The sequence below is a fragment of the Clupea harengus genome, chromosome 15, assembly GCF_900700415.2.
Source record: "Clupea harengus chromosome 15, Ch_v2.0.2, whole genome shotgun sequence".
Taxonomy (NCBI): domain Eukaryota; kingdom Metazoa; phylum Chordata; class Actinopteri; order Clupeiformes; family Clupeidae; genus Clupea; species Clupea harengus.
In genome coordinates, this window is record NC_045166.1 from 1,318,111 (window position 1) to 1,383,110 (window position 65,000).

General features: G+C 44.4%; 5 protein-coding genes across 5 annotated transcripts; 2 read left to right on the forward strand and 3 right to left on the reverse strand.

Moving 5' to 3' along the window:
• Positions 1-1,306: 1,306 nt before the first annotated feature.
• insm1a (insulinoma-associated 1a) lies at positions 1,307-3,675 on the reverse strand. Its single transcript, XM_012823888.3, has one exon. The coding sequence runs from the start codon at positions 3,663-3,665 to the stop codon at positions 2,253-2,255; it is 1,413 nt and encodes a 470-aa protein (XP_012679342.1). The 5' UTR covers positions 3,666-3,675; the 3' UTR covers positions 1,307-2,252.
• Positions 3,647-31,420, reverse strand: cfap61 (cilia and flagella associated protein 61). Its single transcript, XM_031581482.2, has 25 exons — positions 31,239-31,420; positions 30,912-31,060; positions 30,582-30,732; positions 30,194-30,270; positions 29,763-29,830; positions 29,323-29,452; positions 28,880-29,012; positions 27,612-27,815; positions 27,143-27,222; positions 26,460-26,499; positions 26,097-26,236; positions 25,731-25,857; positions 25,025-25,102; positions 24,634-24,840; positions 22,435-22,563; positions 19,196-19,323; positions 14,135-14,227; positions 13,660-13,828; positions 13,329-13,548; positions 10,969-11,276; positions 10,214-10,541; positions 8,075-8,154; positions 7,569-7,774; positions 6,471-6,567; positions 3,647-6,233 (listed from the first exon to the last, which is right to left on the reverse strand). Exons 2-25 carry the CDS (start codon positions 31,052-31,054, stop codon positions 6,030-6,032), a joined length of 3,540 nt encoding a protein of 1,179 aa, XP_031437342.1. The 5' UTR covers positions 31,055-31,060; positions 31,239-31,420; the 3' UTR covers positions 3,647-6,029.
• Positions 31,421-31,444: 24 nt separating this feature from the next.
• Positions 31,445-36,504, forward strand: crnkl1 (crooked neck pre-mRNA splicing factor 1). The gene is made up of 14 exons (XM_012823936.3): positions 31,445-31,635; positions 32,097-32,249; positions 32,347-32,438; positions 32,521-32,679; positions 32,787-32,953; positions 33,188-33,366; positions 33,457-33,627; positions 33,823-34,014; positions 34,320-34,379; positions 34,478-34,558; positions 34,641-34,880; positions 35,017-35,118; positions 35,347-35,595; positions 35,842-36,504. Exons 1-14 carry the CDS (start codon positions 31,588-31,590, stop codon positions 36,385-36,387), a joined length of 2,439 nt encoding a protein of 812 aa, XP_012679390.2. The 5' UTR covers positions 31,445-31,587; the 3' UTR covers positions 36,388-36,504.
• Positions 36,502-38,450, reverse strand: naa20 (N-alpha-acetyltransferase 20, NatB catalytic subunit). Its single transcript, XM_012823935.3, has 6 exons — positions 38,315-38,450; positions 37,949-37,973; positions 37,709-37,799; positions 37,261-37,396; positions 37,024-37,169; positions 36,502-36,866 (listed from the first exon to the last, which is right to left on the reverse strand). The coding sequence occupies exons 1-6, from the start codon at positions 38,434-38,436 to the stop codon at positions 36,781-36,783; spliced, it is 606 nt and encodes a 201-aa protein (XP_012679389.2). The 5' UTR covers positions 38,437-38,450; the 3' UTR covers positions 36,502-36,780.
• A 1,912-nt stretch (positions 38,451-40,362) lies between these two features.
• cd109 (CD109 molecule) lies at positions 40,363-56,700 on the forward strand. The gene is made up of 24 exons (XM_042709968.1): positions 40,363-40,597; positions 40,991-41,116; positions 42,855-43,127; positions 43,363-43,461; positions 43,919-44,095; positions 44,458-44,610; positions 45,336-45,419; positions 45,554-45,620; positions 45,772-45,880; positions 46,526-46,643; positions 47,210-47,323; positions 47,584-47,802; positions 48,360-48,501; positions 49,505-49,681; positions 50,408-50,489; positions 50,616-50,844; positions 51,154-51,325; positions 51,722-51,915; positions 54,170-54,334; positions 54,450-54,515; positions 55,297-55,433; positions 55,627-55,783; positions 55,935-56,037; positions 56,266-56,700. The coding sequence occupies exons 1-24, from the start codon at positions 40,376-40,378 to the stop codon at positions 56,460-56,462; spliced, it is 3,582 nt and encodes a 1,193-aa protein (XP_042565902.1). The 5' UTR covers positions 40,363-40,375; the 3' UTR covers positions 56,463-56,700.
• The last annotated feature ends 8,300 nt before the right edge of the window (positions 56,701-65,000 follow it).

Here is a 65,000-nt window from a genome sequence, read left to right on the forward strand (position 1 = left end):
AGCAGGTACTGGGGAACTACCTTGGTAAACCACCGGTAAAAAAAACCAAACAGAGAATGCTGCCCACACCCACTCCTTTTGAAGGTTTTCTTTCTCCTTTGTCCCGCCTACACTAAACTGTACGGTGGTATGTTTTCTTTATTTTCTTTCACACCACAACCAAATGTTACAGAGGGTGACCACACACACACAAAAAAAATGTAAGGGCCACCGATCCAACCAATTGACGCCATCTCCAGTCACCATCTGCTATTTACTTCATGCGTGTTTCGATAATAAGGCTTTCTGTAGTTGGAAAATGACAGTTGGCTTAGTCAGTGCGCGTCCATGCTACCCAGTGCTGAATCCCAGAGGACGCTCTCACAGCTAACATAGCAGTACTTTACTGACGGCAGACCCTTGGGTTTTTCCATTTGGGATTTGGTTGCCATGGCAAGGGGCAGGTGTAACCCAGGTGTGTAGAGTTCCCTGAGCAGCCCCTATCCACTTAGTGCTTCTGAGGGTTACAGATGACAGCTTTGGCCACAGTCAAGATAGGCCACAACAGCCCCAGCCTATGTTATTTGCCCCCCAGTATGTCATGTCTATTTGTCTCTTATTGGTGCCACAGTGATAGTGCTCCGTTCATCATAAGATGAACATATAATATGCCCTAGGCATTTCTCAATGAATACGGAAGATTCCATAACTTTCCTACAGTGATGTTAACTTAATGTAGATCCATCTAACCACACACACACACACATTCACACATGCTCCCACACACACGCACATGCACAGACACACACACCTGTTGTGTTTCTGGTCTGTAACATGCTAGGAGGTGCATTGTGATGATTTGATTTAATGTGTGACTAAGACTGAACAGGTTTTCTGCCTGTGTTCGTCCCTTGAGACTTGGGTCAGTAAGTTAATAACACCAGAGGATCTTACAGTGTAATACACTACCACTTCACTCAGGGAATTTATTAAGGCACTTTGGCATGCAAATTCCATGATGTTCCCATGTCTTCACAGAAATGTTGCCTCTCAGCAGTTGTGGCAGACAAAAGTATGATATCAAGTCTTTCATGACTTTTTTAACTGTAATTTGTAATTGTTAGTTGTAAGGGACTTATTTTAGGTCACTTTTGATCTGTCTGAAAATGTCAGCCATTCATTTGGAGATTATTAACCATCCATCTGACACTTATATGCCAGACAGTGAGCTATTATCATAAACACAGTTATTCGTTAATGCTAGTGCTAGAATTTTCTGTCTAGATGAGAGGCAAAAATTTGCTCCACAAAATACAATACAACTCAATTCACCAATAAGTTCAACTCTATTTATTAAACCACAGTGTTTTTGTTTATTTTTTATTATTTGGACACATAGCAAATACTGCAGAAACATAGAAGCATGTTAAGAGCTAATGATTACAAAATAAGCTGCTGGTAAACAATGATTGTACCTAAAGGCAATGGGTTTTACAAAGTCATGGTCTTGGATTGCAAGCTAGTACGCTTCAACTTAATCGAAAGCATCTAGGCAAACTTAGACGGCAAGTCTGACAGAGACAACATTTGGCTATGTCAATGAAAACAAAGTCAACACGACTCACAAATTACTCCCACGAAACAATAAATATTTTCAATAAATAAATACATAAATAAATTAAATAAATGTGAAGGTCAATTTATTGCAATTATATAAAAATAATAAGTGTAGGCTACGATTTGTTGCCAAACGCATTGATGATAAATAAGACGTCCAAACAAACAATCACTTGATAGGATACATGATTAAGGCAATTGTACAGCAGAAGATAGTGTAGAGAACTCTATTTCAAGGCATTTGTGGCTACGCTAAAAGGGAATATTTCCGGGATGTAAAATGTTTTTCTTTTTTTTTTGTCGGGGAAAGCTAAATTCCAATGTCCACAGATTCACAAGCTATATCAAAGCTAGTAAAGTGATAAGTACATTTACGGCCTGTGAATTAAAAAGGCATTTTCTCACATCACAGCTAGGATATCACTCTCTTAGGTCTAGAAGCTAATGCGTTATAGCACATGTGCAGAGATCCTAGAAAAATAATTTAACAGTCTAGTTTTACTCTCCAGATAAACTAAGTTACGTCAGAAAATATAGCATTCAAGTTCGTTGGAGGAGTTTAACATCCTGTTTCTTTTTTAAGAGTCACCTCGCGTTGTGAAACTCCCTGGTTCTCTACATCGGTTCCATGAGAAGGCACTGTTTTGAGTTGTGATTTAGCAGGCTGGACGCACAGGCATTTGTAACAGGATGACTTGGCGGTTTTCCGACGGGTGACATTTGTTGATGTGTCGCGTAAGTCCCGGGGAGCTGTAGAACATCGCAGGGCAGTATTTGCAGGGGTACACCTGTGAGGAGTGCTGAAGGCGAACGTGCCTCTCTTGGCTGACTCTGTTGGGAAAGTTCTCACCACAAACCGGGCATAAGTGACACTCGGTAGAGCTGAGATTCAGCGGCGTTTGATTTTGAGACTGATCTGACGAGAGCGGTGTCTTCGGTTTGCCTTCGCTTTGGGCAGCTAGGCCGGCATCTTGGGTTTGGGAGGCGTGATGAGATACAATGTGCTTCCTCAAATAAGCTTGACGTTTAAACTTTTTGCTGCAGTGGTGACAATCGTAAAGCCCATCTTCAGATCCCGACTCTGACACACCCGGGCTGGGTGTGTCCCTGTCGCTTGCGAGCTCAGTGCGCGCGGTATCCTTAGCAATCTCTGTTGACGCACCCTTATCCCCGGCGGGCATTTTAGTGATCTCAGATTTGGTGTTCTGGTTTCCAGATATCATCATTGCGTTTTGAGGTTTCGGCTTATGCCAGCGTCTGTGGGACGCTAGGTTAGCGGGACAGCTGAAGACCTTGTCACACTCAGGACACCTGTACTCGACTCTGACGATGCGCGAGCACTTGTGCTGGGCGAGAGCGAACGGGTCGACATATGCCTCTCTGCATAACTGACAGACAAACTCACCGAGGGGCTTGTCGCCCCCGGAAGCTTTGGATAAGGGTTTTTGGTCGATCGGTGCCTCCTTTATTTTCAGTCCAAGCACTGGCGAAGTTGTGACCTCATCCTCGAATTGCAGTTTCCTGATTGCTTTGGGTTTTTTAGGCGCTGGCCTGCTCTTGCGCTCGGTCGTGTCGGATGAAGGTCTTTTGGTTGCATTGGTTGTAGCAGTTGTTGGGACACTGCTAGTGGTGCCGCTCCGATTGCTGTTGCTGGTTCCAATTTTTAGGTCCACCGGTGCAAACAGGAGGTGATCTAAACTATTGAGCGCCGCAGGTGTCGGGAATGACTCCGCGGAGACCGGTGAACCGAGATTGAAGCGTCTTTCAAAATATGCCCGCTCATGCTCCTTGCTGACGGGCCGGGTGGGGCTGTATAACGCCTGGTACATCGCCTCCGGATTTCCAAACTGAACCGGTTTAGCATCCTGCCTGGATGTTTCCGGGCCTGGCTCACTATTTGGTGATGATGTTGCAGCACGAGCAGGGCTGGATACGAACGCGCCTGCTGTCAGAGCATCCGCCTGAGTCTGCAGGACCGGGAACTGTCCCTGTTCCTCCTCATCGGAGCGAACTCTGTAGGAAACAGGTGTCGCTTTCTTGTTCCTTTTCACTAAAAATCCTCTGGGCATCTTGGTGGTTAAACAGAAGGCACTTTAGAAAAAAGGGGATGCGAGAGACGAATGGTGTCACAGAAAAAAAAATCCCGAGTCTGGAGGATTGCGGACACCGATGATATTTCGGTTTTCTGTGGTGTCTCCGCGTCTCGACGTTCTTTTCATGAAATGCTTTTCATCAGTAAGGCATAGCAGCACTCTTTTTAAGGAGAAATGATGACATTGTTCTCGCCCCTTGTTGCCACATCCTCAGCCAATCAGATGGAACTAAGATCCCTATGGATTTGTGAGTGGGAGGGTATGAAGGCTTGGTGTCGGGTGAAAATGTAGGAGGATTTGCAGATTGCTAAGCAGATGTACCTGAGGTTTATTATATTACAATGCGGCCCGCGCCCCTTCCTTCCCGACAAGGGCACACGCCGGGACCCACCTCTTTTTACGGTCTGATGGGTTTCTATACAAATGCACACGTGCCTCGGCTTTGTGTGGCTCCTTTGGGGGGCTCTGATCTGGCCGTCACTACCAGACCATCAGAATCCCAAATTAAAAAGGGGAGGGGTTGCCCATCAACGGAAAATGACAACAAAGCAGCGCATCGTGTGGACAACAACGTCCAAGAGTGCTTCAGATTCTGTCTTATTTCCTTAAAGTAAAGAATATAGATTGAGCACATGAAACAAAAATAACATATTCACCCATTGTACGAACACTGATAAAATGTATAATTTATTGTGCAATGTCTTGCGTTTGAACAAAGCGCCAATGGCGACATGTGTTTGATACGACAGTTGAATTCCGGACATATGAATCAGTCATCTTACGCATACATAATTAATAAAAGAGGGGGTCCCCTGCTTTGCATCACAAAAGCCACGCTTGTGCAGTCTGCACCCCGTATGCGGGTGAAAAGGAAATTGCACGGTAAAATAGGGCTCACAAGCAATCTGGTCGAGAGAGAGAGAGGGAGAAGCGTGAGGCGTAATCAGTTGGACAAAGATCTTCAAATGGGGCAAAGAACGATTACCGCGGGGTTATAAATGCACTGTCTCTCGGCCAAATCACTCTTCTCCTACCTAAAATCCACGTCTAAGAAGTGATTATGATTGTTTTAATGCCTCAGTGATTGTGGTTTGACTGGACCCTGTCATGTGGATCATTAATTCGGTTGTAAACAGAACATGTCCAAACAGGGTTTCAAATGTTGTACAATATATGATATAGGCTAGTATCTGGTAATCAGACCCCGTGGGTAGTTTGTAAATTAGATAACATCAAATTAATTTCACGGCTTAATCGTTTTAAGAAGATATATGTCACTAAATTAATTCCTAGCGAATTCTACAAAAGGTAAAAGTATTACAAACAATTCCAACATTTGGAAATGATTCAAACTCTAATCATTCCATGTTGTCTTTCTATACTAAGTGCCCCAAGCTCATTTTGACACATCCACTTGTCTGTAGGAATGATTATTTTCCAGGCACGCGAAAGCCCCGCATCAAGCTGCGGGGCCCACTGTTCTGCTCATTAGCATAAAGCTGCTGCGGGGCGAAGTTAAATTAGCACACTGTCAAAGAATTAAGACTGTCCTCCAGGAATTTTTGTTTTGTACTATCATCGAACCGTATTTGCTTGGCAAGCATACTCAACAAACAATGGAATACTGGACTAACTATGGAGTTCAAAATTCATTGGTTTTAATGAATACGCAAGAAAACCCGTAAAATGTCTTTAGTAAAATGTTAAAGCAAGTAGTAAAAATGTATTATTTCTAAGGTGTATGGCAGCTCATTATTCCACTCACACAAATCGCTTTTTGTAAAACTAAATTAGACAGAAGGCTGATCCCCAATTTAATATCATTGAACCATGTCAATTGACGTGTTAGAATACCCATACCGCGCGATAATAGATAAAAGTTAATGGGCAAAATAGATGCCTGACCGAGCTCATGCGTCAGGGCGCGCGTGTGCGGGTGTTTGTTCAGCGGCGTGTGCTGTTGCGCGAGAGGAGCGGTGAAGATTTGTTCTCAATTAACATACAGCTGCCAGAACTCCTAAAGGGCAGCAAGTGCACCTCCCTCGGCAGCAGAATGACTTTCTATAGTATGTCTGTAATGATGTCAGATTCTTCCAATCCACACTTTACATCCAGACAGCATGTGGACGAATTTTGTGAGGAGCCAGCACAAGTATTTTTTTTATTTATGTGTGTTTTGTTCAACAACAACAACAACAAAAAAAACATATTAGAACATGAAACTAAATGAGAATCAGAAATGAAACCATGACAATGCCTCTGTGAAACCACAACAAAAAGGAGTTTTGCATTTAGAATAGTGCAGAGACACACGGCAGGAAACTGTGAAATGTGGTGCACTCAGGGTAATCCTGCCTGTGCATACATGGTCAGATGGTATCTGTTGTACTTAAGGTAATTGAGGGCGCTCTTCTTCAAGGAGGTTAATCCCTCGCTGTTTTGAAAACTCTTCCCGAGGAACAGCTCTGGGTCCTCTGTGACTTCCACTTTACCCTCCACCAGTCTCTGAATGAGTTCAGGCATAGACACGGCGTTGCCCTGGAACTGGAGACAAAACAGAATTCAGACACTACTACTGGCATTCTCCCCTCCTGTAGGATTAGAGTGAATTCACCTTTCATTTAAGGGCCATACAAAGTAGAGTAGCAGGACGTATATATACTACATACACGTGGAGAACTACACCCTGGTGCACACACAAATGCACATGGTGAAAAAACAAAACTACATCACACAAAATCCGACACAAGGTTGAAAGAGTCTAAAGGAAGATACAGCAACCTGTATGTTAGTGGATTCCATGATCTGGTGCATATCCTCCTCGAAATCAGGGAAGCGGTCGTGATAAATTGCCGGGCACCATCTCTCCCGGAAGTAGCTAATAATGATCAAAACAAAAGGTGTCCATGTTGTTTTGGAACAGCGCACACACACACAAACAAAAACACACACACACACACAAACACCATTCCGCCTCCACACAAACACACACACACACATACACACACACACACACACACACAACCACATTTAGCATCCTCATTTAATAGCCCGAGTACAACAGCATGGTCAATCAATTATTTTAACGGTTCTTGATGTTCAGCCAGCTCTAATAATGACATTGAGAGGGGCCTCATTCAGGCCTTGTGACAACAGCCAGTGAGGAATCCACATTTAATAAGTGTTAGAGAGCCTCATGACCACCACTGGGGGGCCTGAGCCATTGTCAGGCCACAGAGGAGCTGAGCAGATTGGACACCTGCACACACAGATTAGACCCAGGGACAATGGGCCCCCGATACGCAGGGGTCGCCTGAGTGAAAATATTAGAAAAGAGGTCATCCATCTCCAGACATGGATCTCAACAGACAAACAGTTGGAGCAGGAGCACAGACAGGAAATCTGTGTGCAGCGAGGCAGCTAACAGGGGGGATGTAATATCATGAGGGCTTTTCTGTGGATTGCTTATTCACATGATGCAGATGACCTGCCTACATTACCAGAGTCTTGTGATGTTAATGACATGGTTGCCTAATATGTGCTACACACTGCTATTCTAATCCAGATTAAAGGGGTCTATCAATGTAAAGAATTTACCTTTTCAGATGTCTAATATGTCTGAAAAAGGAGGCAAGCCATTGGCTGTCTTTTCTAAACCATTGCGCAAGTTCAAAGCAAATGGTTCAGGCTCACTGAGTTCACTAATCTAAACATGTCCAAGGAACCATCCTAAGGCACCATTTGCAATCTTTTAGTAAGAAGCAGTGCCGATGTGGACGAGCCACTGGAATTGTATTCAATGCTCCATTCCCCATGTTTGAAACAATATGGCCCTGTCGTGTAAAAAAAAAAAATCCTTTTGTTGACTGGGGGTATTACCTGTAGAGGTCATGAACCAGGCCTTCATCGTAGCGCGAGCACAGGTGGTTGAGCAGCTGCTCATGTTTGCCGTACAGACACAGGTAGTTGGACAGCGGCAGCGGCTTGATGGACAGACAGGTGATGGTGTCCACCATGCCGTGCTGGTTAAGGTGCAGCCGGAAGTAGTCGCCCGTCTCTGTACTCCCAGTGATGATGTCCTTACCCTGAGGAACAGACAGCAAGATTGCCTAACAATCAATGGGCAGAGATGGTACTAGTTCATTATTGGCTTTTCTGTGGGACAAGCCATCAATTAAACCAACCCAGTGAATTGATTTATAGCTCTAAGATGTTTTAGCCATTTAATCCACGTATTCTGAGTCAAGCATCACTATGGGTTAGCATTGCAGTATAATCCATTCACAGAGACTACAAGTAAACAAGGACATAACCAAAAGCATTTCTTCTCAAACGTATTGTTTTTAGACACACTGAAGCATTTCGCTAGTCAAAATAAGACTTACATCTGAATCCCTAGGGGGCTTCAACCAAACAGCTGGTCTTGTGGCATGCAGGTAGCTGAACCCTCCAGGCAGTCTGGCACCTGTGCACACAGCACAACACACAACACACATGTAATCCATCTCTGCTTGATTGGAAAACAATGGAGGGGGAAAGGTATTTCCAGCTGTGATAAGACCTGTTGAGTGTGTAACATGCCCCTTGCCCTGGGCCAATCTAACCCAATCCCCCAGAGGAACCGTTGTGATTCGAGCAGGTGTGTCTCCTTGTAAATGGAATAGAAGGAAACATCCAACATGGCTGAAACATTGGCATTGATTATATTGACATTTTGGAATAGCATGAGAAGCGTAGTTTATTGATCGGACCTTTTTAGAGAGTTGGAATCTTCAAAGGAGAACGTGCCGTGGCAGATGGATTGACAGTAGCACAAGAAAGAAAGAGAGGTGAAGAGGTGGAGATAATCTTTCAAAATTAAGAAATTCATTGGCTGTGTGAGTGCACTATCTTTCATTATATTCTCGGTGATGCGGGGAGTTTTACAAGGGTGTCTGGGCATCTGACTTGCAAATTTGAGCCATGGAAAATCCCATTAGCTTCTCTTCACTCTCTCTGGTGCCCTTGCTGTTATCTGTGGACACTTGACATTTTTCTGTGCTGAGGAGGAATCAAGTATGAGACATTTTCCAAAATAACAACTCGTATTCGACTCAGTGTGTTATACCCAGCATTTGCTTACTACCCTACGCACTGCAGCCTGCTCAAGGCTTCTTTTTGTCCATGACACGTGATGGACCAGAGCCACTCCTGTTCAAATCCTTGAAGCCATAAATAATTCCCATTTTTTAAGGTAAAAAGAAAGTAATGTCCTTTTCAGGTGTCTTATCAGCTCCCCAGGCCTTCCCTGAGGTGATGCCAAAATGTTCCTATGGTTCTCAGACGGTGAGATAGCCATAAACAACCCACACTGTCTGTCCTGTGCCCTGGACTAGAGTTCCCTGCGTCACCAATGGACCTTCTGTGGTGCAGACATTATTCATCTCTGTCCTGTACCTTATAACTGCCTGATTTATGCTGAGTAGTTGAATCATGCCGACTAAATATGCTGATATTACTACCTGCCTGGTATAAATGTTATGCTAAATGCTCCCTGCATTTGAAATAAACGTCAAAATCCTTCACCTCGTCTCTCTGGTCCTTCTCAAGTGTTGGCGTTTTACTCAGAATCCATCACATGCAACTGAAAGAATGAAGCAGAACTGCCACGAAGCATCTCCCAATATCAGTGGCCTGTTTTTGGGATGATATCAGTGAGGAAGATGATGGAAGATGAAGATGATACACAAGAGCAGCATGCAGCCGTTTCCAGAGAGCGAGACCAACAGGTGCAAGGATGGCACACTGACTACAATGCGGACAAACAGAAGTGGTTGTATTGTTAATGCCTTATGCAGAGCGACCTTGTTTAGCCTTTGTGCAAACCACACACAACACAGAGGAGCCATATTCCTATGACTCATCTCTCTCCAATAAGAGATGATGAATGAGAATGTCTAGGATTCCATCACCACGGGCGGAGTGTGCTAAGGGCAGCGGAGTGGAGAGCAGTGGTGCCCGCTGTTTGCAAGCGGCCTGAAGGACAATGCCGCTGTGCTGTAAAAGCATGCTTTTACATTGCATTACAAAAGACCTCCCCTCTCTGTAGCAGATCAAGGGATCTGCTGCCACGCACCGAGACCAGAGCATTTACAATAATAACAGCGCTCAGGCAGACTGAATAGCTTAAGACTATGAGTTGGATTCAATCTGGGAAAAGAACACATGAAAACCCATGTGATTTTATTGATGCTAGTGAAAAGTGCTCCCTAAGTTTGATGAGAGTAAACCGTGTGTTTTTAAATTAGATCACTTTATGTATTAATGTTGAAAACAATGAGAAGAGTATGTATTTTTGTTGTTCCTAAATTGAGATGTTTTTGTTGAAGCAACGATCCAAAGCCCGCTTAACAGTGGACAGGGTAAGGAGGTTCCTTTAAGTTAGTTTCACTAACAGTTTTAGGTCAGTCTTTGTCATGTTCCCCATCTTTCCCAAGCCACCGATCAACCCTGTCTATGTATGTACACTGCCTGTGTGTGCAGACCTTGGATCTTGGCCTGGCTGTAGAGGGGTATGAGGCGGTCCACGTCAGTGGGGGGTTCGCTGATGAACTCCAGCGTCGGGTCGAAGAAGGGCAGGAGCACGGTGGCCAGCTCCTGGCCCACTTCCTTCGAGTTGAAGTGCCCGTGGGACCACTGGTCTGCGTGGTAGCGGCGGGCGAACTTGGTCATGGGGCCGGCGGCTCTGATGGTGGAGTCGTTGGTGTGGAAGGTGGTGTCAATGACCAGCCGCCCGTCGTACACCAGGCAGGCATCGTTGATGGTTTTGAAGGCGTCGTAGTCGACGCCTTTGGTGGAAAGGTTCAGAAAAACCTGCAAGGGATACAATTTTTCTCTTAAAAATGTTCTCCATCCAAAAGAGGGTAGCAGACACATGTTATTAGGACACTTCTAATGGCAAATGTGAATAAAAGCTCTGAAAGCTGAAAGCCAGTAACATAAAAGGTTTGAACACCTAACAAGCAGGAGTACTGAATAGCACTGAAAAACACTTACTTGTCACTTTTGATACAATTATAGTATCTGCTCAAGCAACACTGACACATTGAACAGATAAAATGCAACTTTGGTTTACTAAATCACAGCGTATTCAGTGAATCCTTGATATGCATTTCATTTCATATGAAACCATAACAAGGAAATGGGTTGATCTAAAATTCCATGAAATAAACTGTTGGCTTTACAGTCAACAACTCAACAACTGATTCAATCAAGCTTCCTGTACGAATAAAAAACGTACCGCACACTTCAGTCGGAGGGGAGGTCCATCAGTAGTGAAGGATACTGACGTGATAGGGTCAGGGTGTTGTCCATCATTCCACTGAGCCAATAAGCAGTTGTGGTGAATGTGGATGCCACTCTTGCCCAAGGCCCTCATCACGGCTTCTGCCACTGTAGGGTCATCGAAGCAGGAGCCCGGACTGTCAGTGGGTGGGTGGACCAGGTGGATCCTGGAGCCACATACCCCCATGCCCATCAGGGCTTCCACACAGCTGTACACATCAATGCTGTTGCCATACACCACAGTGTCCCCTAGAGGATAGGAGGCTGAACAAAACACAAATCCCCTGAAGTCAAGGCATCCAACCCTACTGCTGTAGTTCTATAAAACATGTTTTATTTTCAGGTCTAATATAAACCTGGATCTAAATCTGGAGCTAATGATTTTAAGGGGGTTGATTAAAACGCCTGTCATGAAAGAACTATATCTTAACTGGACAGAAGTCCAGTAGGTCTACAGGAATATCGGGCTCCATAGCTTTAAGCAAAATCAAAACCAATGGACATCTATTATGGCAAAATAAAATGTAACCAAAGAAAACACCACAACAACAACAACAACCAGAAGACTAACAAGCAAGAATGAGCAACATGGGTCATGCAATTCACCGTGTGTGGAGCAGGAATTGCAGGTGATTCAGCAGGGCCTTTTGACAAATATCTCTGATGCTATGAGACCAAGGGAGGTCACTTAGCAACAGGCAACCACTCAGTAAAGAGTCTGCTGGGCCTCATCTCCTCTAATCACACACGAGTGTGTGTGTGTGAGAGTGAGTGTGTGTGTGTGTGTGTGTGTGTGTGTGTGTGTGTGAGAGAGAGTGTGTGTGTTTGTGTGTGTGAGAGAGAGTGTCTGTGTTTGTGTGAGAGTGAGTGTTTGTGTGTGTGTGTTTGTGTGAGAGAGTGTGTGTGTGTGTGTGTGTGAGTGTTTGTGTGTTTGTTTGTGTGTGTGTGTGTGTGTGTGTGTGTGTGTGTGTGAGAGAGAGAGTGTGTGTGTTTGTTTGAGAGTGAGTGTTTGTGTGTGTGTGTGTGTGTGTGTGTGTGTGGGGGGGGGGGGGGGGGGGGGGGGGGGCTCTGCAATAAAACTGCCTCGACAAATAGACACTCTTATGTTACCAGGTGTCCAAATGTGAATGTAACTATCTTTAGTAACAGGAACAACTCTTGACAATAACACTAATGAAAAAGGGCTGAATAAAAGTAATTTTTGTTTTCTGTGAATTATTATTTAATTTGATTTGGGAGTTGTTACTGTCTTCTCTAGTTGACGATTTAAAACTATCTTTTTCTCTCCCTGTGAGCTCCTAATCATATACTCCAGTGGGCTCTGTCCATGGTGCTGAAGTACAACCGCTGTCCTGACACACAGGAGCCCTCAATATACCTTTTCCAGGCAGTTTCAAGGCTCCACTTAAATGCCCACCTCTCGGACATTCCCTCAGGGATAATCTCTTTTTTATTAAAGCTTTCTGCAGATGTAACCCCACAAGAGATGCCCTGATTTCACATGAAAAAAGAATGTCTGTATTCAGAAGACACACAACATATTGCAAGGGGGAAAAAAACATACAAGAGCTGACAAAGACTTGCTAATGTGAAAGCTGAACAAATCATTCCATCTAGTCTCATGCACAAACACAAACAGGGCCTCTATTCTGGGAAATTGACTAATCTTGCAAATTGATATCCTCTGCATGCGCCTGCATAATTTGCATTTTCTCATAATTGCTGGACATCCCTGATTGTTAGCGAAGGCTGTAATTAGCTAATATAATAGGCTTAATCAGGCACGGATCACTGGATCTCTCCTCTGCCTTCAGCCCACAGATTAATCCCTGGCTCTCTGTAAATGGATGGCGGAGTCAGACTTATGGGCCTGTCCGTCTGAGAGTGGAGAGAGATTTGACTCGGCCTAATTAGGCTCTAATGAGTCTGTGGCAGTTGGGTGCACACTGGGTGTAATGAGCGTGCACAGGAAGCAGCAGTGGAAGGGTGTGTTTGTGGTTTGTCTTGGTGTGTGTTTTTGTGTGTGTGTGTGTGTGTGTGTGATATTACTAATTCTGCTCTTCAAACCCTTGTGGTCTATGAGACTGTTGTTTGTGTTGGTGTGTGACAGTCTGTATGAGTTTCTTCGTGTGCCTGTTTTTGTATTTCTATGACTTGTTCCGTAGCCTCTGGTCAAAACCAGTACGGTGTATATATGTATTTGTGTTCTTGCTTTCCATGTGCGTGTCTGTGTGTGTGTGTTTTTGTGTGTGTGTGTGTGTACGTGGTGTGAGCGTAGCCATGTATTATGAGGTATTGTGTATGCACTGTACATACTATTGGAGGTGGACATGCTTTGCTGCTCTGTGAAGTTGACATGACGTTGCTCTATGAAGTTGTTGACCAGCCAGCTGTAGGCAGCCTGGCAGTCGAGCTCATCGTTGAGGGTGAAGAGGTTGGAGGGCACGGCCCCTGTGTAGGTCTGCCTTGGCTGGAGAGGGATGATGCCAGCACTGGAGGCCAGCCTACTGATGTCCACTCCAGTTGGACAGGGGACCTACAGGTAAGAGTCAATCACTCCCATCGGAGCTCAGAATTTATTACATTTATTAGAATGTCATTCCATTACACTTTTGCATTTGTGTTAATAGCTGATAATGTCAGTAACCTGGTACTGTTCTCCAGTGCAGAGGATGAGATGGTCGTAAGGCACTCTCCTGCCGCCTGTCACCAGTACGTGTTTGGACGCCCGGTCGATGCCGATCATCTTACCCGTCACAACGTTTATCCAGGAGCGCAAAGATAGCTGGGCATGGGCCCTGGCCGTGTAGCCATGGCTACAAGTAAGCAGAATGACAAAGGTCAGTCTCTGTCTCTCTGTCAACACATACACATATTGCTTGTTAGCATAAAGCACTGACAACCATATACAAACAGGAAGACACCTGTAGACAGTGATGAGTATGGAAGCATACAGCATGTATTTCTATAGGCATATCCACACACACACATGCAGGCACAGACATACACATATACTGTACATGACCTTGCTTCAGTCTGTCTGAGACTCCTGTCTGAGACCACATGTAATTGGGCAGCGAGACTTCGCCGGGGAGAGGAGTCCTAAAGAGGCTAGTTCGTACCTTGTACCCAGGAACCTGGTGGCCTCATTGCTGTGACTGGCTGGGCTGCCGTGAGTGGAGATCAAAGTGATGTTGTTGAACCTGAGATGAGGGCTGGAGAGGACCAAGACAGGAAACAAAAGAGGGGGGAAAAGGACGAGTAAGGATGAGAGGCCATTAAGAGGCCTTGTGAATTAGACTGAGTGCTGCTCTCTCTGCAGACATTCCTGGTATTCTTCCTGCTCTGCTCTGCTCTGCCTCTCCCTCTCTCATGAGATGCTTTCGCTACAGGCAGGGAGGCACTGGGAGTAAACAGAAGCAGTCATGGCTATTTCGTTGGGAAATTTTAGTTTATGCCAATTACGCTCCAAAAACATTTTAACCCTTTACATTCGCTTGGTCTTCTGCAGACTGTGTTCCTGCACCCGCTGCTTAAAACGTGGGGTCCTACTTGTGCTTGGATGAGTGAGCGTGTTTGCACATGCCTATGTGAGTGTGTGTAAGTATGTGTGTGTGTGTGTGTGTGGGTGTGTAAGTGTGTGTGTGTGTGTAAGTATGTGTCTGTGTGTGTGTGTGCGCGTCTATGTGTTTTTTCGCCGTCTACTTATTTTCTGAAGTAGGGAGGAGAGTGCTGAGATGAGAAGGATCACAAAACGAAGCAGCTCACAGCGCTGTGGTGTACCATTACTGGGAGGAACAAAAGCTGGAGAGTAGCTAAGTGTATGTTCTGAGAGTGTGTGTGTGTGTGTGTGTGTGTGTGTGAGTGTGTGTGTTTGTTTGTGTTCAAAAGTTATTGTGTGTGATTTGTCTGTGCATGAATGTGTGTGTGTGAGATTATTCTCCTTGAAGTGGAAGAAGCAGATGAGGGGAGGGGGGTGGTGGTATGCCGACATCTCTCCATCCATTCCTCTCTGACGCAGGCACACTGCAAGCATCATTGTAAAGAGCCCCCCTCCCCACCCTCCCTTTGTTTTGTCATCTTTTTATCCCCCCATCTCTTTCTCTCTTTCTCTTTTTTGTCTCCTGTGTGTAGTGTTACCCTTCTGGGTTTACCCTCGGGAGTGTAAAAGGTCTCTTGTCATGTAAATTACTTCTTTTGTGCGCGCCAGAGAAAGACATTATCTCCGTCCGTGCTGGGCCGGAAAACAAAAAAAACGTGAATGCATGTGGAAAAGAAGGGAGAGTGCGCCCGGACCAGCTTGTCCATGGTCTGGCTTTGTCTCGCCGACCTCCTGCAGATCTGCCTGCGTTCTGCACAACGGAGATTGATCCTTGGCGCTGGCTGCCAACAACTCCACAAGAAGGGTGGGATAGGAAGCTACGTCTTCATTCGGAGGTTTCAGCCACAAGCGGGAGCAGAGGCTAGCTAACGAGTAAAGAAGAAGTGATGAAGTCTAAAGGCTGCCATGACAGGTGTGATGGTGCACACGGTGGTTCGTCTCAATCTCAACCATGTTGATGATGGTCACAGGCCACTGTCTGCACATAACTCACACACACACTCCTGCATCATTTCACTATATTTGTCTACAGGGAAGAACTGAAGATGGGATTGATGATCTTGGATTCCTGTTTGATATCTCCAAGGATGTCCTGTGCACAGTTATGTCTGACTTCTGAGTCCAATCTCCGCACACCCTTCTCTCTTATCTCCATCCAGAGGAAGGTCTCTTCCGTCCCGCTGACCCCAGTGTGCCGAGTTAATCACTGCCTGCCCGTCACAGGGGTTACAGCGGCTCGTGGACCGCCCCCCCCCCCCCTTCCTGCTAGTGGGTGGACTTGACCAAATTACCCGCCGTGCGTCCCCTCGCCGTTGCTCCTTTCTGTCCCTTATCAGCGGCTGACAGACGGCCATTGTGGCCCGGGTCCCTGACCACCAAAGCGACTCATGCATCTTATCTGTCTGCGCCCGTTTCCCTGCCGTGACCCCGCGTCCCACTGGGTGATGGAGTGGAGGGGGTGGGCAGAGGTTGAGGGGTGGAGGGCGTGGGGGCTGGAGAGAGAGATGGGCGGGGGTTTGGGGAGTGGCGAGTGGGGGTAGGCGGTAAGGGGTGGGTGGGGGGTGAACTTTAGTCCCTCTGAGCCCAGGGAAAGCTGAGGGAAGGCCGTTTGGACTTGGCTGATAAGGGTGCTCAGTGGGACGTGTGGGGGGGGGGGGGGGGGGGGGGGGGGGGGGAGAGAGAGAGAGAGAGAGTGTGTGTGTGTAAAAGACAGACACAACCCCCTACTCTAAATCATCCATCACTGTTCCTGGGCAGGGCCGTCCCCAGCTTTAGTGGCTTTAGTGGACACTAACTGCCTCATTAGTCACATCATTAGTGACAGCACGCACAGATTGGTGCAGCGCTGAGCTGACAGGAGAACAGTGGCGCCCAATGCTAATTAAAGGAACAGCAGCGCTGCCCGCTCCCTGCACCACACCTCAGGTCAGTGGCAGCTGCGTGCCTGCTGCCACCACGCTCTCTCTCTCTCTCGCTCTCTCTCTGATGTGAACTTCACTATCTGAACTTCCTCTAATTTTGTCCCTGAAAAAAAACAACTATCCACTTTATCACATGGACAAAATAAATGAATAGTGGCAGCTGATTGCTGTTAATAATATGATCACGTGGAGTTCATTTTGAGGATCTGTCATAAACTATTCCTCCTGGCTTGGTGGGCTGGGCTGGGCCCTACCACGGGTGGCAGTGCGTCTCTACATCTGGATCTCAGCAGGCGTAAGGCTAAGGGACCGACTCCTAGCCCCGTCTGTGGGGTAGAATACACCCTGCCAGTGGTGGTCCAGCAGGCCCTTTTCTGAACGACCCCGCTGGGATTTGCTGTGTCAGATTTCCAAGCCAAGCTGGGCAGGCACCCTCCACAGAGCTCTACACCTCTCTCTCTCTCACCCCACCTCACTCACGCTTTCAAAAGGTTGTCTCTTTTCGCATTCCACACTCAACCGTCTTTTTTTCCCCCTGGTCGTCATTCTCTGTCCGACCCTCCCTCTCTCCTCTCCCTCATTGCCATCTTGATTACTCCCCTCGTCTCCTTTCTCTTTTTTTTATTGCTCCATCTCTCTCTCCCTTTCTCTCTCTCTCTCATGCCCAGACTGACAAAAAATGACCCAGGTTGCCAGGCAGTTATCAGCTTTCAGGCAAGCGAGCGAGCGAGCGGAGGTGTGGGGGTATTGTTTGCTGGAACAGTTAATCTCTAAAAGGACAGCGCAACACAAACAGAGAGCTCTGCCATTTTGGGCCTGAATGATCCGTGGCAATTTCCAAAAATATGGGGTTCCTTCTAAAGTACAGAAAGAAAGTAGAACCGGATAAAAGCAGGACTATTTTAAATGTACGAAATAATGCAATCAGTTTGACTTTTGGGGACTATTAGAACCAAATAGAGTCCAACATACAAGCATTAAAGTTGAAGCATTAAAACGTCCAGTTTTTCCCTTTCCTTTAGTGTATTATATACATAGCTTTGCATGTAAATGGTCTGCATAATAATTACAAAAGCCCAAAAGCCCAAAGTCCACGCCAGAGGGAGTAAATCTCTTTCACAGAAAGCACTTTTCTCAGCTGCTGAAACATTTTGTCTGAACCACTCTGTTACATGATGACGCAGTCTCGTAACACAATCCTTATTGCCAAATGAGGATGCTATTTCCCCAAAAATGTACTTATAGGGATTGGTACAACTGACACATTTCAATATCGCAAAAACCGCTTCGACCAAAATTTTGAAATGTTGTATACTCATACTTGAAATACTCACATCTCCTAAAGTTTAATTTGGCTCGCTCCAAAAAATAGCCACCAACGGCCGTCGGCCAATCAAAATTCAGCCGCCAACACATGCCTGAGTGAATGTCCAATCTTAATAAAATGTTGTAAGCTCATTGATAATAGCATATAGAAGCTATATACCCAATTTCAAACAAATCAGCCATAACATGTCACTACAACAAGCTACAACATGTTTACCCCGGTTCCTCTGGCATGGTTTGGCCTGTCTAAAAAAATATTTTTGTCTGTAAATCCGTATGTAACAATTCCAAAATTCAAATGGTCCTCTTTCACCCATTGAAGTGATTCAACCATTCCCTACTTGGGGCAGTTCACACATTCTGCGTGGACCCCGATGATTGCTGCTTGCAGCTTTTTTTTAACTTCTTATTATGATAGTGTATATCCCTGTCCTGTTATAAATGTAGATCCTCTACATTTAGTATTAATTTCCAAACATATTCTTGCCTTTAACTAATAATCCTACATGTTATATATATATAAATTTAGCACAAGAATATGTCTGTTTTAAAGTCCCACTCATCCTCATATTCACTAGACAGGTCGCAGGACCATAGAACGCAACTCACCGGTACTGTTTCACACCCTATTACAGTACGGCCACCACATTCACAAACTATTGTTCCCTTCAATTTTCACTCAGAATAAGATATACAACAAACTTTTCAGACAATCGTTACCAGAAACATCATCATTCAAGACAACACACTTTTTTTTGGAACGAAAAGAGAAGAATATCTCCTTATTTCACTTCTTGCTTATTCTCTCCCTTGGTGATATTACGGCGGCGGTGATATTACGCTGTAAGTTTAGTACTTAGTGACTAATTCACATGATTAGTTCGAGTTCTTCTTCAATAATATATTCCAAAATAAATAACCACGGTGCCTTTACTGTTTGATTAAGGACATTGCAAATACCTACCTCGGAACAGCAATCAGAGTCAGAAAAGGGCAAAGTAAGACATCGTTATCTTTGGACACAAAGACACACTAATTGCCTCTGTGCAACATGCATGTTGAAGTGAGTGGCAGATTGTAACATGAGGCTTTAAGGTCATATTCCAGGCAATCACAGCCCCTCCAACAAATCCCAAAGATCCATCCCCCTCATTAAAATCATCTCTCGAATGATGCTTTTTTTTTCTAATCCACTTGTGTAACAATGGCATTGTGATTTGCCAGAAGAATTGCATTAGTGCCAGTACATTTAGCAGCCTGCAAATTCATCACTTCTCAAACTTTGATTGAAGGGGTTGTGTTGTGATGTCACACAGGGCCAAATATTTACTCACCAAAAGATGAACACCTCCAGGAAGGACAGGCCTGTGTCCGACGCTCCCACAACCACTATCCTGGCATTGATGGTGACTTTTGGCTCCATGGTCAGCTTCCGATTGAAATGGTTGAGTGCATACGGTTGCTGATTTAGATGACAGAGATAGATAAATAAATAGATAGAGACCGAGAGAGAGAGAGAGAGAGTAAAAAAGAGAGAGAAAGTGAGAGAGAGAAGGAGAGATGGCAAGAAGGTTCAAAGAAACGAGTTTATCAAAAGGCATTTGCTATGCAACACCCTCACCTGTTAGCGCATTAGTCTGCGCCGGTAGCCTGGCAAAGCCTGCTCTCATATCGCATTGGCTTAGCCCAGTAGCTTTTAGACATTTATTTGGGCTTTAAAGCATTGGCCAAAGACAATTACCACATTCCTGAAAGCTGTGCTTCTGATTATGCCTCACAAGGAGCTTTTCTCCTTTGCTTTTCACCGTCTGTCGGCTCCCTTTGAATGAAAATGGGCCCACGAGCAGCCCCGAGATTTTCATCAAGCACTTAACAGCCAGAATGTGCCGCCGCTCACTTAAAAAGAAAGAAAAGAAACTTACATTTGGGAATGCTGCTACATTGTAACACTGCGAGGAAGAAGAAGAAGAAATTTCCTTTAATCTTTGACGGGGTCTGCATTAAGTATTGAGACTGAGTGAGAGAGTGCTGCTGCCAGCTCTCCTTCGCCCCCCGAAAAAATAAAAAGAACATTTTATGGAGCACACTGTGCTCCTGAGAATTTAACATATCGAAATTTCCAAATGTAAGAGCATTTCTGACCCTGTTGTACTGGGAGAAAAATTAACGAGGGAACATACTGCCAGCCTCCGAATGTATTCGACTCTCAGCAGCTGCCACGCTTGGTTGATCATCTCTCCAAACGCTTGCTGCTCTAATTGGCCCTTGAGTGTTAATAATTGGATGGGTAGCTTCCACCGTACACCTTGCTTGATGGAAAATGGCAGTTGTACAGGAAAAGGCCCAGGCACCTGGAGGCAGACCTGGCCCCTGTAATCAGCTCATAATGTTCCCCCAGGCAGAGCTGCCCCGCTCAGCGCACCTCCGCCCTCTCCACGTGCTCCTCTCAGGGGGAGGGCATCTTTGTTTAATCCAATACGAGAGCTCTATTCATATCATGTTTCGTCCTCACAAACATCAGCGACATGAAGTGGCCGACGCTGACAAGATCTAATGAGGTGCATACTACACTCCTCACCACAATCACTCAAACCGCTCGAACATGCTAGCCAGGGTTAGTGAAAGCATGTGGTCAACTATTCAAATGCAAAAACTCCTATTACACTTAGTCCCTCTTTGGATAGATGTCCATGTATGTTCACCGGTCTTGCTTTGGAGCATAAATGCACAAGGAACAATTCTAGTGACTTGATTAGCATAGCTTTTGTTATCCACACATCATAATGAACTGCGTCAGGTTATTAATATGAGGATATCTGGATGCTACAGCGCACGAAGATGGAGAGCACAGCTCTGGGCCGGCTGGTGTAGCCTTGTGACTGGGTGGCAGTGGAGACGCATAACCTTTCCAGGGCCATAATGGTCCTGAGCCTGACTAGGGCGGCCTGCGGTAACACGATCCACTGTTGACAGAGGGAACAGGTGCTTTAAACATGATTACTGCATCCATGCCTGACACGGGGCTTAGAGGGGTCATGGTGGAAAGAAAGAGAGAGGAAGAGAGGGAAAGAGAAAGAGAGAGGAGGGAGGGAGAGAGGGGAAAACAAAGACACCAGACGTTCTCTTATCTGCACGGCAACCTGGAAACCTGCGGTTGCCGCGATACTGAGTGGAGCTTGGAAATGGGTGCTGCTGAGTGAAAGAGAATATGCACAGGTGTACCTGCTGCCAGGTTAATGCACAGAGCTGGAGTGATCCACGCACAGAGAGACCCATAAACACATTCACACTCACACACACAGCATTCATTCACACAAACACACACACACACACACATAAAGACACACACATACATATACACATGATCAGTACCACCTGAAAGCCCAACACCTGTTATGCCACCGTGCCCAAACACCACACTATCCCGAACACACAGCATATGCAAAGAAGCTTTCCCCATGGATGCCCCCGCTCCAGAGTAATGTGGGCACACTGTGATTAATGTGATGACACAGCGTGGCAACAAACAGCACCTCTCTCTCTCTCTCGCCCATCAGCCCGGGCCCATTAGCCGTGTTTGTTCCCCAGACTCACATGTCAGCACATGCTTGTGCCGGGTGCAGTCAGCTCAGAGTTAGGACACATGGTGGGGGACACGCGAGGACAGACGGATGGACGGGGGACGGACGGACGGACGGACGGATGGATGGGGGAGAGGGTGGAGGGGGAGCGGTGGGGGACAGGTGAACAGGTGTCGCTGTGGCAGGATGCTGGCCAGTGCCGTTAGCGGTTGCTGGCTGAGCAGCGGTGTCTGTTTTACCTGTCAAACAGCAGCGGTAAACATTTTTTCCCCTGCCATCTGTGCCCGGCGCCATCTGCCACACAAACACAGGCTGCTAAATAACCTGGGGGCTTGTCTGGGGGGGGTCATAAACAAGCTCCGACCCTCGCGTTCAATCCGCTTCATTTAAAGGTGTTGTTCTGACACGTTGAAACATGTGGTGATGTGGGGCTGGTCTGGAGACATGGGTGCTTAATTATTAAATGGAAAGGGCGGAACATCGAATGAATTATTTAAAAAAAAAAAAAAAAGAAAGGAAAAAAAAGCTCACACACTTAGGGGTGAGCAGTTTGGGTCATGATATTCAACTACAAAACAGTGCCACCTTGTGGAAAAGCTGTAACATCATACACTGACAGACTCCTCTCAGCTCAGTGTCAAAACTATTTTCCATAATTTTCCCCACAAAATATCACAATATCATTTTCCATATTTAAGTATATAGCCTACCATCTTCTCTTCACTGTTTACCACGGATCTACCCAACATGGCCATGTTGTGCCCGGCAGTTCATCTCACCGTGGGTGATCTCCGAGGCTCCTCCATGTGCTACCCATCCAAACCACTTATGTCTCCACTCTTCCATTCCTCCCTCCTCACTCTGTCTCTCACAGTCTGCAGCACCCTGTTCCTCTCCTCCTCCTCCTTCCTCGCCCATCTCCCCTGTCTGCCGTATGTCTGCACAGCATTGCTGGCAGTGCCCGCTCCCCTCCGCCATGACTGCTTTCTCACCTGCTCATTGGTGATCAGCTGCGATGGCGCGTTCATGCCAAGCTCCTCCAGAGGGAAGATGATCTGCCGGCGCGGGCGGACGGGCACCATGTAGTTCAGCGCCGCGGTGAGGTAGTGGGCACAGGATTTCTAGAAGGTACGGGGAGAGAGGGCAGATAAAGAGACACTAACAAAGTATTTTGTGTATTTGAACTTGTTAACAACTGCCAAGACACTTTTGTCCACAGTTAATGTACGGTGCATGGTTGTGGATGCGCTCTATTTGGTCAGCCACTGTAGAAGACCATTTAGGGCGCATTCTTACACTCCTATTGGTGAAGTGACTAACAGAAGCATGATAATGATGTCAGATAATGTTTCATAATGGTGCCACGCAGGGCAAAGAAGTCTGTAACAAGGTTTACAGTGCAAAATATCTCAATGCTAACCAGGGTTAGCAAAGTGTGATCTCTCGAGGCTATGCCCGCTCTGCAGACACTGAACTGGCATCTCTGTCTCTCTCTCTTTATCGCTTCCGCTCTCTCCCGTTCCCTCGAATTCCCACTCCCTCTTCCAGTCTGTTAGTTTTCCATTATTCTATTTACACCTTATCATCTTTCAATCTGGCACATATTTGTACAAGGTAATTAGCAGATGAAGCGAGGAAGCCTCAATGCTGAGAGAGAGTGGCGTCTCATGGCATCACAGCCAAGCGGGCCTCCCAAACCCAGCAGCACCTGCTACCTCCCCAATACACAGAGAGAGAGAGAGAGAGAGAGAGAGAGAGAGAGAGAGAGAGAGAGAGAGAGAGAGAGAGTGAGAGAGAGAGAGAGAGAGAGAGAGAGAGTGTGAAATCCCCACACGGTGGGAGAGGTGTTACTGAGTGGGCACTGAGAAAGAGAGGGATAGGAGGAAGAGAGAGAGCGAGAGAGAGAGAGAGAGAGAGCTTTCTTGTGTGTCGGAAGGAGAGAGAGAGAGAGAGATAATGAGGTGTGGATGGAATTCTACCAACTGAGCGAAGAGAGGGAGAGAGGAGAGAGAGAGAAAGGGAAATGAAAGAGAACGAGAGAGGCAGAGAGTAAAGTGATTGTATGTGTGTGTGAGAGAGGTAGAGAGAAAGAGAGAGGCAGAGAGTAAAGTGATTGTATGTGTGTGTGAGAGAGGTAGAGAGAAAGAGAGAGGCAGAGAGTAAAGTGATTGTATGTGTGTGTGAGAGAGACGTAGAGAGAAAGAGAGAGGCAGAGAGTAAAGTGATTGTATGTGTGTGTGAGAGAGGTAGAGAGAGGCAGAGAGTAAAGTGATTGTATGTGTGTGTGAGAGAGGTAAAGAGAAAGAGAGAGGCAGAGAGTAAAGTGATTGTATGTGTGTGTGAGAGAGGTAGAGAGAGGCAGAGAGTAAAGTGATTGTATGTGTGTGTGAGAGAGACGTAGAGAGAAAGAGAGAGGCAGAGAGTAAAGTGATTGTATGTGTGTGTGAGAGAGACGTAGAGAGAAAGAGAGAGGCAGAGAGTAAAGTGATTGTATGTGTGTGTGAGAGAGAAAGAGAGAGGCAGAGAGTAAAGTGATTGTATGTGTGTGTGAGAGAGGTAGAGAGAGGCAGAGAGTAAAGTGATTGTATGTGTGTGTGAGAGAGGTAGAGAGAGGCAGAGAGTAAAGTGATTGTATGTGTGTGTGAGAGAGGTAGAGAGAAAGAGAGAGGCAGAGAGTAAAGTGATTGTATGTGTGTGTGAGAGAAAGAGAGAGGCAGAGAGTAAAGTGATTGTATGTGTGTGTGAGAGAGGTAAAGAGAAAGAGAGAGGCAGAGAGTAAAGTGATTGTATGTGTGTGTGAGAGAGAGAGAGATGTAGAGAGTAAAGTGATTGTATGTGTGTGTGAGAGAGAGAGAGATGTAGAGAGTAAAGTGATTGTATGTGTGTGTGAGAGGTAAAGAGAAAGAGAGAGGCAGAGAGTAAAGTGATTGTATGTGTGTGTGAGAGAGGTAGAGAGAGGCAGAGAGTAAAGTGATTGTATGTGTGTGTGAGAGAGAGAGAGAGGCAGAGAGAGAAAGAAAAAGGAATGGGAGTCTAAGCCATATGCAGCTGCAGTGCATTCTTTCCTGAGATGTTGTTACCATTGTTGTTGTTGTTGTTGTTGTTGCACAATCAATTCAGCCACTGTGAATGAGCAAGCGAGCAGGAGCATTGTAGAGCGAGAGGGACAGAGAGATGTATGTTCTGCTGACCTCCTGCTTGTGGAGTGGAGGGTAGATGGGGTAGTAGAGGCAGGTCTTGTGGGTGAGGCGCAGCGCCTCCTTGAGGAAGTGCTTGGCGTGGTGCTGGAAGGTGGGGTTGAGAGCCAAGTGGCACAGCTGGCCGTGCTCCTCCTGCCTGTGATAGCTGAAGTAGACGAAGTTCTCAATGTTGTAGTTCGCTCTGATGTACTCTATGTCCTACCAGAGATGTCAGGCAGACGCAGAGATGAAGTCAGAGAGAGAGGGGTGGAGAAAGAGAGAGAGAGAGAGATAGAGGGAGAGAGAGAGAGAGATAGAGGGAGAGAGAGAGGGTTGAACAAAGTGGTAATTACCTCAATTTCTTTTGTTGTCAAATGTGAAAAATGTTCCAAGTGGCATTCACCTGTTCATTTCTGATGATCATTACTCCAACAATTTGCCTCTGAACCACAGCTACACATGCTTGCAAAGGGGTTCCATCCTAAAAGAGATGGTGGGAGAGGGGGAGAGAGACAGAGAAACAGAGAGAGAGAGAGAGAGAGAGAGAGAGAGAGACACAGAGAAACAGAGAGAGAGAGAGAGAGAGAGAGAGAGAGAGAGAGAGCTCTGTTATCACACCATCTCGCCTAGAAACAACCACGGCACATGCAGTCCAAGGGATTACATGCACAAATGGCCCCAGATTCAGACAAAATACCATCTTCTCTCCCCTGAAGCGTGATGTTGGAACCACTGCGGGCTGACAGCTGGTACCCTGATCCATGCACAAAGCCCAGTTTCATTAAAAAAGAGAAGCGTTGTCAACCATTCTCTCCAAGTCTGGGCGCAAGCAGTCCAAACTGTTCATTCACTTCCTTCCCCCAACCCCAGCTCTTGGTCTTTCAGCTAAGTGAATAAATTGAGATTCATGGATTGTCAATGCTGAGCTATGTTATGAGTGTGCTGAAGCATGCAATGGATCTGACAAACTGTTGGATTTGAAATTAACTAAACTAAATTGAGATTCATTGTTGAGACTCAGGGTTGACGCTCAGCAGTGTTGTGGGGTTGGACTGCTTTGTGTGCGTGTGCTGGCTGATGCTTGTGAGTTGGAGCTGGGTTAAACAGACCGGGTCTTGACGGGCCTTGAAGAAGAAGTCCAGGTCCTTCAGGAGGGACTCGTGCAGACTGAGCTGCTTTACCAGGTCTTGGACAGCAGGCATGTCGGTGGACACAGCCACTCTCACGTCAAACGTCCTGCAGGGAGGAGAGAGAACACAGGTGAGGGTCTCTGGCTCACAGATGTAAAAGGACCTTTTTTTATGAAAACGTGTGTTGCAGGTCAATCTGACGTGAAGATCTGACAGGGGAAGGCATTCTAGTAACCACAAAAGGTGATCACATAGTCGAAATGTGACACTAAAAAAAACCACCAATGTATATGTATATTATGAAATCAAAAATAAAATATCTATATGTAGAGGGCAGTCTGTTACTTGAGCAGGCCGGCCCTGTGGAAGATGTACAGCTCCTGGGGCAGGCTGCTGGTGTGGTGAGGGACCACACGCAAGAAGGACTGCAGCAGCGGGAACTCTGGGGCCAGCTTGGGCACCGAGATGATGCAGAAGTCCCTCGTCTGCTCAGACACAACACAACACAACACCCATGCTTCAAATCACAGCTCCAGCTTTACTCAACAATACCCTGCCAAAAGGTCCACAGAATACCAGAAAACTGTAAAACTATAGGTAGTAGGTTATTTTGTCTGTGTCAATTCATAGTAGACATATGTGTCAATTCACAGTAGGGACATTTGCCATCATTCTTGCTAATGGATATACCATCAATTACCTACTTACAGGGAATTGTTTGAAGACATAAGGCAGGAAGTCTACAGACCTATAAAAGAGAGAAAATGGTAGACAATTAATTCAGGACAAAGAGGGGCGGGGGAGAGACATCTTTGACCAGGCCTCACCAGCTTGACTCCCAGCCATGGCGTGAGACTCTCAACATTGCCTAACCGGGCCAACTAATCTGTCTGAGCAGTTCCCCAACTTTCTCCCCGTTCCATCGCCTGTCACTTTAAGAATTCCTCTCATTAATTACAAGCTCACTCAACATGGGGGTGGTGGGGGCGGGGGGGTATGGGGGGGTATGGGAAGGCAAGGCTGGACTCCATATTCCAGAACAGCTGGGCAGTAAGGTGGGCGGGAGGAGGGGTCTCAGCAGGAGCTCTCTCCAAAATCAGCACCCCTTCATTCTAATGTGCCATAGAAGTGAGAACCACTGGAAGCTGGCCAAGGCAAGGGGGGGGGGAGACAAAAAAAAAGTAGGCCTCCTTCCATGGCTCACTCGTATGGAAAAGGCAACTCCCCGTGTTTCATTAGCCGGTATTGATGTCAGCAGGCCTGCGTTGGCTTCTCCCGCTCTCTGTAGCTCCTGTTAGGCTGGTTGTTAGAGCCATGCAAGGTTTATTGTCTGGCAGTGCCTGCTGGGCTGGCAGGCACGGGCCTGGACACATCTCCTCCCCAGAGCTTACCTCATCTCAAATCTTTTGTCGATGACAAAGAGCTGGACGCGGAATGCATTCGGAGGATCCAACTCGAGCTCTGCCCCTGCCTGAGAGAATTGAGAATGTATTAGACTGAGAACTATTTCCCTATTTTGCAACATTTTATAAAATACAATATGTAACATAGTCACTACTTCAGATTTAAGAAGACCTGCACGCTTTTTTCTTTGTCTTTTCATGACATTTTGAGTCAGACCAGGGCTGAGGTATGGAATTCATACCATGTCGGTGAAGCGTAGACAAGGCTAGCTCTACTTTACCACATCTAAAACAGCCTAATTCACCTCAGATTGCTCTTCAATGCTGGGCTGATTAGAGAGCTCCCCATGACAAGTACTGGCCTGCTAGTTGCATGTTTAGAAAATGGTTGTTAAATATCTGTTCATATCTATCATAAATTGCTACTGCGGACACAGTTATCATCTTATTGTTGTACCTCCTTGTTTGTCTTTTGTGCTCCAGTGACGTCCTTTGAGGGGGTGGACAATGGGGGGTCAGACTGCGGAAGGGGTTCAGCTGTGGGGATCTCTGCCTTTGTCTTGCGCAGCCCATTGAAGGGTCCAAGTTCAAAGCATTGGTTGAGCATGGTTATATTTATGTCCCCACTCACACTGATAAATCCAACCGCAGTTCCATCACTCTGAATGAATAAATACACAGACAGAAACACATGTATAAACAGACAGACAAACAGATGCCCCCCCCCGCCCCCAACACACATACCCCCCCCACACACACATACAAAAATATATATGGACATAACAAAATACTTTACTAACCTCTACTTTCTTGAGGAAATCTCATTAAACAAGTAAATGAAATACAACAGTTTCAATATTATTCATAACACATGGCAGCACATGCAATGTTTTGATGTCAAATTGTTTTGATGTTATACTACTTTATCCCATATAGAGCCAAAGCCTCCTTGCACACCATAATGATATCACCAGAGGAAGTGCAAATGATAAAAAGACAAATCCCATTTCTGGAATCATTTACAACATTCACTGGAGACAGAAAAAGAACTTTGGATAATTTATAATTCTCCTGGGCCATGTAATGCTTGTTTGTCCTGTGTGAGGAAAATACAGGCACAGACGCCCCAAAAAATGCTACAGATGTCTGGACACAATATGTTCAGTGTGAGCATGTCTTGGCTGAGCATTAGCTCTCATCTACCATATGCTGTCGTGAACACATGTCAGCTTGAACTACAGGGAGGGAGGGAGGGGGAAGGGGGAAGGGGGAAAGGGAGGGGGCAAAGCTGTCATCACTTCACTCCTGGGGGAATGCGCCCCACCAACATTTCTATGAAATCCACACAAGCATCTGTGGTCTTTTGGTGGTCAGCTATCACCATAACACAGGCCTGAAGTCCACAAAAAAAAATCCTTTTCTGAACTGTGCTGCTTGAATATCCTCCATACTCTCTCACTAGCGCCATTTCTATCAGTTGTGGTAGAAAAGCACTGGCTGTCGTCTTTAACGCTACTCAACATGTTTATGTAAACCACTCCGCGTTTGCATAGGCGTATCAAAGGTGCTACATAAACAAAACTGCCTTGATTTGTCATACGAAGAGCACAGTGTAGAACTCCAACAAGTAACAGCTTATACGCCCTCCCTATCCATGGCTGTGGAGACACTGGGATTAGTAAGAGTTTGGATGGAAAAGAATCCTGGTGGGTCTACATGGCTCACCTCACAGACAGCTGCCTGGTTCTCCTCATCCTGAGCCTCGATGAGTTCAGCCAGGAAGTAGCTGCCGTAGGTGCTGGAGAGAGCCTTCGTCTGCTCCGTGAATATTTGGATGAGGTCATCGTGATCCTCCACCCTGCAAAGACAGACATGCAGTACTGACAACTGGCATTATAAGATCAGGCACTCACCTCCATTTCTCCCTACCGACAACAATCCTAGTGTTTGTTTATTTTAGACCAAATTGATTTTGGCCCTTACACTTACATAAGACATATCAATCATCAACAATATATTCATATGATTTACTGCAGTTGCTTGCACTGAGAGAAAAAGATTACAGACAAATGGCATTACGTTTGTAGAAATAGAACGAATTTGTCACTACACACAGACAAACTTATAAAAGCTAGCTTCATTGTGTAAAGTTGACTGTTCAGGTTGACCTTGCTCTGCGGACGTGGAGCTGAGGACAGGAGTGGTGTCTGTGGCATACAAAAGCAGAGCCGGGGAACTCTGTTTGTTTCACAGGCTTCAGTGGCTCGAAGATTTCCACCAGTGCTGGCTCTAAGTTACCTATTAAACCCAGGCAACAGGCGATTGTGTCAGTTTATTGTAAAACAACAGTTTAGATTTAAAATGAAGCATTTAAAACAAATAAATAAACTAAACCTTGTCAAAAGAATAGTTTCAATAAATTAATTTAGATTTAGATGTACAGCATCTTTGTCCATGCAGAAAAACTCTAGCTTGGTAGATCTTACAAAATGTAAAGAGCACAAAGCCCTTCCTTATGTTTAAAGCATACAGTATGTAGTTAAGGGGGTTCAAAGGCATACAGGCCTAAGCCCAGTTCAGAGGTTTAAAATAGCTCTTTGTTTCTTACCAATACGGACTTTGTTTTGTACAACCAGGAGGATGTATTGAAGCTCTGTGATGGCATTAAAGACAGTCCTGCAAGCCACATTGATTCAAACATTATGGACTGCCAACCACACATTTTCCACCTAAGTAACCCACAATCTACGTAGAGAAAGCACGCAACGATGTGAAATCTAATTTTGGAGAATCTGAAATTTGGTTTCAGGACACAGAATTGAATAGTGCAACCGCAGCTCTATGACTGAAATGAAATTTATGCAGCCAAAGACAACATTCAACACAGTGTAATCAAATGAAAACAGAACTGGCAATCTCGTTTGAGCAGACGACATCAATCTGTGTAGGTTCTTCTCCTGAAGGGCATTAAACATTTTTTCCAATAGAGAACAAAAACACATTCCAGGATGAGAATAAGTCATGGCTGTATCTTATTACCTGACAATCTCTTTAGCACTGCCAGATGAGAAGTTGGATTGCGCAACAAAGAGGTGCAGAAACAGTGTGTTCATGGGCTAAAAAAAGATTTAAAACATGAATGGTAACATAATGATAACAATAAGAATATAGCCAATGACAATAAGACCAACAATGTCAACATAACAATGAACAGAATATAGTCTATTCATAGCCCACCATGGGAACTGAACCAACCACAAATGGTTTTGTACTGTGATTTTTCTCTCTATATTGATCCAACTATTGCAGCCTCACAACAAGACTAGCAAATAGATAAATACTGTGATATCAATGGCAACAATAACAAGATGTTATGGAAACAAAAACGTCACATCATGTAAAATAGGTAGACAACTGCATAGCCTACTGTGCATTTTTCAATATTGTAGTGCTGGTGCAGAAATGACTCCCATTCAGCCTGATCCACTAAGTCTCCCATAGGGTAGTCCAGAAAGGCAGCATGCGCAAGAACTTCATTCTTGTTTGTGGTTACGGTTACTGCCAAGTTTGCCTTTTCTCTAAAGACAAATAATAAAGATAAATGACAACACAAAACAAAGAAAACTAGGAGAAAAGCATTTCGTTGACACCCTGACAATACGGCCCATCTATCTGTGAATGTGACAATTCAGTCGTAACATGTGGACTATTTATTCGGTTATGTTTGTTGTCACCAAAATATTGGAAAAGTACTCACAGCAGATATATAACATTGACATTTCCAAAAACAGCAGTAGTTGCAGGACTGATAAGATTGTTGATTTCCTGAGCATCTGCATACTCTGTTCTTCTCACAGTTACAGATTCAACGTCACCACCCACTGATGTAACGGTCGTCATTTTGTGCTTTTGAAAAAGAAAAAGAAAGATAGTCAAGTTTAACAGTGTTTGGATGTCAAACTTAAGGGAAGCATGATTACTTGCACACTAATAAGGTAACGTTAAGTACTAGAAGAGGGCAGGCAATCAGAAATAATTTCCCCAACACTAGTTGCAAATGCAAGTAATCAAAACCTTGCTTTACCTGTACAACAGACGTGTTCAATTGTGAAAATCTGAAGTGCAGTGACCTTTTTTCCACGATGTGTGGAAAAAAGAAATGTGTCCAACAGAGTGTATTGTAGCATTTAAAAGCTAAGAGCTAATTGTCGCATGTTGGCTATTCTTGAGTTACCATGGTAACTTGACGCTGAAAGACGTAATTGGCGGTAGGTCAAAGTTTAAGATTTACGTGCAACGTCATACGCACGCCAAAGTCTAATGGCGGAAAACTCACACATTGGATACATGAGCTAAAATTTTGTTTTAGAAACACGTAATTAATCGGTTATTTGTTTATATTCTGTACTGCTATTCTGTAACAAAAAACTAAAATGGCGTCCACCGCCGCAGGAAAACAGAGAATACCTAAAGTTGCAAAGGTACGTGGTTTTGTTAGCCAGTTACGATTAGCTAGCTATCGCTAGCAACGTTAACATTACGTGTATTTCGGGCAAAGCTAACATTAGCCTATCTATCTACAGATGTAAAATTCTAATGTAAAATAAATGTTTTAAGCATGATGCAGTGTTTTATGCATGAATGCATGAAGATTACTTTGTATATGCTGGTGTCGAGAATCACTTGTTTGTATGGCTAACGTAAACTAGTTAACAGACTAGCTAGTAAGTTTCGTCTATGTCCGTGTTTAATGTAGAGACATTTCCAAGATACATAACTTAGTTCTACTAGATGGACTAACGTTATTAACGGTCTACGAACTAGAGTAACGTTAGGACGCTACCAAACCACCAGTCATACCAACCAGAACTATTTCTCCATTGTTATTTAGAAAAGTGCCAAACATTAGCTAAGTTCTTTGGTTTCCCCTGTCTGTTATAAGGTTAAAAACAAAGCCCCGGCTGAGGTGCAAATCACAGCTGAGCAGCTGTTGAGAGAGGCGAAGGAGAGAGAACTTGAACTTCTGCCACCGCCACCAAAGCAAAAGATCACTGATGAAGAAGAGTTAAATGATTACAAGTTAAAAAAGCGGAAGGTAAGTCAACGGAAAAACTAACTGTTCACCTAATATTTTTATGATAAATGTCTTGCACGTCACTTGCATCTCTTACACCTTTCATCTCCTGTCAAAGGGGTTCGAGGACAACATCAGAAAAAACCGAACTGTCATTAGCAACTGGATAAAATACGCACAATGGGAGGAGAGTTTAAAAGAAGTCCAAAGGTAAAGTTGTAGGGCTGATGAAACCACCTTGGGCACTCTCTTTTTTTAATGTGTTTCTAAAGATGGTTTTGATTGGTTTCAGGGCTCGGTCCATCTACGAGCGTGCTTTGGATGTAGATCACCGAAACATCACCCTTTGGCTGAAATATGCCGAGATGGAGATGAAGAATCGCCAGGTGAACCATTCCCGCAACATCTGGGACAGAGCCATCACCATACTGCCTCGTGTCAACGCGTTCTGGTGAGGGCCTCCTGCTGTCACTTTTCAATGACCTACATTGACAGAGTATGTATTTCAAAGGAAGTTGATCACAGCATACTTGAGCATTTTGTTTTTGTCTTGAACAGGTACAAGTACACATATATGGAGGAATTGCTGGGGAACGTTGCTGGCTGCCGGCAGGTGTTTGAAAGGTGGATGGAGTGGGAACCAGAGGAGCAGGCGTGGCATTCCTACATCAACTTTGAACTGCGATATAAGGAAGTGAATAAGGCCCGTCTCATCTACGAGAACTATATCCTTTTGAAAGTGCATTATGAGTGTATTCTATATAAAGGCTGGCTTTGCCATGAAAACAGATATGATGTGAAATTTGTCTGCAACCACAATGTGGCATAGAGCTGGTTCAAACATCAGAGGTACCCTATAAGTGGTTTGCCTTTGCTGAAAGCATTGTTCAGCAGAATGTGTACCGTTAAGGTTCTAGCACTTTATCCAATTTGTTTTGAATTCCTTAACTCCAGTGCACTTGTTATTGTACATCCAGTGATCAAGAACTGGATCAAGTATGCACACTTTGAGGAAAAGCACGGCTACATTGCTCACGGGAGGAAGGTGTTTGAGAGAGCTGTAGAGTTCTTCGGGGAGGTGCAAGTTGATGAATATCTGTATGTGGCCTTTGCAAGATTTGAGGAGAAGCAAAAGGAGGTAATGCATCACAAAACACAAAATCTTCTGCATAATCTCTTCAGTAAGCGTTCTCCCACAACTCACTGGTTTGTCTTTTTTTTACTGTAGTTTGAAAGAGTCAGAGTCATTTACAAGTATGCCTTGGACCGGATCCCTAAGCAGCAAGCTCAGGAGCTCTTTAAGAATTACACCATGTTTGAGAAGAAGTTTGGTGACCGGAGAGGAATCGAGGATGTCATTGTCAGCAAAAGAAGGTTCCAATATGAGGAGGAAGTCAAGGTAACATCCATTGTCCTGTACGGCAAAAAAAGTTTTAATTTAGCAGCACTTAAACTCAGCTCTTCATCTCATCCTTCGAGTGTCTTGTACAGTCAAATAAGGATTTAGAGCCTCTTTTGACTACAAAGTGCTTTTGATGGGTGTTTAAGTGGAATAGTGTTTGAGAATATTCATTGAAATGCTTCGTTTGTTTAGGCGAATCCCCACAATTACGATGCCTGGTTTGACTACCTGCGTCTGGTGGAAAGCGATGCCGACCCCGACACTGTTCGGGACGTGTATGAGCGAGCCATTGCCAACACCCCACCAATCCAGGAGAAGCGTCACTGGCGCCGTTACATTTATCTGTGGATCAACTACGCCCTCTACGAGGAGTTGGAGGTCAAGGTAAGGCAGTCCATTTGTCTTCTCCTCCCCTCAGTATGTACCAGGTGACTTACCATGAGCTTTACTTTGAAGACTCCCCTCACATGTCTGAAAGGTTGCAGTGAATGGAACTGCATTGAATTATACGGAGGCAGACGTGTTCTGTTACCATACCAACACATGTGGGTTGTTGCAGGGGTTTTGTAAATGTAATGAAATTGATTTTTTTACCAAGTAGTTGACAGTGTTCATATCACAACAATGGACACTGAAGCATTGTTCAGGGTTATGACTACTTGCTGAAGATCTTGTGATGATTTTCATAGGACCCTGAAAGAACAAGACAGGTGTACCAAGCATGCCTGGATCTCATCCCACACAAAAAGGTATTATCCCCTGACATGACCTAGAACATTTCACAAATGATTTTGTGTTCCACCGACACTGGTAAATGTAACATTGTAATGAATGTGCCCCGTTCCAGTTCACCTTTGCCAAGATGTGGCTGCTCTACGCTCAGTTTGAGATTCGTCAGAAACATCTTCAGGGTGCCCGGCGAGGCCTGGTAAGCTGTTCCCCCACATTATTGTTACTCCCCATTGTGTCGTGCCCATTCATTCTGAAGTGTTACTGTTTTCTGTTTTCAGGGTTCTGCCATTGGTAAGTGCCCCAAGAACAAGCTGTTCAAGGGCTACATCGAACTCGAGTTGCAGCTCAGAGAGTTCGACAGATGCAGGAAATTGTATGAGAAGTACCTGGAGTACAGCCCAGAGAACTGCACCACCTGGATCAAGTTTGCAGAGCTGGAGACTATTTTAGGAGACGTTGAGCGAGCACGAGGCATTTTTGAGCTGGCTATTGGGCAACCCCGTCTGGACATGCCTGAGGTAAGGCTATCAATATGTGCGATTGCTTCTTGGTCGCTGTTTTCACTCTGCTCTGAAACAAGAGAATCACTATGACTTTTCAGTCATTTCTGACACGTCAGTAATATGCATGTTATGCATTTGTGTTATTTCTAAGGTGTTGTGGAAGTCGTACATTGATTTTGAAATCGAGCAAGAAGAATACGACCACACAAGAGGACTCTACCAAAGGCTGCTGCAGCGTACTCAACATGTCAAGGTCTGTATTGTTTCACTTCATGTACAAAGTCTACTGGCCTTGAGTTTCTACAAGCAGCCTTTGACATCTGAATCATGTTCATTCTAAAGATATATTCTCTAATGTTCACACAGTCTGTATAATATCACGGCCTGGACAGACGTAGGATACAGATCATCTCCATCCCCACTCCATGACCACAGGTGTCACTTGAACTATATGCTCTGAAATCTCCCCGCTTGTCTCCAGGTCTGGATCAGCTATGGCCAGTTTGAGCTGTCCATCAACAGCAGTGATCGGCTGCAGAAGTGCAGGGAGATCTACGAGGAGGCCAACAAGGGCCTGCGCAGCTGCGAGGAGAAGGAGGAGCGGCTGATGCTGCTGGAGTCCTGGAGGGACTTTGAGCATGAGTTCGGCTCCCTCACCACCAGGGACAGGGTGAGGAAGCTGCTGCCCGAGAAGGTGAAGAGGAGGAGGAAGCTGACAGCCGAGGATGGGGTAAGGACGGAGTTGGAGCGGGAATGTAAAATTAGTTCTTGTCATTATATGCGTCATTTCTGATAGTGTTGTGAAATGGCTCTTCAACGCAACTGTATAAGTTGCGGTTACACATAAAATCCAGTGTCACCCATCCCAATTTCATTCAGAAGTTTAGATGTAAAACACGTCACGTATGGGTGAATTATTGTCCCTTTGGGGATTTTGGAGGAAACTCATTCTTTGTTCTACCCTTACACTCACTAGTCGGACGCAGGCTGGGAGGAGTACTACGACTACATCTTCCCTGAAGACACAGCGAACCAGCCCAACCTCAAGCTTCTCGCCATGGCTAAAATGTGGAAAAAGAAGCAGGAAGATGAGGAGGAAGCGGAGGAGGGCGACGACGTCAACGACAAAGGTGATGATGATGAAAAAGATGATGATGATGAAGAAGAAAAAGATGATGAAGAAAAACAAGGACCGGAGGAGAGGGAGGGAGAAATGGAGACGGAACAAGAGAAGGAAAAAGAACAAGAAATGGAGACGGAACCAGAGAAGGAAAAAGATGATCGTCCCCTGGCCGGGCCCAGTGAGGTCCGGGAGTCACCTCCTGCAGGAGCCTCAGAAGAGAAGGTGTATGATGATCGAGATGATGACCAGGAAAGCAGCAGCAGCAGCAGCAGCAGCAGCAGCAGTAGTAGTAGTAGTGAGAGTGACAATGATGATGATGATGATGATAAAAATGATCAAGGGAAGGAGGAGAAAAAGAAGAAGAAGAAGAAGAAGAAATCAGATTCAGAAGACGACTAATTCTTCAGATAAGCCTTTTTGCTTCACCTAACATGGACTCTTGGGACCCTACATACTGCTGAGCAATGCATTCATTTCTATTATGTTTTTACAAGAAAATAAACAAATAAATAATAATGTGCATGAGTTCTCTTTATTTCAGATGCTTTCAAAACAGCCGCAGCAGTAGTATAGGAATCGTTTTAGGTGCCCTCTCTACGCTGATATTTGACTGGCCTTTTAGAGGCCATTGATTACTTGGGGAAACTAAAGGCTTAAATAGTGTTCACAGTGACTCTCAGGCATCTATAAAAATCAGCACAGTCATTCAATTCTTAAAGTAAAGGATTAACTAATAAAAACATTTCCCCCAATATGGGTTGATAGGATGCCTTAAAGAGTCACTGTCCTGTGCTATTCTATGTCTTCTGGTCTGACAGGATGTGGTAATGGAACGATTGACTTCTTCTCCGTGTCCCTCGATAGGGCTTTCCGCATATCTGCAAAGACAGACCAAGAAGATGTATACTGATAACCCCACAAGTTTGTTAGCAATTTAACATGGAACAATGTAGCAACATAAAATGAACTCATTCGGCAAGAAATGTGATTTGGTAATTATACCTTCTTAGCACAGCAGCACTTTAGAAAACTTACCATATGCATCCTCATCTGGCTCACCGTTGCTTGCGGAATAGTACTCTATAACTGTGCGATACACACTGTAACCTAATTGTTTGTACATGTTCACCGCCACTTGATTGGAGACGCGAACAAACAGGTCAACGAAGAAAGCCCCTTTCCTAGAACACCATGACAAAGGAGATTAGCCAATGGCAACTATCTCTCATGAATGATGTATACAATATTCCAGAACATCCGGTTAATGGATACCTCTCCGATATCTCCTCAAGCATCTCCATGAGTTTGGCTGCCAGGCCCAGCCGGCGGAACTCAGGGGCCACAGAGAGGGCCGTGACGTGCCCGTGCCACTCCTCCCTGGCAACCGAACCCTCAGCCTTTCCCATAACTTCATGAGAATAAAAGTTAATTGTCTAATGCTGCATATATATATATATCAAACATTATTGTAGACTGTTAATATATAATATTTTTAATAATAATATATTTCGCCCAACTCTTAACCATACATTTTTGTTTATTTAGTTCTTCCCTGTATTTTTCATCACTGCATTTTAGTAGATCAGCACAATTGGGTGTAAATAACAGGCTCAATGCAATATTTCTGCGTAATCTGATGTTCTTTTGTGACTGATATCAAAAACAATGAGCTTGAGTAAAGTGCTACAATCATGGGACATGAAAAGTGATTAATACTTACTGTAGCCCATCAGCTCACCACCGGGTGCCTCTGCAACAACGAAATACTCCGGCCAGTGAGCCAGGTACTGTAAATAGAATGGTATACCATACTGCAAGCAAATAGTTAAAGGAGAAATATACTGTTGATTGTAGTCTATAACACAGCAACATAATACATGCTAGAATGCTTGTGAAAACACTGCATTGGACTTTAAATTGAATCATATTTTTCCATTTCTGTAGAGTACGCGAAGGATACAGTTTCTGTCAGGGGATCCAAATTGCTTTAAAGGGGAAAAGAAACAGAATGAATGGAGCTATTTCAAGCACAGAGTAGTCTGGATGCAAATGCTAAGTCAGCTGTCTAGCTAACTAGGTATTGCCCACTGACTGCGATTTGAACCATCGGTATCTAGCTAACTTTGATCCATCGGTATCTAGCTAACGAACTAAATATTGTTGGTGCTACATCATTACTTACACGTTTTGAGAAAGGTACATTAGCTTAGCTAGCTACTTCACTACAGCTAACATTCGATGTAACCATCATTGTTGTGGCAAAGAAAATCTGAACAAACACCGTTGGTGCGAAAATATGACAAAAATCCGCACGTACTACACTTACATATTGTTAAATTTGAAAAGGTCGTCACAGGTAAATGCCCGTAATGTTGTCATTTTGGCGTGTGCTGGTTGCAGGCAGCAGGGTTTTGTCAGCCACCGTGAACTTTCAACTTTCAACTCCATACGTCAGAATCGTGGATTCATTTTTTTAAAGAGGGAACATAGCGCCATCTGCTCCAAAAAAGTAGTATGACAATTATTTCAAAGCAAGCTTTGGTCACAAAGTCAGTTTGCAGGTGTTTGGACCCTGATTCTAGATTCCCACAAAACTACAAAAAAAATCATTGGATCAAATGTACATAAATTAACCACAAAGTTATAACCACTGATATATAAATTGTACTGTATGCTTGTGTGCATGACACAAATGTGTCTGTAATAAACTTGTCATTTCCAGATTTGTATTCCCACTGGTAAATTCAGTCATTAAAGATCTTCATTGAAATGACCCCTTAGTTTAACATATCCTTCCATAGGCTTCATTTGATTTGTCTATTTTGAGTGAGAAAAACGCCTACCCTTGGGCAGGTATAGGTGGGGTCATATAAGTTGGTGTGAAAAGCATCCTAGCAAGTCTTTGGTTACACATTCACCAAACAACATAGGTGAGCGAAGCTGCAAATGGAGGGGCTTCAAGTACTTGGGCTCTTTGGATTTTTTATAAGTTTCAGTGGAGCACAGACCACTCCAAGGTTGGTTTTTAGGATTTATGATGGATTTCTGTTGGACTTAGAAAGAACATGTGTAGTTTTCAGAAGGGGTTGTATTAACATGGCAGTTACTCCTATCCCCTAGGTTTAACATTTAGTTAGACCATTATATAACTGCTTTCTTAGTAGCAAACTTTAAAGTTATTCCTTCTTGTTATGGTAAGCATTTAGATACACCATTGTATAACTGACCCAGTTGGAACTCTGTACTGTGCTAATCATTTTCGCAGCACTTTTTAAACTTCACTTTATTGCTATATAGATTTGATTCCATAGAAGTTTCTATAAATTACAAATGTATAATATTAATATTGTTTGTTTTTCGTACAGCAGCAGTGGTGGTCCATCTTACCTTATTTCAGCACCGAGGGTGCTGCGGCATGGCATCCCAACCTCTCTCTCTGTCACTATTCTGAGAGACTCACCTGTCCGTGTGGTCTCTGAGATCATCAATCTAAACACCAGTGTGTCCAGGACAGAGAGCATCATTCTTGGAGGTGAATGGTTTTGATAACCACCGCATATATGATTTGTTCTACTTACTGCACTATTTCAATAATATATGGAAGTATTAGTCATCAGAAGTGTGAAAGAGTGGCAGTTTCACCTATTTCATGTTTTTTTGTTTTACTTTTAAGGGTCCACTGGGTTGCAAGAGTTACCTCCTGTAAGTAAACCTGCTTCACCATTGAATCTTTCTCAAGGGTCCTCTCCGTTTTCTCCTCTCTTCAATGTCATCCCGAAACTCCTTAATCCACCTTAATCTCTCCTATGCAAAAGTATGTCACTGTCCCCTGTGAGAAATGTCTCTCTGAAGAACAGTCATTGTTCTCAGGATTAAGCGTTCTAGAAGTGCGTTGTAATTGGTTATCATGGATGTTTTTGTTTGTCTAAAGGTCAGACCTTCTAGATGGCCAGTATTAATACAACTGCAGAGTTTGGTTGGATATTATCCCTTATTAACGAAATGTCAAGGTTGATCGGGTGTCAAAATGATTTCACCTAACTTTTGGATAATGAGTCTAGCTCAGAGATTTCTTTGTAGATCCTAACAGTAAATCTAGATTGACCTCAGGAGGGACTTCTGCTGGTGCCACAATCTATTGTCACAACCTAAACAACAGTTAGTATATCAGTTAACACAAGGAGAAGAAAGGGGACAAATTAGTAGAAAATCACAGCAGTGCAACGAAATGCGAAAGGCTGGACTTAATTGATATTGATGTAAATGTACAGTATATAAGTGTGTTAATTTTCCAATGTCAATCATTGTTCAAGCGTCTTCTTTAAAAAAGCATATGTTTAATAGATGGTATGACTGTGGTCACTTCCCACAGGTCCCTGAGAGTGAGATGGGCTACTGGCATCCCTATGAGCTGGTGATCAGGGGCTATGACGGAAACAGTGTGGTCTTCTCCAACTCCACCTTTCTGAAGTTCAGCCCCAGAAGCTCATCCACCTTCATTCAGACGGACAAACCCAATTACAAGCCTGGGCAGGTGGTGAAGATCCGGGCTGTGTCCATACACCCAGATGGCCGACCTTTTGAGAGCCAAGTTGACATGGTCATAAAGGTGTGTGTGTTTTGAGGGAGATGATGAACATAGTGGACATACATAATATATTTAGATAGATAATGAACATCTAGATTGTTTGATACAGCGCAAGGCGAGAAAATGAAGGATGAAAGACAACGTAAATAAAATGTATGCTTTTATTGTACTGTATGTCGGTTCAGACAGAAATACATTTCAGAATGATGAATGTGAAAACTATATGGAAACTATATGGATAACTGTAAGTTTCCTGATATTATGTGAAATTAGCCAGTGGGAGAATGTCCGTCTGTGCTGAAGGCTGCTGTGGTAGCATTGTGATGGTAAACCAGTCCTGCAACACACTGATGAATGGGCCGAAAGAGTGCAGCCTCATAAAACCTGTTCCTCTGTTGATGCTGGGGGGGTCAGGACCCGAGAGGGAACATGATACGACATTGGTTATCTGTGGACAGTACCTTGGGTATCATATCCAAAGAGTTTCAGCTTTCCCAGAACCCTCCTCTTGGCCTGTGGACAATCGTGACATCGGTCAATGTGAGTACACCATCACGCAAGGTTCTCAATTTGCCACATTTTGGGTTTTGGAAAAAAAATCTAACCCTAACTTTTTAAAAAGTAAAGTTTTCCTTTAAATAGAACTGATGTGTTTTATATTATAATTTAGTTTTCATAGTCAGGGCAAAGAGTTGCAACATGTGGATGTTGTTATCATAATGGCATTTTAATGCAGCTCCTATTGTCAGGCTCAAAGGGCTTGTTTTTATTTTGTATTGTTGTTTTGCTATGCTAGCATGATCAAGACAAACTGTCATGAAATTCGGAACTAAAATGAGTGTTACACAAAACACATGTTAAATAAACAGTCCAGAACAGCATAATTGAAAACAAACGGTTTAAATGAATGGGTTTCTATACAGAGCTCACAAAGAATTCTTGTGTTCTGGATGTTTGGGTAAAGACTACGGCAACCTTCCTCAGCCTCCCTTTGTTTGTCTACACAGGAAGTAACAAAGGAGAAACACTTTCATGTAAATCACTACGGTAAGATTTAGAGCGCAGACCTGAAAGAGATGAATCATAAAACAGGCATACAGGATACATAAACAGAACAAACATTTATCACTTCTTTCAAAACAAAGTTAAGTTATATTTTCCCTCAGTGATCATGCGAGGGGTGTGGGCACTCACATGCCTCTCTGTGTTGGTCAGGAGTGAACCATGTGTGTATGTGTTTGTGTCCAGTGCTACCTTATTTTGAGGTGAAAGTAGATGTTCCTGAGTTTGTGCTGCAAAAGGAACCCCTCAGTGGAACAGTACAAGCTCAGTAAGTAGTTTTACACTTACCTCCTAAGATGATGATGCGCTGTTTTTTCATAACAACACAAATTCAAATTTGAGACTCCCCACTCCCCACTAAGAATTTCATGAGAATGTTCATCCACCTGTGACAATGTCAGCTAACATGTGCCTCACCTCTTTTCTAAAGCTACATGTATGGAAAACCAGTGCGTGGGTTCCTGAACATAACATACACTCACTTTTTCCATGGCATTGACGTTCACTACAATGAGGAAAAAGAGGTACGGTTGACGTTGAAGGGACGTGAAACTAGCTTTTGTTGTTTTTTTGCCCCCGGGTGGTCTCATCGTGTTTATTTTTGGAGTAACTCATTACCTCACAAACTGTACGTTTGATATGCCTGTATAATGAGGCCTAAACAGATTAGGAGGAGCACTGGCTAAACAAAGTATCGTTTACAATCCAACAGATTGATGGTACAGCTGATTTTACATTTGGCATGCCGGACTACAAGGATTACAAACGGTCCCCTGACTACATGTATCAGAACTATGAAGGTTATGGGGGAGACGAGCATGTCGACATCACAGTGTTTGTCACTGACTACACAACAGGTGAATCAGTTATGTTGGTTTATGTTTATGTATATGTGTAGATTACGTAGTAGATGGCTAGATTGGTTTTTCATGCATTTATCATTAGGAAACACACCTCATGTTTAACTCTTGCCTTTTAGGACTGACATACCACAGGAACGCATCTGTTTCTGTGGCAAAATGCAAGTACCACCTTGCATTTCATAGATACCCAAGCATCATCAGACCTTCGATGAACTTCTCAGCTCAGGTATTTGGGATTTTTTACTCAAGAAACATCTGCTAAAGATGTCGGTTTTTGGATTGGAAAGGTGTTTTGTAATGATGATGGGCTTTTAAATGGGATGCCCCATGAACATCCATTTCATTTCTTGCAGGTCAGAGTCTCTATGTATGACCACAGCCCTCTCAGTACGGAGGACCAGGGGAAGATGCTGCAACTGTCAATCACTCAGCAGAGGCTGAGTCCATGGAACTGGAGACACGAAGACCTTGGTTTCTTGGTTCCCCGGATGCCCAACATGTCCATGGACTACCCGAGCCCGTCCCAGGAGATTCCCGTCATAGAGATGATGCTTCCAGTCCCAGCTAATGGGATTGTGCCCGTCCACATCCAGCTTTCAGATGAGGTCGCGACGCTCAACATTGAGGTACGGGAGAAGAGATCTTACCCCCTGGACCTGCCTTGAGAAGGGCTTCCTGAGTAGCTGTAACTGTCCTCTCATAAGACACCTAGGTTAAGCTAATGAAACCCACAGAAGGATCTGAGTTGTAGTGAAAATAGGCTTTCCTTATCAGTATTTATATCCATACCTTTATATGTATCTACATGCATAGTTTCTTTGGGTTTGTGCTGTCTCTTAGTCATCCTGTCTGTTTTCATAGGCTTGGTTTGAGGATGCACACAAGGGACTTCAGCTGTATAACACCTACTCATCACCCAGTCATTCCTACATCCAGCTACACAGACATGGTGACCCCGAGGTATTGTTGGTTTTGGAGACAGGAACATTTTGTACTCAGAAAAAACGTTTTTTTTTCTTCTGTGTGTCACAATATGTCATAGTGAGATGTGAGTTTTTTCTTTCAGATTGGAATGCCCCTGCAGCTGACTGCACTGAGCAGTTTCCCATTAATGGAGTTGCATTACCTGGTTAGTACTGTAGAGCTAACCGCTTGAAATATGATACCCTTGGCCTAAAAGCAGGACAATCAGTAATTAAAAAGTGCTTAAAATGCTCTCTACATGTTATGTCAGGAATTAATACTTGTTTGTTGGCTCTGTGGTGTACAAATGTACAAGTTATGGATTATCCATTAGTTATTATAATGCACCGGTGATAGATCTGAGTTGAAACACCACGATCAATGTCTGACTAACCCTCAGTTCAATCCCTAAATACTGTTAAAGGAAATCTAACATCATCAACAACCTCCACAGGTCATGGGCCGGGGCCAACTGCTGTCGGCAGGGACTGAGAGCTCCAGTTCTTTCTCTCTGACCCCAGATGAGTCCTGGGCTCCTGAGGCTTGTGTGGTGGTGTATTGTGTCAGGCCCGATGGAGAGATCATCAACGACGCCCTGCGGGTCCCCGTCCACCAAGCCCTGAGAAACACAGTAATGGCACTTTATTCATGACACATTCTGGTGAACTGAACTCTTATGTGTTATTCTTGTTCTAGTTATTGTTACCTTCGGCTCCCTTCAGGAAAGTAGGTTGTGAATTTGAGGAACATCGAGGAACTCTGTTGAAGCTAACGTGGTTATCTTATGACAGATATTAGCAAATTGCACAGAACAGTCAATGCATTGACAGTTTTAGTTTGGGAGGAAATGCATCACAATAGCAGTTATGAGTGTGACGATTATGGCTAACAAAATTTTTGGAGGAGAACTTAAATGTGAACATTCACTGCAGTGTACATCTGTTTAAATTAGTCCTCAGTGAGAGCATGAACATTCCTTCTGTGGTCCCGTAGGTGTCTCTGCAGTGGGGCCGAGACACAGTGAGTCCTGGGGAAGAGGTGACACTGGAGGTGTCTGTGTCTGAGCCGGGGTCTGTGCTGGGGATCCTGGTCGTGGACAGAGCCACACACCAACCCGAGGATGACAATGATATCACAGAGGACGAGGTGAGGAAGTCTCTCACTAAACAAATAGTTTAGACAAAGGTTGAACTTAAATGAAATTAAATAAAGGGACAATTCCATCGCCATTCTTGCCAAAATGCACACAGCACAGAAGTTACTGGACAGTACACAGGTTTGCATTGTTGCAAAGCTAAGAGAGAAGACACATGGTGGTACTGAATTTCATTACTATGTAAGTGTTGGTGAGAACAACAGCACTGGGGCCGTTCATATACTCTATGTCTTTTATCGTGTTTTCATAATGTACAGACAGCTGTCGACTCCCTTCAATTGTGCAGGGCAAGACTTGCTGTAATTCTGAACAAATAACATTACTGGGCGCAGTCATATTTCTTTATCATCTTTTGATCTATAGTTATCCTTTAATCACTAATCCCAGTTAAATAGTTTACTTGTCATAGTCTTTGCAACTCTGGACATTTTGAAGGAATTTTGTCCTCCTGTTTTCAAACTAGATTTATGTTCTATCAGTTTCAGAAGGTTATACTTCCCTTGGGTGTAACCCTAGAACTCGTTCCCACCCAAGTATCGTTTAGGTGTAAAAGTAAAGGGAGGAGAGGCATAGCTTTTCAGTAACCGAACAAGAGCTTTTTCTTCTAGAACAAAACTGAGTCTTTTGTCAAGTCCTCTGTTTTCTCACTATAAAGGCTGTTATATCAGTGAAATTTAGGTAAAGTGGGAAGCTTTTTTTCTCGTTGTTTGTCTAGGTGCTGGATGAACTGGCCCTCTACAACATGGGTGGGGGCTCGACTGATGTGGAGAAAATGGGAGATCCGTACTCTGTCTTTATGGTAGAGTCTCGCCTGAGTAATTCATCCGGCTCCAATAACATATGTATCCCCTATCCGAGAACCATTCTGTGGGCATTGTGTGCATTTGGTATGCATTGTTGTGAGACACTTCTGTTCGTTTGTGACACTCCCAGGGCGCTAATGTCATGGTGTTCACTGACGCAACCTTAGACACGAGGAAAGACATGAGGCCTGAATTTCGTGAGTTTTTATAAGGAATACACACATACATATATACATACATACATGGGAATTTCAGTCCTCATATATCCACCATGTTTATGTTTTTATAATGAAGGTTGGGTTTGAGAACCAGAAGGACAATTTTTGCTAACTAGGTTCTATCCAACAGCAGGGGAGATAGCGATGGCTAATGAAGACACGGGTGTTCCACCGCGTGACGGTCAAGTAGTGCGGCAGAATTTTCCAGAGACATGGCTATGGATGGACACTGACCTTGGGTGAATAAAAGGAGACACTAGACACACAGTCACTCAAAAACACTCACAGTGATTAAATAGAGACACTAGACACACAGTCACTCATAAACACTCACAGTGATATCAAGCAAACGGCACAGAGAAGAGTCAAATTACCAGAAGCAGCATGAGTGACGTACTAATAGTAGGTTATATGAATAAGCTCTGTAGTGTGCGAAAGGTAACCATAGCTAACTATGAGGTCCCAGGAACACAACCCTAAAAATAGAAATGCGTTAATAAACTGACTTGCAGGTTGTAAGATATTATACAAGAATTAGTTATAGCTATGGAATTTAATTGATTAAATAGGATTTTGTAGGCAATATTTTGAGTTTCCTTGCTTTGGCACAGACTTTGTCACAGAAAGCTGTCACACTTACGTAATGCATAAATGTACAGGGCTATATGTTAATATACAACTTGCGGGGTGGGGGTAACATGTAACAGTGGAAAAACAACATATCACTAAATATTACTTGCCAGTTTGATAATAAAATGTCTTTGAATGAACACAGCACGTGAGAATCTTATATCAGCATACTGCATATTAGATCCACACAATGGAGCTCTCTTCAGGAAGTTACTGTTTATTTTACTAAGTCTCTTCCACATGTTTTTCCTTAGTGCCTCAACAGAGAGAAGTTTCCTCGTGACCGTGCCCGATAGCATCACATCATGGGTGGCCACTGCCTTCGTCATGTCAGAGACACTGGGCCTGGGGATCGTCAGTGCCCCGGTGGAGGTGATGTGCTGCATATGCTGTACTCTCTCCTCCCCTCAGACATCATTGTCTAAATGCACTGGTTACATTTACTTGAATGAAGCTTACACACGTCTAGCCATTCTTGAAACTGTGCCATAGAATGCCCTGGCATAGTATTACTCTCTTATGAATCAGTCATGATGATTTAATCAGTGTTAATATATATTATAAACATTTATTAACAATTCATGTAGGAATATAGTGATCTCTTTTACAATTTGTCATATCCTCTTTTGCCGAAGTCCAATGATAGTTGTATACCACGTGCACAGCTCACAGTGTTCAATGATAGTAATATACCATGGGCACAGCTCACAGTCTTCAATGATAGTTGTATACCATGTGCACAGCTCACAGTGTTCAATGATAGTTATATACCATGGGCACAGCTCACAGTGTTCAATGATAGTTATATACCATGTGCACAGCTCACAGTGTTCAATGATAGTTATATACCATGTCCACAGCTCACAGTGTTCAATGATAGTTATATACCATGTCCACAGCTCACAGTGTTCAATGATAGTTATATACCCTGTGCACAGCTCACAGTGTTCCAGGACTTGTTTCTGGCCCTCCATCTCCCAGCATACATCATCAGAGGGGAACTGTTAGTCCTGGAGGTCCACCTCTTCAACTACTTGGACGAGGACGTAGAGGTGAGTTCTCAGGAATAGTTTTTGACCTCTCATAACAGATTGTTCGGTGTAACTGTGTGACTGTGACATTTTCTTCTACTATTCTGTAGGAATGTGAACCATCAGTACTGGAAAATATATCATTGTTTGTAGACTATGAAGACCTTTATTTTGTTTTATACCTGTCTGTAAATGTCTGTAAATTGTTCTCTTTCGTTTCTTTTTCTGTGTCTCTCGCACACACACACTCACACATGCACATTTGTGTCTCTCTTTCTTAGGTCATAGTGATAGTTGCAGAGAGCGAGCACTTTGAGTTTGTCTTTCCGGACAGTGATGGAGTCGTTATGGCTTCTAAACGCACGGTGTCAGTGTGGAGTCAGAACGGCACCACTGTGCTCTTCCCCATTAGACCCACAATGTTGGGGGAGATTCCCATCTCAGTCAGGGCCATCTCCTCCTACACCTCAGATGCGCTCTACAGGACCGTTCTCGTCAAGGTATAGCACCTTTCTCTCCAGCCTCTGGAGTCAGACACTAGGCCCTGCACTGATTCTTACTGTACTGTATAGTCATCCTCTCCCTCAATCCTTAACTTCATCTAGAATGCTAAGGTGTGCTTCATGTCTTGCTATTTTTAATACAGACACATTTTTTAATTGCCAGAAATACCTTACTGTAATAATAAAGATTGTAAGGGTAGTTTATTAACTTGTATTAAATTATTAATGCTAAATTATACCCACACATTACAAGTCATTACAGCAACGTGAGAATAATGAATTGTTGAGAGAATAATACGTTTCAAGTGGCTTGGTTTAGATATAGGCCATTGTGCTCCCATTAGGGGCTCCTCTTCAGGTCATTCCCCAGTGGTTTTTGACAAGCAGTTATTATCTTGGTTGGAAATGTTTCATTCATCGCTTTCTTTGCCCCCAACCAGGAAGAAACCAAAGGTTGAGAAACCAGCGCCTCCTGAGAGTCCTCATTTGAAGTTTGAAATATGGGTGTTGTGTTCCACTTGCTTGTTTTGTTTATTTATTTATTTACTTTACAGCCAGAAGGAATCGAGCAATCGTTTACACAGACTTTGTTCTTGGAACTGCCTCCGACACAGTCCAGCGTCTCTGGGAAGCTCTCGTTCACCTTCCCCCCAGATGTGGTGCTCGGCAGCGAGAGTGCTCGAGTGACCGCGGTCGGTACGTCTGCTCATCAGTCTGAAACCGCAGCTCCCCTTCCTCCTCCTCCTCCTCCTCCTCCCTCCATCTCTACAACCTCACCCAACCACCGCATGCATGTCATACCGCTTCGTGGTTAATAAAACACAGCGTTCCCAGCTGCCTGGATTAGAATCACATCAGTGTCTGAAAAGCTGTCAATCGCTCCAGAGATGTCGTTTTTGTTTCTTTCTAAACTCTAAATATAAGAGAAGTGACTTTACAGATAGCATCAGGAGGAAAGACTGACTTACACAAGTCCAAGGCCACAAACACAGAGTCATAAATTTAGATCCAGTGGGAAAAACATGACATTGCAAGGCTGGGAGTCGGCTGTTTTTGTATGATTACCAGCTGTGTGATTGTTGTTAGCCATGTGACAGTGACTGACGGGCTCTCTGACACGCTATGCCACTCAGCTTTGCCCACTTTGCGCTTGTTTAGGGTTGTTGTCCTCGCAGTGGTAAACAGACAGGCTGTTGTTTAGGTGGCCGGCCATGTAAATGCAAAAATGTTGAGCTTATTTGCTTGTGTGTGTCACCTTGTGTGTGCTGTGGACTTGGACCACTGCGTGATTCATTGGGCACGGGGGACTTGCTTCAGTTCCGATTGCTGGCCTTTTGTGCCGTCGTCTTTCCTGTTTGTGTTTCTTGTGGTCTGAAAGGTGACATCCTAGAGACATCAATCACAGACCTCATAACAGTCTGCATGTGTGGCTCTACTAAGTAAAACATAATATACTCAGTTGCATACAACAGAATCATCTATCAGTAAGGCATTTCAAAGGAAATTACTTATTACTAGAATTGGCTTGCCATTCCTTTCGTCCAGTAAGTAAGAAATACATAGTGGTCCGAACCTCAATCCAGAGCCAGAAGTAGTGTGTACTCGTTTAGTTCAGCTTTGTGGTTGTTTTGCCTTTTGCCACATTCAATTATTTTAACCAGCCATCTCCTTTTATGTTTGTTTTTCTGTGGGGTGAAAGGTGACATCCTCGGCCCATCCATCAGTGGCCTGGAGTCTCTCATTCAGATGCCTTACGGCTGTGGTGAACAGAACATGATAAACTTCGCTCCAAACATTTACATCCTGCAGTACTTGGCCAGCACGGGACAAGACGACACAGAAACCAGAGAGCGAGCCATTTCATTCATGATGCAAGGTGCAAGGAGTTTTTCTCCAATATTTGTTTGTTTGTTTGTTTGTTTGTCTGTTGTTTTATTCCATCTGGATTTGAGGGCTTGTAGGGGTATGCAGGGGATACACCAAACACACTGCCCACGGTTGCATATTTAACCAGAAATATTGGGGCTGATGATTATACACACATGCATTAAACAGGGGTTTACCAGTGTGAGCACAACCTTAAGGGACAGCAGACAGCATGCTATTTACAGTCTCTACATTTGCAATGATTTCACAGGCACAGGTCTTTGCAAGGCCTTTAAGGTGAAGGAAAAACTCCCAGGGAGATGGTGTAGTGCCAAAGCCAAAATATTATACCAAACACAATCTACCATAAATGTGGTAAAATTGTAAATAACGCCACTTGAAAGTCACTATCTGTAAACAATACATAACATACAATTATTCCTCTAAACCTCTACCCAACCACTAGACAAAACGGTCTGGTTGGCCTTCAATCTGTACTTGTACTTTGATAAAAATCAAATCAAATGTCCAAAAGTTAACATTCAGAAAATCCAAACTCATTAGTTATTTTATATATATGCATATTATATATTCTATTATAATATTGAATTATTATTTATATCAAGCATGATACAGAAATGTAGCTGCAAGCATTTCTCAGCACCTGCTCTTTCAGGTTCAGGATGCAGCATTCAGTTCCTGAATGAATGTGATTTTCTTTTTGTACTCTACTTAGGTTATGAGCGTGAGCTCTCATATCAGAGAGAGGATGGGTCTTTCAGTGCTTTTGGAGACAGTGACCAATCAGGGAGCACATGGTAAGTACTTCTCTACATGGTGGTGTGTACTTCTACGCATCTGACCAAATGGCACATACAGATTCACACATTTTGAATTGAAGCCATCAGAAGCTTGACTTACAACATCGAATAATTTGTGTTCAGGTTATCAGCGTTCGTGCTGAGATGTTTCCTGGAGGCCCGACCGTTCATCCCCATCGACCCAAGAGTGTTAGACAGGACCGCCATGTGGCTTGCCGCCCAACAGAACCCCAGTGGGGAGTTCTATGAGGCTGGCCGTGTGATTCACACAGAGTTGCAGGGGGGCCTGGATGGTCCTGTATCACTCACGGCTTACGTGCTTATGGCGCTACTGCAGGATGGAGCTTACAAGGTGGGTAGTCATCGCCTGATACTGAATAGAAGAATTTGATTTGTGGGGACTTCATACTTACAGGGACATTCACACTATTACACTGTGTTAGTGAATGTGATTTGTGGGGACTCAGAGACTCACAGGCTCAGAGTCATTCTCTGACACTGTGTCAAGGAATGTGATTTTTTTGGGACTGTGAGACTTTCACTGTCCGCACCAGCATCTGATATTGTGTTGGGGAATGTGATTTGTGGGGGACACCTTTCAGCCTCACTGTTTTTCTGACAAATGATTTACATGAACATAACATTTTATGTTGCCTCACAGAACATGTATGCAAGCCAGGTGTCCACGGCGCAGAATTTTCTAGAATCCAGGGTGCCCCTTGGGGTGTCTAGCGACTACAGCCTGTGTCTGGTGACGTACGCTCTGTTGCTGGCCAGCAGTGGAAGTGCGGCGGCGGCCATGGATGAACTGATGGCGAGAGCCGAGGAGATGGGTGGGTGACAGCGGGATCCCGGCCACCTACGCTCACACACCTGCAGTCTGATTGTGGAGTCATTTAAGAACATTGAACAAAATGTGTTTGTGGCTTTTGTGTGTTTTACCAGAGGTTTACAAAAAAAACATATTGGACCCGTACATTTAAACAAGGCCTCTATGTCTGTTGGTTTAAAAAATAGATGTGATGTGCTTTTGCTTGCACAGCTGTTCTCCTCAGCTGCAGAATTATCTGTTTGTTTGTGTGTGTGTGTGTGTGTGTGTGTGTGTGTGTGTGTGTGTGTGTGTGTTTGTTTTTGTGTGTGTGTGTGTGTGTGTGTGTGTGTGTGTGTGTGTGTGTGTGTGTGTGTGCCTGTTTGTGTGTGTGTGCATGTGGGAATGTGAATGTGTGCAGACGACGGAGTGCCGGTGTGGAGCTCATCGGACGCTGGGCTTTCGGAGTCGTGGCAGCCGCGTTCGTCAGACATCGAGATGGCCGCCTATGTGCTGCTCTCGATGCGGCGACTGGCTCGCCTGGAGCAGGGCATACCTCTCATGAAGTGGCTCAGCCAGCAACGAAACCACTTGGGGGGCTACGGCTCCACGCAGGTCAGCCTCACCCACTTCCCCTAATGTGACCATTTTCACTGCCAGATTCACGCAGGGCCTCCAATGGACAAAAGTGTTTAGCTTATGTCTGGATATACTGATGAGTTTTAAACATACTAATAAGTACATACTAATAAGATTATGCCCTCTCTTATGTCAAAAGTGACTTGTAGTATGCTGTAGAAATGAAGGTGAACTTTATGACTTCATTATTCTAAAAATACTTCAAAAGTCTCTGTTGGAGAAGAGGATCCTTCGGATACATTGGATCCTTTAACATTCACCATTAAAGGGTTTTGCAGTTCATAAATCTATAATAAACAAAGAGGGATCTTTATTTGGTCTTGCCAACTTTGAGACAAACATGGGTTAAACCTCAGTGTTGCTTTTGTGCTTCTCAAAATCCTTTGTCTGTGCAATGCCTGCTCCATATCAAAAGACACCGTGTGCAACGAGGGCCGTTAAGAGGCTGGGATGTATGATGCCATATAAGTACCGCATGGGCTGAATCTCTTGAACCTTGCCATGAATCTTACAAGCTTGAGGAAATACTATCAGGCGTATGAGAGATGGGGGGTTATTGTTGATTTTCCAGCAGCCCTGACTCACGCACTCACTTGTTCCATGGAGCAGAAAGTAAGTGTGTGTGTGTGTGTGTGTGTGTGTGTGTGTGTGTGTGTGTGTGTGTGTGTGTGTGTGTGGTGTGTGGTGTGTGGTGTGTGGTGTGTGGTGTGTGGTGTGTGTGTGTGTGTGTGTGTGTGAGAGTGTGTGTGTGGAGCGAGAGAGAGAGTGATGAGGGGGAATGATTAGACTGAGGGAGCAGCTGCTCTCCTCAGTGTCATGAGAGGGAGGCGGCTGGCCCAGGCTTAAAGGGGACGCCAGGGGTTCAAAGCAGCCAGCTTGGATGCTGTTAAAGGCTTCGCACGAGCTGCGGGTCCTAATGAGTACCATGCCATGCCGTCTGGATCCAGGGCTGGAGACCCATAGAAAGGCACCTGCCTGCACTGCTCACATGATACCTTAGATGTGATGGATGCGCACATGTCATGTCACAATGCATATCTGTTTACATCTGTGGATTTTGTTGCGCTGCAGCCTTATGCCAAAATTGTTCAAATTACACTCAGTACCCCATAATGACAAAGCAAAACAATTTGCCACATTTGTTTTGTATTTTTTTGTAAATGTATTCGAAAGGAAAAGCTGAAATATCACATTGACATAAGTATTCAGACCTTAGTACTTAGTACTTAGTTGAAGCTCCTTTGGCGGCGATTACTGCCTCGAGTCTTCTTGGGGATGAGGCAACAAGCTTTCCACACCTGGATTTGGGGATTTTCTGCCATTGCTCTCTGCAGATCCTCTTAAATTGTCAGATTGGATGGGGACCATCGGTGGACAGGTTCTCAGGTCTATCCCCAGAGATGTTTGTTTGGGTTCGAGTCAGGGCTCTGGCTGGGCCACTCAAGGATGTTCACAGAGTTGTTCTAAGCCAGTTCTACGCGTTGTCTCGGCTGTGTGCTTAGGGTCACTGTCCTGTTGGAAGGCAAACCGTCGGATCAGTCTGAGGCCCTGAATGGTCTGGACCAGGTTTTACCTTAAAGATATATCTCTGTACTTTGCTCTGTTCAGCTTTCTCTCAACCAGTTGCCCAGTCCCCGTGCTCTTGGGAACCTTAAATGCAGCAAAACTATTTTTTTGTAGCCTTCCTGAGATCTGTGCCTCAACTCAGCCCTGTCTCTGAGCTCTGCATGCAGTTCCATGAGCTCATGTCTGGGTTTTTACTTTGATGCGTATTGTCAGCTGTGATAACTTATAGAGACAGGTGTATGAATACCTTTCCAAATCATGTCCAATCAATTGAATTGACCACAGGTGGACTCTCCATCAAGGTGCAGAAACAACTCAAAGATGATCAAGAGAAATGGTCAAAAGCTACATCTCATAACAGTGTCATAACAAAGGGTCTGAATACTTATGTCAATGGGATATTTAAGTTTTTTCTTTTGAATACATTTGCCAACATTTCTAAAAGCCTGTTATGATGTATTGAATGTGAATTGATGAGGGGGCAAAGTAATTTAAATAGTTTTTGCATAAGGCTGCAACAGGGACCTGAATAAACTTAAATACTTAATACTGCACTGTAAATAAGTGCCGGTACACCAGCTTTAACCCGCAGTTGGTCCTGGGTTCAATCTGTAATCCTATTTAATTTCTGCCTTAATATGTCCTTGATGCTCTCTCTCTCCAGGACACCATTATAGCTCTTCAGGCCCTGTCGGAGTATGCCGTTTTCAGTGGAGCTGACCTCATCGATCTCAACATAGAGGTTAACACCGACTCCCTGAACACAGTGGCCACATTCAGCATCGATGGGACTAATTATCGGCTCTACCAGACACAAGAGGTTCCCCCTGTCGCTATTCGTTAAACTCTCAGTTTTCTATTGTTCTATTTTCTCATGCAGTGCAATACTCTGGAACCACTGAAGATGACATGGTTGTATTTTTTTGGTTGTATTTTCATTCCAGATTGAGGCAGAGACAGACATGCAACTCCAGGTCACGGCCGAGGGCAAAGGGTTTGCTCTGATTCAGGTATCTGTTGGCAGACCGCATGATAATTCCCATGCCTCAGAGCTTACTCAGTATCTAAGTCATCATTGTGAGCACCTCATATGGTTTTGATGCTTTTTTTATGGACCGTGTTGCCGTGGACCATTGTTGGGCCTTTTTTGACCATGAGATACTGACTTGATGCACTTGAGAGCTCCCCACTGGTGGGAGATTACCCATTCTGATTCTAAACTGGCCTCACAAGCAGCAGTATTAGCAGCTGGAGTTCTCCCCTAAAGAGCCGTCGCCAGTGCCTGGGAGACTCCAATTAGTAAGGTATTGCACATGAAAGCAGCAGTTCCACAGCTGTGTGTGATAATCTTCTCCCTCTTGCGTCATTTCTGCTTACTTGTTCTATTAAAAAGCTGATTTTTTTTGTGAATAACTGGGAAATGGCTGTGGGGGTTAAAGACTGCTGTTTCCTTTTTCCATCCGAATTCCACACCATTGTGAACCAACCATATGTCAGCCCTCTTAGACCGAGCCATTTCCCCTTATGGGTGTGTTCACCAACCCGCCGAGAGCCTCCACAACTCCACCTCCAATATGAGTTAATGGCCTTAACACTTTTTTTTCTCCAAACAGTCATCAGTCACAGATAAATATTTGAAAACGAGTCCGACCTGCTCAATCATGTCATTGTTTTGGTGTTTGTAGCTCAGCTGGCTTTGATAATGTTTTACAGTCCCGAGCAGGCCTTTGTTTCTCATGAGCTGGCCAGAATGCAATCCTGATGTCCTGACACTCTGGCTCTGCCTGACAGATGACAGTGTTCTATAACGTGGAGAGCGTCGGGTTCTCCCGCAGGCGCAGAGAAGCAGACCTGCACGAGGCCTTCGACTTGCATATTGAGGCCTTTGACATGGACACTAATTATGTTGTTCTTCTCATCTGCGTGAGGTAAAGTGTTTGGTGATGGTGGGGGTCATACAATACAATAGGAGAGTCAAGAGTCTCTCGTGAAGTTTGATTATTTGATCCCTCTGTTCGGCATTGCCAGTCAATTTATAGATGGAAGTTCCAGTGATCTAAACACTGAAAATGAGACCATTGCTTCAGTCTAATGATTCAAATTTGATTGACCTTCCACCAGCCTGTATGAGGGACTAGGGCTGAATCAGACTGGCATGGCCATCCTGGAGGTGGGCCTCCTGAGTGGCTTTGTGTTGGCACAGGATGGCCTTCATACTGATGAGCTCGTTCGTAAAGTAGAGACCCAACCGGGAAAAGTCATCCTTTACCTTGACTCAGTAAGTTATACCACATTCTACATCAACCCCTGTGCAGTTTGGTCTGGTGATAAAGATGTTAGTCTTAATCCTGAATTCTGTTCATTGCCTGAAAAGTACCCGAATTTGCATTTCTCTAATGTTCATGAAAATAAAAAAAATCTCTTTTCAGATTTCTACAGAGGTTGAGTGCATTTCATTCCCCATCTTGCTTGAGTACAAGGTGGCCCAAGTACAAGATGCAGTCGTGGTTGTCTACGATTACTACGAGCCCCGTAGGTGGCCATTTTAGTCTCTGTCTCCTCAGACATTGTTGTGCATAACCTCCTCCTACTTCCTTACTGTTCTTACTACTGCTTTAGTAGCTAACCTTAATCCTAACATGTGGAAATACATCCACCTCAGACTATTCAAATGCATATGAGGAAAGGAGATTTTGAAACAGCATCTCATCTATGAACTAATTTCTCTCCCTGTCTCTTTCTCTCCTCTTTTGTTTGTAGGACGGAAGACAATGAGGACTTACAACTCCTGGCTGAGGACTGCGATGTCCCCCTGTGACTTCTGTGGGGAGGACTGCAGTGAGTGTGGAGAGTCTAACTTTGAGCCCTATTACACAGCCTCTTCCTCCAGGCGCTGCCATCGTCACGTCTACCCTCTAGCCCTGGCACTGGTTCTTCTCCTGTCTCTGGCCGTGTAATGGACACCTGTTGTATACATGCATTTTAAGGACCTTTCATTTTTGTTAGGAGAACAGAGAGAATCTATCGTTTTGAACAGAACTAAAAATAGCAGTAAATAGATAGTGGTTAAGGATGTTCATAGTCATCCATGATCAATGGCTTATGCCATACGGATACATTACTGCACCATGTGAGTTTTAGTCACTTTTAATGCACTGTAATTATTTGTATTATTCAGTTGTTTCCTTACATAGAAATGTATAATGTCTTGTTCTGAACATCAGCCGCAGTATGTGTAGGCTATACTGAAATGAATAAATATGCTTTCATGTCTTCCCTCTGTACAACACTCTCCAGATTCCTATTTTCTACATAAAATAAGAAGAACAGACAGACAGACAGACAGACAGACAGACAGACAGACAGACAGACAGAAAGAGAGGAAGGGGCTGTTGATCAGCTAACTGCAGGCATAACTGGCACTTGAACACTGCCTGTAAATCAGAGCACTTAAGCAGGTATGCTGCTCTGTTTCCACTGAGGAGCCAAGGTGATTGAGACGTGAGAATGAAAGAGAGAGACACTCGACTTCAAAGCAACATGAGTGTGATGGAGGGCCTCGGGAATCACAGACTTTAAGCAGGCATCTTGAGTGATGACTTATCCCACCTAAGGTCAGCCCCCCCTCTCTTGATCAGGAAATGCAGGCCCCATATTTCTCTGTGGTACCAGTCATGACGTCTGTTCTTTTGACCAACATGCTCAACCTTGCTTCCCCAACATAGAGCTAATATATCAGCATAGAGTTAATATATCAACATAGAATTAATATAGCAGTGCAGTTGACAACAAGTTGATTTATTCTGCAGGAAAGTTTACTGACATCACCCAATTTAGATGTTTTTTTTTTTTTCATTCATTTTAATGTCGGATGTAATAAGCTAATATCACCTTTTGAGATGGTTTGAGATGCTCAATATGACTTCAACCAAGTGTACTTGAGGGCCTGGACATAGGGTGCTGGACATAGGGCGCTGGACATAGGGTGCTGGACATAGGGTGACTGAGGCCAGACTGGACCAATAATAAGACTGGCAGTGGACTTGGACTGAGTACAGCCTACTAATGCTGAGTAAAGGTGACATATTGAATATTACATCGCCTCCTCTATGGATTGATGAATTATGATGTAGTGCGTAGCATATCCCCTTTAGCCAACACTTTGATCCAAAGCACCTTATAGCCAAGTGAAGGCCCACTTTATATAAAAACCTGGGTTCTTTAAGAAGCTAATTCATGACCTCGTCTTGTAAATGTCATGCTCCTCAATTTGAGCCCCAGGAACTCCTCACCTTGTCGGATCTGCTCCACTTACCTTGCCTGGCGGTTCGCTCAGCGGAGCCTGGGTCTGTTTACTGGATGTCCGCAGGCCGGGGTCTGACACTGAGTCAGGAGAGGGTCCCGTCCCAGATGGAGCGCTCCCGGTCCTGGGGCAAGGGGGTGTGCCGGTAGTTCCTCGGCACTCAACCTGTTTCTGCTTACTTGTGAGAGGGGCCTGCGGGGCACGCAGTTATGACCAATCTAGACGTCTTCCGCTGGGGTTAATGCACATCCTGATTTGGACCGGAGACGTGCCGTCCGCTCAGCAGCGTGGCCTTACAAAATTATCCAGCTGACTGAAGGGGCGGAAGTCGGGAAGACGGAACCTTTCAGAATCCCTGCAGGAGCAGGCAATGAAAATACACAGTTGGCTGTGGAGATTATATATTTTGGGGATTCCTGACTTCTCTGGCATATGACTGTGTACTTTGCATGTAGAGTAGGAAAACTTAATTTGATGAGGGATTACAGATCAAATATGGCTAGCTTGGCAGCAGTGTAACAACCCTGCTATTCCTCGGCCAATTAGAAGAAGAAGAAGAAGAAGAAGAAGAAGAAAAAAGATGAATGAATATATGCAACAACATGGTCCCTTCTTCAAATTCTTTCTCAGAACAGCCTGAAATAACAGTGACGTCTCAGAAAAAAACGACCAAACAAAAACACACATACATCAAACGCACCACCTTAAATAAACAAGTCCCCGCAGCAGGTCTTGGCCGGCGCGTCTCTCGGCTCTCATGAGAACACAGACACTATTGCGGAGGCAAAAACATTTTGCTCCGCCGAGGCTCAGAAGTCAAACCAAACACATGTCTTTGAAACCTCATCACTTGCTCATAATTTATCAGACTGGCGTGTACGTCTACGGAACACATGCATCCCAGGCTCTGACAGAGATTCCTGCCGAGATGAAAAGGGCCAGAGGAGGAATTTTTTTGAAATGATGCTCGGTTTCAGTGTATTCATAAAAGAGGAAAGGAGAAAAGATGAAAACATTTTTTCTCCTGACATTCCGTTCAGAAAAAAGTTTGTAAATGCTTTACCATAGTTATTAAGCCTGAATCCAAACTGGTTTTTATTTCACGAACGGAAAAATACTCGAGTTTCAAGCAAGGGGGCCTTAAGGTGACTCCAGCAGAGACTCCACTTGCACTCGCATTGACCCAGTTAACTTCTTCAGTGAGGACACAATGAAGTATGGCCCGACCTCGCTCGCCAGCACACAATTGTGTCCAATTAGCGACTCGCAATTGATGAGGAGATCTTTTGGAGGGACGCGTGCGGTGAAGCCATGCGCCCAGGATCCAGACTTTGGGAAGAGGCGGCCAAGCTTGTTCACAGAGGCTGGGGGAGCCCAGCGTGGGAGCCAGCACTCACAGCTTCCTCCCCCGAGGCAGCCCAACATGAGTCACCGCTGAGCAGCTCGTCGTCATTCAGACGTTATGGATCTGGACACGAGGCAGCACTGACCGCCGCAGTTTTGGACCGATGCCCTCTCGTTTTTTTTTTCTCTCGTTTTTTTTTATCTACCACTAGATGGCAGACTTGGTCAAGCCAGACACCTCACGCTCTGGCCAAGTTGGAACTGAACTGGAGACTGGTGTTGATTATTATGCTTCTGCAGTCCTATGAACCTTAAGTAAGTGTTCTACAAGTCTAACATGTATACAGGAGGAATGGATTTTGACAATGAATGCAAGGTATATAGTGTCATTCTCTGACACCTTGAGTTTCAGAAAGAAATAGTCAATATCATACTGCTCACTTTGCTCAGCGGTTTGGACAAATGATGGGAACTTTACTGGATAAACGATTGCTCCTCTCTTCTCTTACATCAATAAACGACACATGCCCAATACACCCACACCTCAAACACCACGTCTCAGGTAAATAAACACCGCCGGAGAACCGCCAGGCACATACTGTAAATCAGTGATAGTAAATTAGCTTTTGTTTCCTAACATAAAGAAGTTCTGCTGCCTGTTGATCATAAGCCCACCAAAAGGAGTATTGGACAAAAGCCCCTTGGGCAAAAGGTGGGCTACACCAGCACTGTACTGCAACTGGTCTGAACTGAACTGACTTTTTTGGCCTGCTGACAACAGTTCAGCTCTCATATATGAAAAGAAGAAAGACAGAGAGGAACATCTTTAAGAAAAGCACATTCCTCCAGAATACTCGGGTGATGAATATGTTGGATGATGTTGCTGCACATACACATACAGAGAGAGAGAAAGAGAGAGAGAGAGAGAGAAAGAAAGAGAGAGAGCGAGAGAGCCCGCAGACGTGCTTTCCTCCCAGTGGCTTCTATGGAATTCTATCCATAGGGATGATTTACTCCCAGGATACAGTTACAAACTAAGCCTCTGGAATCCTCCACTCCATCGGCCTTAGACACGCATGGAGGAACACACGAACACACTCCCTCGCGTACGCACGCACACACACACGCACGCACGCACGCACGCACGCACGCACGCACGCACGCACGCACGCACGCACGCACGCACGCACGCACACACACACACACACACACACACACACACACACACACGACATAGAAGTGCACTGGGAGAGAGGAGGTTCTGAAGTCTGAAGTGGGTCAGTGCAGTAGCCACATGACGCCATGGTCCCAGAGTTGTGCTTGCAGGGATTAATAAAGGCCTGCAGGCAGGACAGCGGTGCTGATTGAGTATCCTCCCCTCAGGACCTGCTGCTTATCCACCTCAAACTAATTGCTGGCTCTTCTCTCTCTCTCTCCTCTCCGCAGTGAGCTGGTCGCTCTCTGTTTGATCATCTATTTAACTGCAATGGGATTAGTCATTAACATTAGTCATTAACATTAGTCATTGCTATTGGCCTCCACTGGGGGAGCGAAATGGCCCCATGTTTGTTATTTGATGCATTTTGAAATTGAAGTCATCTAAACACAGCAATGAATCGTCGTGCTAGTCCTTGTGTTTGGATATAAATGGATGTCTGGGGATGACTAGATGCTGATAGCTCTGGGGAGTGAAGCAGATTTAACTGAAATATTGTAATGAAATCAAAGCAATACACATAAAATTGCTGTTCTTGGTATTGTAGCCATGCCAATCCAGATAAACAGTACAATGACGTGTTGGATTCACATATGTTGTTGTCTCAAGGTTCTTATATTTGTTTGGCTTGAGAGTTAGACAGGGACAGATATCCCACCCGTAGGACATCATTACAAGAGGCCTAGCTCCAAAATCTGTTGGTTCTTGCATAATATACGCAGAACACCACAGGAGCCTGCAGGTTGTTCTAACCCCCACATGTCCAATCACAGTCCACAACTGGGTTATGTGTCCTCTGACAAGCAGTTGTGTGTCAGACTCACAGGCCTGTAAAAGAACGTTGCCCTGACAACGGTGTAAATAAACAAATAAAAGCTGTGGCACTTGCTGACTTTGCATTATTAGCAACATAATTATAGTTTGTCGAAAAAGACAAGGTTTGGAGACATTCTTGGCAAGTATTTCAGTTGGAGGAGGACATGGGGCAAAATGGATGGTTTTTATTTTGGGCTAATAGACCCACACACAAAAAAAGCAAGGCGCTTTTATTAAATTGAGGCATTTCATTATAACTTTTGTTTTAACCCAGCCACCCCAGGAACCAATCTAATCCGAAGCGACATTAGAGCGGAGGAGTGGAGCCATTTAGCCGTTCTGGGTGAGTGTGAAAAGGTCAAGAGCTGACGTCTCACTATTTATGGTGGTCATTAACTTCCTAAATGGCCCATTCAAAAATTGTACAAAAAATCCAAACAATCTGTGATTAAATGCTAACAGAGTTTCAGGGGAGGGCAAGGATACTCGGACTTAGTGGTTCTTTTAAAGCTACCTCTCACTAAGGAATGGGGAGTTATCACTTCCTAACTCAAGACGTAAGCGATCTTCAAACTGCTGGTGATTACATGCGCACTGACTAGAGTTTCAATGGTAGGGAGGGCGAAAAGCCCTCTTATGGGGCTACCTCTCTTCGCAGATTATCACCTCTGACTTCGGACGAGAATACTCCCAAAGCCGTCTCTGATTAGAGAACCACTCTCTGGAGATCCAGAGTGAGGGAGGTGAGAGAACCACAGCCTGTGACACCACAAGTTCAAATGAAATCTATCTCACATCGCTTATCGCACAAACAGATCTAACTCTCCGGACCGGCTTGAACTTGGTGTCGAGCTCCAAATGATATCATGCGTGTGCGGGGGCCGGGTCGGGAAAGTTCTCATTCGTTTCAGACAAACAACCAAACATGACCTTGCCCTCAGGCCTGCCGGGATGATGCGAGCGTCTGGCAGGGTCTCGTGCATCGCATCACGGGGAGTCATGGAAAGTCCTCCAGTGACATCCCACCCAGGGTTTTATTTAAACAAACGCACTCATAATTCAGTCTGCTCTCGCTTCAAAGAGAGGGACCCCAGCGATGGTGTCGACCCACAAATCCATCTCCTGCACGGAGACCTTCCTCCCATGCTCTGCCCAGCGCCCCAGTGGATCATGGGAAAGGACAAAGGTCAGGGCACGGAGGCAGATCCTCTCAGGACAGCGGACTCTCACCTCCGTGGTAAAGATTGATGGGCTTCTGGTGCTTTCCGTCTCGGTGTGTTTTGTGTGCTCTTATTTGTTTTTGGTTTTGGTTTTTGTTTGCTTCTTGTCTCATTCTGGGCCCATCACACACTAGTAATGATAATAAACACTAAGTTTGCCAAAGTGCACATAGCTGAAAAGTAAAAAAAACAATCACATAAACAGTTTTCTCCGGTTTGATGTTTAATTGCCACGAATGAAATCAAGACCTAGCCTGAAACCATTATCAACCATGCTGAAGCTGATTGGACAACTATAAAAAAGGATTTGAGGCCACAGTTTCATAACGACAAAAGCCAGCAGTGATGTAACCACGGAGAACATGAGTGATTTATCCCTGGAGCTGAAAAAAGAAAAAAACCTAAAGTGGTCCTAAAACAACCAGACCCTGCCTATTTTAGAGGGGAAAAAAAGAAGGGGAAAAAATGTGCCTCTTAACTCAGAGGTCAAAAGGTCACTCCCTCCAGTGCATACGTGCGAGGAATGAGCCACATCTAGCTTCTGCAGTGAGTATGTGAGTCAGTCGGTAGCTCAGGTACTTTATGGTCCCTTGAGTGCGAGGGTTCCAGCAGGAGTATCCGGAGAAGTGAGCACTGCCAGGAAAAGAGCTGTGTCACTGGTGAAGGAGGCCAGAGGAGTGATGAGGAGAGAGAGAGAGAGAGAGAGAGAGAGAGACAGATGGAGAGAGAGAGAGAGAGAGAGAGAGAGACAGAGACAGAGACAGAGACAGAGAGAGAGAGAGAGAGAGAGAGAGAGAGAGAGAGAGAGAGAGAGAGAGAGAGACGGGTTTCCCTGCTCCAGGGGGCAGTGCTCAACTCTCTCTGTGCTGGCAACCGAAGCGCTAGCTTCCCTGAAATATGCGTGACCTCCGTTTCTATCAGTCTGTTGTGCTGCTAAACAAATTCCTTTCTCCTGAAGATGTTTTGGACTCCACACCATGTCCATGGAAGATATGACCCCTAACTTGGCCATGATATTTCACTTTAACTAATACACATTAGGTCAGATGTTTAAAGTAGGAGCTCGGTTGACATGGTTACTAAACGACTGACCTCAAAACAGAGCCCACAAGGAGTAATGAGGACCAATAACAACAGTTTGTCCTGTCTGCAAGTAGGCTTGGAGAAGACAATGCAGAGTAAATGTTTTAGAGAGGCATAATTTGAAGATTTGGTAATCCTTTTTAGGTTAAACCAAGTGTGGAAGTAGCCTCACAGACTGTTTAATGGAGAACTCTTACTAATGATTTAGCTCTTAATTGTAGCCAAGGGAGCAGTTTGCCCAGAAGCTAGAGGCCAAGCCAGTGTCCTATTAACACAAGTTTCCCCATACCCCCAACACAGCAGGCACTTGCTGATACATTTGCTAACAGCTACCACACATTTTTCCTTAAACCACAACTTCCCATTAATCTGAACAAATCCATGTGGCAGAATTTGTGCGCTACAGACTTTTGAATAATGTAAAACATATCTATCTCTGAGTCTCAATCAATCAATGAGCAAATTTAACCTGAATATCTGCATTCAAGTACACTGAGAACTGAATACTGATTTTTGTAAATGTATGCACCATATGGTAGCTCCTGTTTGACACCATCTCTTGAGCCGCCCGTTTTGAGTTCATTTTTGTAAACTTTTTTCAATAGATTTAGCTGGTTTGTGGCACAATGTAGCTGAAATGAATGAAACTAATGTTAAGGGAGTAAAGAACCAGACATAACTATCTCACATCTGTGCATGCCCCCTAAATGTTGACTGATGTACATATATTGAAATATTAAAGGTCGCCAGGTTATGCGTCATCTTATTTTACCAGTACATTTCTGACATAGCGAACTTGATAGATATTCTCTATACAGGGAACAGTGAGTGAGTAAAACCCATGAACCTTTCCAAACAGAGCTGTAGACCTCATGTGAAGGCTTCAGTGGCATGTAAAACTATATGAAAAAAAAAACAAAAGCTGCATTTTCCACCGCTGCGTGAATCGTTGTGTGTGTTGAGGCTGTGTGCCCGGAGTGGAAAAATCGAGCCCACTGAGACAGTTTTCCGGATCCCCCCTATTACTGGTGGGAAGGAGTCACTGCCTGAGCATCCATCCCGGAGCTCTGGCTTCCCAAAACTCCCCGCGTAAGACACCAGACCAGTCCCAGATTTATTTAGGTTGAGCAGTGCTCACTAATTGTCTCACACCTCTGCTTTCTTGGACATGGCAGGAGGGATTAGAACATACAATGGAAGCTGTTGTTTGCATCACTTCTTTGGAGGGCCTTTCCAGTCTTCCAATCTTTTTCTACTTAGCGGAGACGCACGCACGCAGGCATTTTGTTTCAATCTGCTGGGGGAGAAGAAAGACGTGGTGGGTGAGTCGGAACCCATTTCTCACGAGTCATACTTTCCACAGTGTCCAAAGTGTGATGAAAGTGTGAGTCCGCACACCAAACATCTTGAGCTCTCTGTGGCCACAGAAGGCAACATTTCTGAATGGCTGCAAATTAATCTGGGGGGGGGGGGGGCTGGACGACACGTGGGTCTCTTGGACTCCCGGGAGGCC

What these genes read in the sequence shown, in the direction of transcription:
- insm1a (XM_012823888.3), bottom strand. Translation starts at nt 3,665, where the DNA reads ATGCCCAGAGGATTTTTAGTGAAAAGGAACAAGAAAGCGACACCTGTT.
- cfap61 (XM_031581482.2), bottom strand. Translation starts at nt 31,054, where the DNA reads ATGACGACCGTTACATCAGTGGGTGGTGACGTTGAATCTGTAACTGTG. An exon ending in TCAAGGCCCGTCAAGACCCG is followed by an intron (nt 25,103 to 25,730) that starts GTCTGTTTAACC and finishes CATCTCTTTTAG; the next exon opens with GATGGAACCCCTTTGCAAGC. An exon ending in CTGGTTCATGACCTCTACAG is followed by an intron (nt 6,568 to 7,568) that starts GTAATACCCCCA and finishes GATCATTATTAG; the next exon opens with CTACTTCCGGGAGAGATGGT.
- crnkl1 (XM_012823936.3), top strand. Translation starts at nt 31,588, where the DNA reads ATGGCGTCCACCGCCGCAGGAAAACAGAGAATACCTAAAGTTGCAAAG. An exon ending in GAATACCTAAAGTTGCAAAG is followed by an intron (nt 31,636 to 32,096) that starts GTACGTGGTTTT and finishes GTCTGTTATAAG; the next exon opens with GTTAAAAACAAAGCCCCGGC. An exon ending in CCCGTCTGGACATGCCTGAG is followed by an intron (nt 34,881 to 35,016) that starts GTAAGGCTATCA and finishes GTTATTTCTAAG; the next exon opens with GTGTTGTGGAAGTCGTACAT.
- naa20 (XM_012823935.3), bottom strand. Translation starts at nt 38,436, where the DNA reads ATGGAGTTGAAAGTTGAAAGTTCACGGTGGCTGACAAAACCCTGCTGC. An exon ending in CTTGAGGAGATATCGGAGAG is followed by an intron (nt 37,170 to 37,260) that starts GTATCCATTAAC and finishes ATGGTGTTCTAG; the next exon opens with GAAAGGGGCTTTCTTCGTTG. An exon ending in GCCAGATGAGGATGCATATG is followed by an intron (nt 36,867 to 37,023) that starts GTAAGTTTTCTA and finishes CTGTCTTTGCAG; the next exon opens with ATATGCGGAAAGCCCTATCG.
- cd109 (XM_042709968.1), top strand. Translation starts at nt 40,376, where the DNA reads ATGGGCTACTGGCATCCCTATGAGCTGGTGATCAGGGGCTATGACGGA. An exon ending in CATTTCATTCATGATGCAAG is followed by an intron (nt 49,682 to 50,407) that starts GTGCAAGGAGTT and finishes TACTCTACTTAG; the next exon opens with GTTATGAGCGTGAGCTCTCA. An exon ending in GGGGCTACGGCTCCACGCAG is followed by an intron (nt 51,916 to 54,169) that starts GTCAGCCTCACC and finishes CTCTCTCTCCAG; the next exon opens with GACACCATTATAGCTCTTCA.